Here is a 69,900-nt window from a genome sequence, read left to right as displayed (position 1 = left end):
ATCAACAAAGAAGCTTGACCGTTTTCCCCCATGCTTTACATAGGGAAAAAAACTCTTTTAAAAAATACTACTGTTGATTGGAATGGTGTCACTCTGGCCTTTACATAAAGGGTACTGTAATATTTTTTTGCAGTTAATCAACATTTCTGAGCACACTGTGTTGGTTTATAACATCATAAACCTGGGAAGAACATTGAAAATACCTCTTTGATTTGGTTAACATATCAGTTTTTCAAGAATAAGATAACTCACCTGGCTACATAGATTTTCAGAATTTCTGAGATTTGTGTAGTGACATGTTTATAAAACAATCCTGAAGATGTGATAATGGTAATCCACAATAAAAAACATTCTCTTTATAGCCCACTAAATCATATTATACTAGTGAACTTGCACCTGTTGAATCATATGTCCAACTCACATCCAGGTATCCTAATTTATAGCTGCATAATACTGTTATGATATGAATCCAAAATGAGTAACCTAAGGAAACTCACCCATGCATTCTGTTGCACCTTAAATGAAAAGTATGCTTTAAACATATAAAACAAAATTTAAATATATCCAACTGAAAAGATAAAAGCTACATTTTTATAACTAACCAGGACATTCCATTTAGTTTTTTAGCCTTTGGCTCATCTTTTGGGTGAGCTAAAATGAATCTCTTCTGTCTAGTACATCATCTAGTGAACAGGAGACAGTTTTTGCATGTCCTGGGTTTCACTGATGCATGCAACAATTTAGATAAACAGACTATAGTTAGTACATAGTGAATCACACATCAACCTCTCTCTGCTTCCTGTCCCTCCCTCTTTCTGTGTCACATTTGGGACCCCTCCAGTATCTTCAAGGCACTAGACACTTGACACCGCAGATCAACGAAGCACAGTGAATGAGCCTAGAGGAAGAATTTAATTGACCTGGCTGTTGTTATTGTGGTGGCGTTGGTGGGTGGTGGAGGAATTTAGGATTTTTACCTGAGGTTCGAGGAAAAGAACCAGGCTGAACTTTCTTTCATTGTATATGAAATTCATAATTTCGTGATGACATTTTTGCCATAATCATGTAATGTTAAATGTCAAATTGGTGTTTGTTATTGGGTGAGCATTATTCCTTTGGAGAATGATCTTGATATATTGAGTGTTTCAGGAACTGTGTAAATTCAGGTTTTTAGGTCAGGTGCTTCCATTTCATGTGAAAAAAAAAATGTTGTCCCTGATGAATCACATCGTTTTTGAAGGTTATTGTGCGACAGTGCAGTTTTTATTGCAATCTACAAGATTCATAGAAAGAAAATGTTGACTTCAATAAAACAGTTTAGTTAGTTAAATATTAAAAAAGGCTATTTTTCCATGTTAACCAAGTCACCTGATTACTGAAAAATTAGGCTTAATTAAAAAGGTTACAGAAATATGTTTTGTTAATGAATAATTAGAGTGCAGATGGCCAGATTGAAGAAGGTATGATACTTTTTGAATAGAATGAGTCATAACAAATTAATTCTGGATGACCCATTTTCTTTAAAAATTATCAAAGCACTCTTTCACTTTTCTTTATGATAGGTTTTTTTTAAGGCATTGACTGTCCAGTGCATTAATTGTGAGTAAAAAAGGTGTTGATTACAAAGCATGTTCATCTGGCAGGCTTTGACTTCAAGTGAGTCTTGAAAATGTTAGCAAAATCTCAAAATCTGTTTTTTGTTTGTTTCTGTTTTTTTCTATTTTGAGTATTAAATAAATCTTATAATTTTGCTTAAAAATAAGATGAAGGGCTGATAGCTTGCCTATGACTGTATTACAAATGTTAAAGTGACAGCATACAATGTGATTTAAAGGTTTGAACCTTTAGGTTGAAAGGTTTGAACCTTTAAATCGCCATGTACAGAAAGGATGAAGAGAATAATATTCATTCTGTATCACCATAATGCCCAGATTCCCAAATATATTTAAAATTTTGAAAACTATCTGCTCTTCAAAAATGTATTCAAGGCATTGAGGAGGAAGTTTTCTCAAAGGTGTTACAACACTCAAATATATTATACAGTATATATACTGATATTCCTGAAGCTGTGCCATCGGGGAGTGTTGTCTGATAATCCAGGTTAAATTTTTAGAAGGGTTAAACCTTTTTATACTGAATCATATATTTAATGTTAGCCTGTATTGTGTATTATTTCATGTTTTCATTTTGTTCTCATTAAGACATAAATAGTATTGTTAAATGTGTCTGGTTTGAGCTCTAGTGAAAGAATACACTTCCCGATAGTTTTTTACTAATCAATCACCAAATCACTGTACCCCTCATGTTGTGACATGTAAAGTACAGTCTATGTTTTAGATTCTACTGTATCTTTCAGAAGGTCTTTAAAACATTTTTCTGCTTGTGCAAGGTTTTAAAACTTTAATTACTGAGATCAGCATGTCTGTTTTCAGGTAAATTTTGACCCAGATATTATTAACAGTGGATATATATTGACAGTAAATTTCAGTAGTTTTGAAAAATGCCATTTTGTGCCTTGATCATGTAAAATGCATTAACAGAGAAAATCTAATCACACTTTTAAAATCCCCTTCCCCAGTATACGTTTGCCTTTGAAGTGTTTATTATGTATTAAGGTCCATTTCTAACCTGATTTAGCTTGCCTGTGACAATGGTACAACCTAAGTACAGTATCTCTTCTGCTGGTCTTTTCCCAAGAAAGACAGCTCTTTCTGTTCCACTAGGTTTATATAGCAGCTGAGCCTAATTATCCCTACCTGCAGCAGTATTAAATTACTGAGCTGTCAGTCACCATTTTGGCCCAGTACAGTAACTCATCTTGTCTCTCAGAGACAAAAAGCCTGCTTAGTGGGGACACTGTACAGTGTAAGCAGGAATGCAGACTCTTGCAAACCATGAAATAACTATTCTGTAAGCTTTTTTTTTAGTGATGTAACCACAAAGTCTCTGTAAGGCTGGGAAAATCAAAAAAGGATTTGCCATTGATTTGAAAAAAAAAACAGATTTTGAGATTTTACTAACATTTTCTTTGCAATGTACAGTACATTTGACATTAAATTATATTAAGCAAGTAGACTCATCAATATGGTTATTGTAATGTAGGAGTTTGTACAACCCTATTTCATCTGAACAATAACTTCCTGAAGCCCTATGAGAATATGGCGTACAGTATATACAGTAGATTATTCCATTTCCTAAGTCATAAGAAAAGCATGGCGCAATGCCAATTTTAGCAACTAGAGGGACATAAATATCCAACAGATGCAACTTCTACTTTAATGAGGAACATACAGTATGTGTATGGAGAAAAAAGGAACGTAGGTGGAATTTTAGTATTTGTATATAAAAATAAAACAATATATAAATAATTAGTAACAAATAGGTTACTCTCTAGTAAAAAAAAACACCCCATAAAGAGACACAGGAGATTATACCTGTCTTCAGCCAGCTGACTTTGACAAGCTTCAGCTAAAAACAGAATACTCCAAATCAGAAGCCGAAACCCCCGTGAGTGAAAGAGGTCAGAAAAATCGGAGCCTAAATGCACTGAAGCTCGTGTCCAGCAGTGTGAAGGTTTTTAAAAGAGCTTATCTACCATAGAGGAGAGTGGTGAATGATCAAATCTCAGCATGTACTGTAGGTAAAGAGCCAGGTTGTATTCTAGAAGATAGGTAAGTTCCCTAATGCTAAAGAGGTACTCCTCAAAAGATCACTGCCTCCCTCTACTGCTTGGGAAAGACTTTCTCCTAAAAATGAATATACCATTGTGAAGTACTGTATGATAACCCTACCAAGTCATATAACTGTGTCAGTGATATGTCCAGTGATATGCCCACCAGGATTGAGGTGACTAAAACTTTTAAAGGTCACCAAAAATGATAAACTGTCCAAACACACTTTCCTAGGAGAGAACTGGGACTCAGCTGCACAAAAGAAAAGTAACAAATGAGGAGACATTTCATTCTGTCATGTTTGTTTGGTTTCTAATGCCTCATCCAGGGTTTCCAGAAGAATCCAAAATAATCAACATCCCAAAATACAGTATTTGGTTCCTTGGATCTTTGTTTGAAAACATTAGAATGTGTGTGCTAACAAACAAGTATTCCAAAAAATTAAAATATACCTGAGGAAAGAGGTGCACTTGTGATATCTGTCAGTTAATGCTTTTAATAAGGGTCATGTAATGGCACAATATTCTTCCAGTCTGAAATGGCAACACTAAAGTTTCTGTGTATCTGTTTTCACAAATGTCTGATACTAAATTAATGTGCTCACTATTGCTTCTTTTTTAATCATGTTTAGGGCATAAATAAGTCATGGTTTGTCTACAAGGTAGGATTACCTAGTGCTATAATATTCATTGCAAAATAATAATTAAATACAGTAGTCCAGTTCATTTTGACAAATCCATTATGGTGCTGTCGTTTCACATATACTTTCTATTGTTTTCCTGATTGCATCCACTCTAGTCACTGTGTTGCTCTTAAATGTAATATAGGTTTTCACCAGAATTCCTCCAGATATCTTCACAATTTAACTTGTCTCTAGCAATTAGGAGTCAATTTTTCCTTCCTAAGAATGTTGACAGAAGCAATTTTCCAGGTGGATAAGAATCTTATAGTGCTGTGGTTTTCTAAGGCTGCTTTCTGACTAACTTTAATACCCTGTAGGCTTTTAGAGAATGTCTTTGTTAAAAAGGTTGGAAAATTGACAGAAAAGAGTGGGAGGACATAGCAGAGATTTATACATTTGTAGCAGTCGCCAATACTGTACACATCAGTGAACAAAGAGAATACAGTCATGCTACCCATTTTTTTATGGAACATCTGACAAACTAAACCCGTTTCAAGGAGTGATCATTAACATATTTATCATCACAGTACCTTCATTATACATCATCTCAAGACACTTCACAATAACACCAGACAAAGGAGAAACAATGGAGGCATGTACTGTATGCATAAAACACTGTAGGCAGAATTAAACACTACCGAGTGATCAGCCCACACCCTCTGAGCAATCCCAGGATTCAGAGCCCTCATAAACATTAAATATTAAAATGTCACGGACGTCCAAAGGGACTAACCGTGGGGAGCAGGAGAGCGGAAAAAGACCCATATGCGTAGCGGCGAGACGGGAAAAAGGCCCGGGCTCATAGTGCAAAGAGTTCAGGAATGCCGCATAGAAACCAATGCCCTCAGGGAGCGGACGTGGGGCACCCTGGTGCTAGGCAGGTCTCAGGACATCCGAACGTCAATGCTGAGCGAGGACAGAGTGCAAGACCCGGAAATATATAGCCCAAGGGAAAGAGAGGGACAGGAAGGACAGCAGACCGGAAACTAGGGACAGGACAGAGAAGGAGCGCCCTCTGGCTGCAGAGGGCGTGACAGTACCCCCCCCTTCATGGGCGGCTCCCGACGCCCATACAAATAAATGAGCTGCCCAGCACTGGGGGGAGGAAAAACCTCATTTAACTGAAAGGAAACCTCCGGGAATCCACGGCTGAGAGCTACCCCTTCCTCCGGGGTATAAACCTTTATTGGGTGGAGGAAGGGGGGGTAGAGAAGAGCTCCAGAGACTAAAACAAAAAAGTACACAAGCACAAACACAACAGACAAAAACCTGGGAAAGACCAGGGAGACAAACCACACAAAACAGATAGGAACCAAAGTTCCGAGACACAGGGAGCAGGGGGGAACAAAAAGGAGGGGAAACCAGGAAGAAAAAAAATCAAAACAAAAGGCAAAAAACAAGAAAAAACAGCAAAAGATCCCGGGGAAAAATACCGCAGACAGGGCAATAGGCACGTTCACATTCTAACGCTGATATCGGAGTGGACAACCTGAGGAAAGCCAGACCGAAGTCCGCTCACAGACACAGATGCCCGGAGTGATATCCAGCGAAAAGAATGGAGGAACGGCAGAAAGCTTACCATTCTATCACTGATATCGGAGTGAGCAAGACCAGGAAGAGCCAGGCACGAAAACCCGCTCCAGACACAGAAGCTCGGAGTGATATCCAGTAATAAGAATAGGAAAGCCAGCTCAACATTCAATCACTGATATCGGAGTGATCTACCCGAGGAAAGCCAGGTGCAGGACCCGCTCACAGGCACGGAAGATCGGAGTGATATCCAGCGATTAGAATAGAGGAACTGAAAAAAAAAAAAAACAGCCCAGAGAAAAAGAAAAAACTGCGGCAAAACAAAAAGCGCCGCTCGCTGGGTCAGTAAGTGGCTCAGCATTCTGTCACGGACGTCCAAAGGGACTAACCGTGGGGAGCAGGAGAGCGGAAAAAGACCCATATGCGTAGCGGCGAGACGGGAAAAAGGCCCGGGCTCATAGTGCAAAGAGTTCAGGAATGCCGCATAGAAACCAATGCCCTCAGGGAGCGGACGTGGGGCGCCCTGGTGCTAGGCGGGTCTCAGGACATCCGAACGTCAATGCTGAGCGAGGACAGAGTGCAAGACCCGGAAATATATAGCCCAAGGGAAAGAGAGGGACAGGAAGGACAGCAGACCGGAAACTAGGGACAGGACAGAGAAGGAGCGCCCTCTGGCTGCAGAGGGCGTGACATAAAATTGTGCTGTATTTTCTTCATTTCTCACATTTACAGTCTACAAGCATTGATTTTGTGAGCTAATAATATTTTCATTACTTTCATGTAACAAACCATTTTAAAATCTGTTTCAATAAAGTGAGAGTTAGTTAAAGGATTGTATAATAAGGATTTAAGATTTTTAGATCTGAGTCATAATGTCTAAGATTTATTTTGAGGACTGACCAAAGAGAAAAAACAGTCAGTTCAGACCAGATGGGCTTATTGTTTGTTTTCTCTCCTAATGAAAACTCTGGGGTTCTGGGTTTGTCAGGAAACCAATTGGTAGAATAGCAGGATCCTTATGCAGAACCGTGAATCCCACAGAATGCACAATAGAACAGGCAGAATCCAAAAGACATTATCCAGGGGCTTGGGCAATTAGGGAGGCAATGAGTCCAGTAACCAGGGAAATCCAAAAAGCATGGTCAAAAAGCAGGAGCAAAGATTTGGTACCAGGAGATCAATCAAAAGGCTTAGAAACAAGCACAAGAGAATACTACAGGAAGCTTCTCAATAGTGAGCATGGGTTGGTACTGTATGTATACTTATCCCAGCATTAATGACACCCCATTCATTTTTAGACATTTTTGTTGGAAGCATGAAAAGCACAAAACACATAAAAATAAGGATGAGCATTTGCATAAAACCTAGAAACATAAGTCCTTTAAATTATTAATGAAAAAACATAATGAATTTTTCAAAATACTTAAGATATAAATATTTTACAATAGAATGTTCAATTTTCCTCAGATCGAGTCATTGTGTTTATGTTAGACAACATTAAAAGACAGTGTGCATAACAATATCCATATTTAAAACTGAATTAAATTAAATATGTAAATGTCATGTTAATGTTCCTGACAGTGTTGCTGTTACAGTGTGCAGCCGTCAGCAGGTAATTAAATTGTGTACGGATTAAACAATTTTAAAACATACAGGTAGAATATAGAGGAGTCATATTTAGAATGTGTGTCAGTTGGGACATATCAGCCATTTTGATTGGATTTGTCTTCACCAGCATCACAAAAGAGTGACGGCCTTTATTCCAGAGTTCTAATTTGATATTAATTTAGTTCAAAAGCGGTTTGATGTTATTAGGCTCTAAAACATGTAAATTAAAGACTAAAAGACTGCAAAAGAAAAAAATAGAGCCAAACATAAATGCTTAGCCACTCACAAATAATATCAAGTCATTCATTAAATATGCAAAGTGTTTCAGAAGGTGAAATGCTTGTCACTTCTATTGAAAATTTGTTCATTTTGTATGCCTTTTTGCCATTTAAATATCAGCAACATTTCTGAAGGTGACAGTCTTTGTTTAAGGCTGCATATTGTTTATCTCTAATTAAGTATAAGTAGTTCTCCAAATGGGATCCATCTTTATTGTCATACTGGCTCCTGTTGCAAGAGTGTATATTAATTTCCTGGAGAGATAATTGCATTGTGCATAAGTGAAGGTTTTATGCTGCTTTTTTTCACTTGCTTCTTCAATATGATTTGAAAAGCAGCATTTATTGAGCAAGAAAAAAATGAATTGTCCATGCTTTAAATTAAGAAACTGTTGCACAACTTACATTTCTGTAATGGATATCAATGAAGGTGTAAGATATTATTTTATAGCTATGAAGTTGGTAAAGGTTTCTGTTGAACTTCTATTCTCTTTCTGTTCTAAAATCATGCATCTTTGGTTTTCCTCACTAGGCTACACCATAAAAATGAAAACTTTATTTGGAATTTCACAATTGTGGAAATCTCTATAAAAAACAATGGTCTAGAAGAATAAAAATAAACAGAATTACACTAGATAGACTATAAAATTTGTAAATGGACTTTGTTTTTTTCTTCTTTTTAGACACTGTGGTAAAATGCTTCTAGGTGAAGGATCCCTTTTAAAAAATATATTTAAATAAAAATGGACATTTTCAAATACAAAATCCAGTAAAACTCATATTAAGTAGAAAAATATTAAAAGCAGATCAATTAGACATGCCACAATAACTGTTAGAGTTATTATGCAGTTCCGGACCTTAAACTCTACAATACAGAAAGCTTACCTGCTTTGAGATCCTGAGATATAAAAAAAAGTCCAAAAGGTGATGCTATTCAATTGCATATTCAATTTACTGTGTGTTAGATCTAAGACACACAATATTAAAAAAACAAACAGAGACAGGAATCTTTTATTTTTGTAAGAGAAAAACATATCTGGGGTTTAACAACATTCAGGAATTACATGTTAATTCATCTCTCAGTTTTCCACCACATTTTGATAGATTTTTCATTCATGTAAGCACTTGTACAACTATTTAGATTTCAGAAAAGTCATCACACAAGACTTATTGTAAAGACCAGTTTGATAAAAATAAAACTTTCAAGTGGTACTGTATGGTAGAATTGATCTAAAAATGGAAACAAATTGTTTTTAGGAAAGGCTCAGAGGACATTAATATAATGAATAAATGGATTTCAGGTTTAGGTTTAGAAAATTTGTATGCAGTTATTACAATAATAAAATAGATGAAGCCTTTTGACCACTGTTCATTTATAGTGACATTCTTTGAATACATATGTATCTTTTCGCACTTTGAACATTGAGGACTCCAGGGTGAGTGTGAATAAAAGCTTTTAATCTACAATTGCTTCATACATAAATATTACAATTATACTGTGTATAAATAGAATGTCAACTTTGATTACTTTCAGAAAGCTTTTGGTCACAGATGATTTAACCGGGGAAAAACAATTAAAAAAAATACATTGAACAATCCTTATCCTAGACAGGTGTAAATTATATTGTTTACTTATAGAAAACAAGCAAGAAACACTAGCTACTGTATATGACAATATAATTTATATAATGTCTGTAAAATTTTGCAGTCAAAGTTTCTTCCTAATACCTCGTTGTTGTTATGGTTATGACACATTCTCTTGGAAACCCTTATAAATGCAAATATCTCTTTTTGCTTGATTTTAGCTTTCAAAAAACAACATCTGACTAAAACCCAAAGTGCATCACTCTGTCAATACAATACCTAATATGGTGACAGTAGCTTGAACAACGGACTGAGAAGCTTGTCACGACTTATGAGAACTTAGTGGAGCAAAGTACTGGCATATCTAGAGGAAAACCTGCTTCAGACCCAAAAATTCACTATAGTGTAGGACAATGATTCAAAACACAGGGCCAAAGCTACACTGGAGTGACCCTAGAATAAGAAAGTGGATGTAGGTGAGTGGTCCAGTCAAAGTCCTATCTTGAATCCTTTAAAAGAATTGAAATCCTACTGAAGACTTAAATACTGATGTCCATAAGCCACATCCAAGCAACTGGAGCAAACTTGATCTGCTGTCAAGAAAAATGAGTAAAATATGCACCAGGCCAATGAGTGATGTTGGGACAGACCAAAACCCTGAAAATATATGCAGTCAACATACGTACAGTATCAACACATTTTTTCTCTTTAGTTTTTGCTGACATTTAGTGCTGGCATTAACTTATTTTACCCTTAGAAGTCTTTTGTTTGAGAATTTGGATGTTGGATAAAACGTTGCATATTCTTACTGATAAATATTACAATGAAATGATTGATGCCACTTAACCTTGTTCTACTCAAACTCTTAGTTGTATTAAAGGTCTATTTTTTCAAATTTACTGCATGATTTTAATATTTCTAACCTGTATCTTAAATGTTTTATTGGTAATTGTACTTCTAATTGACAGATTGTACTTCTAATTGGCAGATCTGAAACGATCTCTCAGATGGACCAGACTGATGTGTGAGTCCTGCTCTGGTGTGGTCACTCGAGGGTGACTGGATCTTGGACGGTCATCTGTCTTGCCGGTCTGCTGAAACCTTCTCTGCAGTCGGGACACAGTGGAGCGGCTTACTCCATAGTGTCTGGCAACGCTGGCACATGACATGCCTGCCTGCAGCATGCCAATGGCCTTCTCCCTTGCTTCTGGTGACATTCGAGGCATTATGGCATGCACAGAAAACTGACGCCCTACACTCTCCCTCGAAATTTACATTGCCAAACCCACTGTTTTATGATATCATTCCTAATTGAACCCATCACATTCCCACACGCACCAGATTCCACAAATTCTCATTCCCAGACCAATTATCCAACCATGTCCCTTTCTCTTCAGTATTTAAAGTTCCTTCACACACTAACCTATGTTCACTATTGAGAAGCTTCCCAAAGTATTCTCTTGTGCGCTTTTCTAACCTTTTTGATGGATCTTCCGGTTCCTAATCTTTGCTCCAGCCTTTTTGACCTTTGGATTTTGTTTTTTGATTGTCTTTGATTGAACAGGATCCTCCTATTCTACTGATCGGTTCCCTGACAGTGACTAAGTGTGGCCTTTTCTTGCAGCGACCTATGCATTGAAATAAAGCCTTTTTAAAGGTGACCTGATCAGGCATTGTTCCACCTGGACCTTGATGGATAAAAGTGCACCTAACAAATTTTTGTGTGATTGGGTTCCAATGCCTCACTGCACAAGCTGAATTGCTGGTCAGATGGCTTAAAATAAATTGACGTACATAAGCTATAACTATGGTATTCTCATTCCAAAAAATGTTGCGTTTCATTTTCCATCAGTATACCACTCAATGGAAAGCTCTTGATTATTCATGATAATTTTGCCCTGAACCTGTTGCTGATAACTCTTACTGCACATTATAGTGTTACAGAAGTAGTTACATAAGTACAAGAACTCTAGCACTAAAAATGTTAAGACGAAAAAAAGAAAAAATAAAGAAAATTTCAGATGCAATAGCGAAACCCAATTACAAGCTTTAAAATGGAGAAACTGGTTGTCATTCATTATTTTGTCTGCTATTTAAGATACATATGGCAAGCAGCAATTTTGTCTCAAAAAACAAACAATTATTGACCAGCAGTCACTCCTTCATGTTTTGTTAACATTTTTATGAGACTTGAAGCCATCTGCAGATCTGCAAGACTGGTTTAGTCAGTTTAATTTTTCAACAAAAAAGGATTGGCATTTATTTTCCATTAACGTGCAAAGCACAAGGGAATATTTGAATCTGTTAGTTAACTATTTAAATACACATTAAAGTTATGTTTAGTGCATTGTTCTTTTTTTCCAACATAAATATGCTTTCGTGTACTGTAGTTTCTTGATAAACTCTTAGCTTTGCCTGATCGAAAAGCAAAACAATATTTTCTCTGTCAGATGTGCTCCCTTAGAACATGTTTCTATCAACTGCATTCAAGAAACATTTCTAAATGAGATATTTCAGTTTACTTTATAAAGGAAATTAAAATGCCTTTGTATCTGATACGTTTATTCTTATGGACAGATCTTAAAGTTGTGAGCTCGCACATGAAATTAATACTGTTGTTAAGGTGATATATTTTTTAAGCATTCTAGATAGATTTTTTTCTGCTATAACCACACTAAATGGAAGTTATTAACTGAAGTTTGGAAGGGATAACAACAATGAGTCAATCTCACACAGCTGTTCCTAATTAACATCATTATGGAAATTAGTTCTACAGTATACTGTATATCGAACACAAAAGGCTCCCTTCACATTCGTCTAAAGCATCCCTGCTTCAGCCTATTTCTATCTTGTAGCTACCCCCTGATTCACTCCTTTCTGAATCAGGATCAAGCTTCCTCATCCTGTTGCCAGGTGGCTACCCATTTACCACACAGCCAAAACTATCTTACCAAATATTCAACATTCATAAAGCATTCACTTCTTGTATGTTGTTGTCCCTAGTGTAACAGTTCAAGCCATTAGTTACTGATGTAACCATCACTAATATAGTCACCATTCAGACACATTTTGGTTCTCAATCAAAAAGTGTTTGTTCTTCCCTAATTATGACATAATTTGCGGATATTCTGTTTTTGGCCTGCACATACAGCAAGAGTCTACTTTTATTGTGACACATCCACAAATAAGGGTCTTATTATTTTAATGTTATCCTTTTGCATCACAGTAACCTGAAGTAAAGGATTTCATCACTACCGTTATTGTTAAGGAACAATGGCACATCTCTTATGAGATTTATGAATACCTGCCAGAAGAAGTAGGTACAGTTTAAGCCTTTGGTTTTCAAAATGACATAGTGCACAATATAATTTTAAAGTGATTATACTAGCCTGTGATGTGAATTACTGGTACTTGAAAAAAAGATGTGCTGCAAGGACATCAAACATACTGGCACCAGATACCAGAAAAGACAATGCATCAACTATTTATTTAATTATGCTTGGTTTCCATAATGTGAATCACATTGTAGAAAAAATAACATGTCGATTGTGGTTTGATTCACTGTTGTTTTCTGCCAAGTAAATAGCAGAACTTCAAAATTAGCAAACTAAGGTATATTGGCAAATTATGAAGTACTGGGAATTCAGAACCAATAATTATCAGTGTGGTAGCATCACTATAAATGTGTGAAAGTTTAAATACTGCATAGCAACACAGTCTAACTAACAATATAGCCTACAGTAACTACAGTACTTTCTCTGAACTACAGTTTTTGTTTACACGTTATCACAACATCATTATTTTTTTAACAAAAGACAGTGTCCCAGAAAGTCTTGCAAATTATTAGTCTTCTACGCACACTGCAGTTACTCAATATTCATAATACTCTAGTCAAAAATAGCTTCTGGTTTAGTAATGTAATAGTGCAAACAGTTCCCACCATTTTGTTCATAAAAGCAATACAGAAATTTAGGATCCACTGAAATGAAGGCATGAAACAATTATTGTATGCGATAATTAAGATTCACAAGTTGCCTGTACTCAAACAGGACAGCTCCTTCAAATTATTCTAAAAAATATTTCTAATGCAAGGGCCAGAGATCTGAAGCACCTGGAATCGGTTTAGTACCACACCCGTTTCAGGTGCTTTTCAGAATAAATACTTGGAAATTACATAGCTCAGGGCTCTGTCATTGAGTTTGGACACTGAGCCCCTCGGGCACCATCTCTGTTTATTCCCATGTTCTGCTCTGCTTGTACACTTATCCCTCCTTTGTCTCCTGACAGTGTTAACAAATCACCCAGGCATTATTAACTTTGTCTCTCATCTTCAACCCTGTCTTTGAATTTGGGCTGAAACATGACCATGATTCCTGGATTTGCCCTTGTACTTTGTTACAGTATTTTTGTTACAGTGTTATGACCCTTGCTTGTTTTGGATTTTGACCATGGACTGTGTTTGCCTGCTCCACACTTCAGTTCCATAGCTAGCCACAGCACCATGGACATCCTTGTGTGTGGTTACTTGGCTTGCTAGTGATGTATGTGGCTGCTTGGCTCGCTAGTCAGCAAACAGCCTGCTTCCCATTCCCCGCTCTGGGCAATTCCCTCTGTGCTGTTTGTGGGCTCCCCAGCTTGGCTGCCCTATCATCCGGGAAGCAGGTTTTTAACATGACTAGATTGCTCCCCCTGGGCAGCACAACATTACTAAAAGGAAGTTACATGGTAGAAAGAAAAGAAAACCTAAATGAAAAAAGACAAATGTTTCAGGCAATTAAGTGCTTATACTGTTCATACAATACAGTAAATGGTAGGAGCATCACAAACACATAAGACAGAAGCTACCACATTAGCAGTCAGATGTTACTGGAATCATAGAAAAATGACTGTAATATCAATGGATCCACTCTTCTGCAGAGACAGAGGAATCAGGGTTTCTGAATCTATGCGGATTAGACTAATTAAATATAATAGAATCAGAAATTAGAAGTGGACCCATACTTAGATGTAGTGTGGTGGGGGATGTTTCACTGGATGCACTGATTTGAGCTCCACCAATGACTGGTGTAAAGAAAGTTGATTTATAATATGATGAGCATATCTCAAGTGTCACGACCCTCACCAGGACTGAATATGGATGGATATCTGAGTAATAGAAAGTGATGAAAGCAAGCTAAGTGCAAGATCAAAAGAGAGGAGATAAAAGATTTCATTCAGTTTTTGAAAACTGATGGTAAACTTCACATATTCACCTGTGAAAGATCAAAGGTGTGGATGGGAAAAAATGGGAAAAACATGACAATTGGCTTGTGAACCTTTTAAGATGCCAAAGATCATTAAGTTGCATTTTTTAGAAAACATTAAAATTGCATTTGAAGAGAAAGCTTGTAAAGTACTGATGCTCTGACAGGAACTGAATTCTGACTTTGTACTCAACATATTTTTGTATGCATCTATTAAATGAGGATATTAAATGATATAAAAGTAGGAGTGACTTTGTAAATTAGTTTTCATGAATTATACTTCTTGAAAACTTACAAAATAATTCCTGAATACAAAATGAAAAGAATTACACAAAAATTTGGCACATAAGACGTTTATTAAACTTCAAAAAGACCCCATAACAGAAATACAGTTATATAGTCAGCTGAGTAATAATAAACAAATATCTCCCCCTGAGACTTGTTACCTTGTAATGAAGGCAGGTCCTGTTCTAAAGAACCCCAGAAGCCCATGCTGTGTCTTGTATCGCTGGTTGTGTTCCTTCTTGGGTCTTCTTTAAGAACAGGTCTAGATTGTGCTTCATGATGAAAAATGATCTGTCAAAAGACTCTCACAAGGGTTCAAATAAAATGCATGAGAACCTCAACCAGAACAGGAACACCAAAACTCATCCCCGGTGTGGTCTTATGGCCCTCTGAAGTCCAAAGATAAGGTTCACATGTCATGCCAGTATTACAGTGAGATGGACTATGAACTAGACCTTGGCTAAGGAAGGCAGAATGTCACTGGATTGCTGGAAAAGCCAGTATCTGACACTATGAGGACTACCTTTGAATTTTAAAACCAAAAGACATTTTCTGTTTTCACCTAATTGTAGATACCATCATATAGTAAGCAAAATAAAATTGACAAAGTATGGTAATTACTACACATTCATAAAGGATTAAACAGCTTTAAACAGAATGATTCATGTGTTTTCAGAATTCGGTGTAAACTGATGTGTAGGTGGAGAATTATATTTAGATAAAATTACTATGACAACGATATTCTGAAATTTACCATTTGTCTACCAAATGGTTGTACAATAATGGTACTGATAATCATAACTGTAAAGGATACAGAACAACAGAAGATAAAATCATTACATTATTGTTCAAAACCACCTACTTCTTGCGTTGTTTTACAATTCATTAATTAAAACTATATGAAATTTTTAAACTGAGATTTTTCAGATAAATAGTGCAAAAAATACCTTTAAAATAGCTGGGAAAGAAGAAGAATGTTGTATTATAATACAACAAATAAATTTCAAAGTCATTTAAGAAATGAGTCCCGGCAGTCCACTGTCGGTGGGCGGAACATTACGATAAGAATATAACAAAGGTTGAATAAAAGAGATCTGAACCTTTACAGATGGATACTCTCTTTTCCATGTATGACACTTACAGTATGACATCTTGACACAAGATTGACAAAGCAAGGAAAGCTAACGATTAGTCCAGGAATCACAGACCAAAAAAGTCATTGGCAGCAGAAATGAGGTATTGTGCTAGAACTGTGGTTTAATGGGGGCAAGGAACTAGGAATCAGGCTTGGAGAGCTGATGAGTAGAATATAACACAGCCCGCAGGAAGTCTTCCAATACAGCACGGCCATTGAGACTGGGGAAACTGGACTGGGTGGCATCTTTCTTCTCTGTGGCTGTTCTTCTCCGTACGGACAAAGAATATTGCACATGGATGTTAATTTTTTCTTGTATATTTGGATGTGATTGTGCTGCATAAGGCAATAAAGACTTTTTAGGGTCCTTTTCTCTTTACCTTAATAGACTTTTGACTGGAATCAAGCGTGCTTTATGGAGCTACTTTTGTATCGTGGATGCTGAGATTTTGGGTAGTAATGAATGTTGAGATCTTTAGAAAATAAAATGGGCACTTCAATTATACTAGCCTGTGCTGCTGGTCTGTGGGCACACTGGTGAGTTTGAGAGAAGGTGTGTGGTAGGGAAAAGGGTCCTAACATCTTTTATAGTCGTGCACAAGAAGTTTTGTTTTTAGGGTTCACGTTTCTGACATTAGCTTTTAGTTTTCATCTGTGAGCATATGTGCTTATTTTCTCTTCTGAGTGGGGTATTAGTAAATGCTTCAAGTACTCCAGTCCTCCCTCTCAGTGATTAGCATATATCTGTTAATTATTAAGGACAATAAACCCCTGTCATATACAGATAGAAACCCTGTTGCCCTGCCTTTCCTTCTCCACGCACTGGCACACTACAGGAGGAAAAAAGCGATAACTGCTGCATAAACTCTTCTAACCTCTTCTTGCATGCCGTGTTTTCAATTTATTTTATAATGACCTAAAAGGGTAGAAAGTATGCTTTCATATAAAGCATATTAGAATAAAATCCTTTTACTTCAAAGATGAGGTACAGTATCTATGTGAAATTAATATGCAGGTACATTGATAGTTGAGCTGTGTCATAAGTAATTTAACTCTGTTGGGTTCATTAATGCCTTTGATGTTACAAAGATGATAAGCATCAAAGCTAAGAGGGATTAGGTATTTAAAAAGCAAGAGTTTGAAAGGAATCTGTAGTGGCAGCACTGTTTTATTATGTGTAATTTTTCTAATTACTTTGCATACTCTTTGAATAAGTGATGGGGGGCACTGCAGCACAGTGGAGCTGTGACTTCAATTCTTGGGGTGTTACCTGCATGGAGTCTGTATGTTTTCCCCATGATCACATGGGTTTCCACTGGGTGCTCTGCTATACTCCCACAGTCCAAAGACATAGTGGTAGGTTAATGGGCTTATGGGAAATTTGCCCCAGTGTCTGTGTGTGCCCTGTGGTGGACTGGTGTCCTGTAGGGTGTATCCTGTATTGCGCCCTTTGCTTGCTGGGATAGGCTCCCCACACAACCCTGTATTGGCTAGAGTGACTAGAAAATGGAAGGATGCATAAGAGATATGAGATTGTTTGTTTTTTTGCTGAATCAGAGAAAAGGTGGGAAAGCAAGGTTTTTAGTTTAGTTTACTCAAAAGTGTTGTGTTCACTAAGCTCTTGCTGATGTTATCCTTGTTAACCACTAATAAAAGCAGAAACAAACATGAAAATCCAATTTAACAATAAACAGTAAGATGATGTTTTCAATTTCAAAATTATATCACTATTTTTTGACAATCCATACCTGCAAATAGAAAGAATAGAAGGAAAACATTTTATTTAATAGAGATATCTATTACTTTTAATTCTTTTCAACAGCATATAATCTTGCTGTTTTTACAGCATCATATGGATATAATATTTTTATCCTCTGGAATCACTCAGTGAAAGAGAAGTCGTACTCAGGTTTACAGTCTTTGGAGGCTTTGAAGGAGGAAGAGTTTGATTTCACCGCAGGGCAAACTACTGCAGCAGTTGATTGTCCATTCTCATATTTCTACAATGGATAGACCATGCACAAAGGGCTCCGAGCTCCTCATCTCACACAAATCTCTGCTGCCCCAGCACATATGACCACTGATGAAAAGGGCCATAAAGTTAGATGTAGTGTGGCATATGGACGCTCTGTGTCTTCCATGCATTGTTATGTAGAACTGACTCGAGTGATATACTAAGCTTATCAAATGTTAGTTACAGTTCTAGAATGTTGGGTCATGGCCTACAGTATATGAACAATGTTTCCCCATAACATATGAAAGTGTGTCTTCATCTCCCTAGAGAGTGAGACATTGCCAGATCAAGAGCCCTTTTCCCCAGTGCTGTCCGTGCTACAGCTAGACAAGCTACACTCCTCGCTCCTTAAAGTTCTACAACTACCTGTAGAAGATAATGTGCTGTTTTGATAATTATTTTTTGCAAATAAGATCAGAAACAAGTAGAGATATAACTAGCAACACTTTTCTTTGTCAGACTCTTCCATCTGTGCATAGCTTTTACAGTCTGCTCTGAGTTAGTCCACATGGCCACTCTTTAACAACCATCATCTTCTCTGTAAATGCCAATTACATCACACAATTAGTTACCCAGTTTTCCAGAAGGCTGGACCAGGAGCAATTTGCAGCATTTCTGACTTTTATTCCAGCAGGAACAAACTAGGTATGAATTGCTAATTTGGTAAAACAATTTCAAGAGGTAGAAAGAAAAACAAATATATATGAAAAGTGATTTCATTTTTGTTGATGGTTGTTTTAAGGAAGAGGGTCAGTTTTCCTCTTGTAATCAAGTTCCACAATACTGGTTGACATTGTAAAGGATACAGTACCTACTGTTTAGTAAGAAGCTTTTAGCACAGAGGTGCAACATATTCACATTCCCACAACTACAGTACCTTAATTACAGTTTTTGTAATTATGCAATATTCATATACTATATATAAAACACATTCCCATTTATTATAGAATACAATTATCTTTATTATTCTGGTGCAAAGTTGATAGGGAGTCTTCAAATGAAAGACAGCAAACCACATTAGTACAGTATCTCAGTTTTTTTTTTTTGTTCAGTCTTCAATCCAATGAGAAATCTGAATACCTATAGCATTTATCATGAACTCACTATCTTAAGTGACTGTATGTGTCTTGTCAGACAAACTCTAACGCCCCATTGAATCCTTTTATAGGGAGTGTCTCCAGGTGCAGCCAGTTCTCTAATTTCCTCATGAGAATGTAGGGAATGTGTGCCTGAGATTGTCAAAATGCCGGCCTTTGGTGGTTCAACAATCTTTCCCCAGTCCCAGCTTGTCTGCTCTGCTAAAAGGTTGCAAAACCCCCTTAATGCCAATGCACTCAATGATGTATGTCTTGAGCTAGTTAGCTCAAGAATCAGAATCCCATATCTCTAGCCAAGAAGTGGGAATCTCATGTCCTACATTAAAAGGCAATCGTAAATGATCTAAAATGACCATCTTCCACATGATGTCCATAAAGAGTTTGGATTTAACACTACCAAATGGCTGGGGTACATTTCAGGAATGAAAAAGCATGTCCTCTGATGAATAAAACAAAATAATTTTAAGAGCTGGACTGTGCCATAAATCAGCATCCAGGTACACACATGCCTGGGACTAATTGGCTATTATTACCTTGCCTTTGTTCCCTGCTTCAAAGACTGGGCCAGCACTCTGACTAACTAAAGCAAGTCTGCTCAATGGCAAAGCAGCTGTGGCATTTGCAAAGTCAAAAAAGACCCCAGTAAAGACTTGGCCCTCATCATATATGAATCCTAGGGCCTTTTTACAGATAGATACCTCTAAATTGGGGCTTGCAGATATACTCTTACAAGCTAGGGAGGGGGACGGACCATCATTCAATCTACCTCAGGTGACCCTGGTGACTCACTGACCCCTTCCTTGGATGAAAGACCAGAAAGACAAGAAATGATAGGGCTAGCTGACGGTTTTCTACCCTGCAACCATATTCTTACTCAATAGTGCATCATATAGGACAAGCAGATAGAAATGCTGAAGCCTTATTCTGGATGCCTTGAGGCACCATTTACTTACCCATGTCATTTGAGATGGAGGGGGGTCATGAGGCATGTATGGGAAATAAGGTCATGAAATCCCAACTGTTACTTTAACAGTGTGCCACAAGTTTGGAAAAAAAGTAAAAGTAAAAATTACTGTGAGGATTCAGGGACAATAAAAGTTCACAGGCAATTCCAATCAAGGTAAGGAAGGCAACCAAAAAAAAAGACGACCCCCCCCTTCGAAAGGAGCAGTTTTTTTACCTAAGTACTTCCTCTCAGGAAGATATAAAATACCATCAGTAAGAGAAAGCTAGGAAAGTTCTGTTAGTTTTTGTTTCTATTCCATTTCTTGCTGTGGACAGAGTATTAAAATATTCCCATTACAAAAGCCACAACCAATACAGTACCATAGTGGTCAATACAGTACAAAAGGTTTGTGGCACACACCAAGAAGAAGACAAGGCTGCTTGTTTCAGTGATTTACAGCTGACCTCATTTTGTTGCATTATATTGGAAAACTTCACAGAGCAAATGATTTCATTCTCATCTTATTAGGTTTTACATGTTTTTATGGGGCAAGCATAAGCTTTGGTCAAGGCTATTATCACTGAAATATAAGAAGATGTGCAATACTACATTATTAAAAAAATGTAATAATGCTTGAATAAATTAGAGGAGTTTAATATACAGAACTGGTAGCTTATGCTGAATTCTAATGTCACCCACAGCCTTTAAATCCAAGTCTGTGTTTGAAAAAGCCACATTTGACTTCCTAAATTATTAAACCATTTGTGAAAAACTATTTGAATTTAAATGAGATTTCTGGCCAACCAAATAGGGTAGCAGCACATAGAGCAACCGTTCTGCAGTGTTTAAACCTTAAGTAACTTAGTACTCTGCTCAGAACAACTAATGATTGTTAGCACTTGTATGTACCACTTCAGCTGTTCAGACAGCTCTATTTTGATCCTTTATGACTGTAGTCCCCCAGGACAGCCATTGTTTAATATACTTCGGCTAAAGCAGTAACTATGAAATAACATAACAGCTAGTCCCAGGCCCTGTTTGTCCCTTCGGGTTTTTTTTATACCGACAGTGCTGGAGAGGATTGCATAACGCGTAAGGCGTTATTTTTCTTTTTGCCTCTCCCGTCACGTATTTTCACCGGGGCAGGCACACCTTTGTAACGCTAGGTTTTTGTTTTGTTTTTGCCTTACGCGCCCTGCTCTACCAGACTGGACCCCGTTAAATATGGAGCTCACGACGCACTGCGGTACACCTTTCTTTTTGTAATTTTGTTTCATTTTTCACCCTTCTTGGTCCCTGCTAACCTCACACCCCCTGCTTCCGTCCCTCAGTTAGGGGCGTCGACTTTTTACTGGTGGTCGCCGCGGCTCCTCCTACTGCTGCAGTGTCGCAATACAGTACATTTTGTTTAGGAATTGGTAATCCCGCTTGAAGTTTAATATTGGCATCATTTGCATCTTACTATATATTAAAATTACTTTAATAATCAGTGCTGTAGCTGTCTTCCAGTTCCATTTAAAATTTCTATAACAGTACAAATTTACTGACTAGTACACTACTACTAGTTTTTCCTAAGAAAAAGTACCAATGAGCCAAATAAAGGCATGACTTGTCCCTAAAAGAGAGTCTTTTCCTACTCTGCCATTGGCCGTTAACTAATACAAGCACTCAAAAGTAATTATTTGTGTGTTTTTTAATGTTTGTCATCTTGCCGCTAAAACCTAGGAAGATCATTTAGTCCAAATCTATAATTCTCCTTGTGGAGCTGAAGATGCTGTCTGCCCACATGGTGCTATGGCCTCACAATATCAAGTAAAGAAATTATCTTCACCTCTCAGTGAGTCACACTTACAGTACATTTATTAAGTCATTTATTGAGGAGAAGAAAAAAAATCTTTGAATTGTTATTTGCAGACAAATACCAACTGCATTTATTAGAAGGCTGTTCAGAGTATGTTTCTGATCAGAAAGCTGAAAGGATTTGAGGTGAGACAAAATTGTTTAGAAAGTGTTTATAGAATGTTGGCAGAAAGCATCCCTACTTTTGGTAGCATGATAACCTTAGTATTAAGAATAAGGCAAAAATTGGATGGAACTGTTGAAATAACTGGTCTGCCACAGAAACAGCTTAAAGAGTTGTATTAAAGTATATTGCAGTTCAAAGGAAAGCTCAGTTTATCATTGATGACACTTCCCATCTTCTTCATTCCAATTTTCAATTGATATCTTCATTGAGGCAATTTAGAATGCCCATGGCCAAGAAAATAAAATATACAAGATATCTTTTATTACGTGTGTAATCGGTATATTAAATGCAGTTACTGTAACTGTTTCCTAAATGAAGATATTGGGCTAGTGTGAAAATAGTGTAATATGGGCAGAGATATGTATACAGTAGGTAGCCAAAAAGTCTTTGAAAAAAATGTTGCAGGAAGCAGCAAATTATCATTCATCACAAAGTGACCATGGGACCCAAAATCCAGAACTGAGGGCAAAAAATGTCTACGCAGTGTGGGAATGCTAACACTAACCCTATCTGAGGTTCCAATAGAGCAATCCTGAAATCTGTCTCTGAAGCCCTCCAGTCATCACATTTGAAAATATGCCTCCAAATTAAAAAAAATAGTCTAAAACAATCAAAGCCATTGAAGAAAGCTCTTGGAAACCCATTGTCTTCAGTACTGGATGTTCTTTTGACAAGTTTTCAATCAGCTGAAACATGCTTAAAAAATTATATTAAAATAAGTGTGCTTTGCAGGCCAGTGTAGGGTTTGAGTTACAAGAACCAATAAATGTTAACTCCAGTTATCCATGTACAGTACTTGTACGTTAAATGCCAAAATGAAGAGAGTTTACCGAGTAGAACAGGGTTTCTTACAACTTTTGAACTGACTTAATTTTTGGAATACAATTACTGAGCACTGCAATATACAACATACAGTAGGCAGCCAAAAGAACCAGAAAAAAGTTGCAGATAGGAGTAAAATATCAGTCATCCTAAAGTGCCTTTGGGACCCAAAATCCAGTTATGAGCGTAAAAAGTGTCTAAGCAGTGTGGGAATGCTAACCCTAACCCTAGCTTGGGTTTGAACAGAGTAATCCTGCAAACTGTCTCTGAAAGCATTCAGTATTCTGACTTGAAAAAGTGCCTGAAACCAAGAAAATAGAGTCTAAAACAATCAAAACCATTGAAGATAGCTCTTGGGTGCTCATTGTCTTCAATGCTAGATCTTATTTCGGCTAGTTTTCAATCAGCTAAAACTTGGTGTAAAAAAGCTATTGAAATAAGTATGCTCCTCAGTCAAGAGCAGAGTTTGAGTTACAAGAATGAATAAATTTTGACTTCAGTTATGCAACAAGTTGCACATTTCTATGACTAAATTAAGATAGTTTACAGATTATAACAAGTTTTCTTACAACTTTTGAACTGACTTAATTTTTGGAATATAATTACTGAACGCTGCAATATACAACATAGGCAGCCAAAAGTCTCCAAGAAAAAAAGTTGGAGATAGGAGTAAAATATCAGTCATCCTAAAGTGCCTTTGGGACCCAAAATCCAGCTATGATCATACAAAATGTCTAAGCAGTGTGGGAATGCTAACCCTAACCCTAGCTGGGGTTTCAACAGAGTAATCCTGCAAACTGTCTCTGAAACCCTCCAGTCATCAGATTTGACAATATGCCTTAAACGATACAAATTAGAATCTAAAACAGTCAAAACCAGTGCAGAAAGCTCTTGGAAACTCATTGCCTTAAATACTGGATGTTTTTTTGACAAGTTTTCAATCAGCTGAAACATGCTGTAAAAATGATGTTAAAATAAGTGTGCTTATCAGTCAAGAGTGGGGTTTGAGTTACAAGAAAGAATAAATGTTGACTTCAGTTATACAAAAAGTTGCACATTTCTATGACTTAATTAGGAGAGTTTACCGATTAGAACAGGTTTTCTTACAGCTTTTGATCTACAGTAACTCAGATTTGCAATGAATTAGTGAACGCTGCAATATACAACATAGGCAGCCAAAAGTCTCCGGAAAAAAAAGTTGCAGATAGGAGTAAAATATCAGTCATCCTAAAGTGCCTTTGGGACCCAAAATCCAGTACTGAATGTAAGAAATGTCTAAGCAGTGTGGGAATGCTAACCCTAACCCTCGCTGGGGTTTCAACAGAGTAAACCTCCAATATGTCTCTGAATCTGTCTTTGAAACCCTTCAGTCTTCTAACTTGAAAAAGTACCTGAAACCAAAAAATAGAGTCTAAAACAATCAAAACCATTGAAGATAGCTCTTGGATGCTCATTGTCTTCAATGCTGGACCTTATTTCGGCTAGTTTTCAATCAGCTAAAAAATGCTGTAAAAAAGATGTGGAAATAAGTGTGCTTTGCAGGCCAGTGTAGGGTTTGAGTTACAAGAACCAATAAATGTTGACTCCATTTAAGCATATCGTTGCATTTTAAATGACAAAATTAAGAGAGTTCTCCCAGCAGAACTTAAGGATAAATTGTACTGCTTTTCATTCCTGAACTGGTTTAAGCCTGTCAAAGGAAATGTTCATTTCATTTATGTGACCTACATTTTTAATTATTAAGCTGAGCTTCACATGTAAAGCAACATTACACTGCATTTATTCAATATTTTTGTACCAGATTTCACTTTGCAAGCATGAGCACAAACCATGAATTTCTGGGCCTATAATTTCCTGTATTACTGTAAATGGATCACTAAATGTGTGTTCAGAAATTAAAAAGACCTGAAGCTTTCTTTGTGAGAATTGTATGAGTTTCTTAGAGATGTTTGCTTAAATAATTAAACAAGACAATTTCTTGCACATAAATTAAATCTGTGGCATTAGTTAGAAATTGTGCAAATGAAGAAACGGAAATATCACTTACAAAGAAAAAGTGGTCACTATCACTAAACTGTAAGCATCTGATGACAACTTTTAGAAGAAAGCTTCACTCACATCTCACAAATGGGAGACAAAGTCTGACAGCTGTTTTGTACTACAGTATATACAGTAAGACAGATACTACTATATAAGATAGATAGATGAACTACTAAGTTGCCCATCAGCATTACTGTATATTGTCAAGCATAGAGTGAATGGTTGTATGTCCAGGTTCCAACTGTTTTCATTGAACTTCCAGTTATGAGGTCCTAAATAATATATTAGACAATATTGTTTACAAAGTAATTATTATGTTTAAACGCAATGTTATGTAATCTCATTTAAATGCATTTTTTCCTGGTGCTAATAGGCTTCCTTGGTATTGGCAACCAAGATATTTATCCTCACAGTAAGGCTTATTTACTAGTTTTACTGCCAGACTTGACTATCTTCCCAGTAGTAGTGTTTTAGAAGCATGCTAACAATCTTGGGATAACAGATTTTCTTTGAAAAGTACCTAATTCTGTCATCACTTCCACATCTAAATCATACCTAAATTTATCAAAAAAAATCTCATGCCCTGATTCAGCAAATGGTAGGTTATGAACGAAATTAACACGAGCACATTCATGTGAAATGCTTGCTATCTGTTACAATGTAAATGTAATACTTTTTTCCTGTACTGGTTTACATCTCAGAACACATAGTAGATTTAATATCCTGTCATACTTTACTAGTGTGAGCTCTATGTGTACTGAATTATTCAAAGAAGCAAAGGCATATGTGAGCAGTGTAAAATTTCATCTACTGAACAAATCCCTCAGGAATTTGTGAAAGAACAGGAAAGAGAGATAAAGTGTAATTTGTAAACTGTAATCCATCATTTGAAATACCGTAAAGGAATAGAACCAGCTCCAATGATGCTTGTACTTTGACATTCATTTTCTCTAAGGGAGAAACCAAGAAAGATCAATTTTACAGTCACTCAAATTCTTTTTTACAGTATTTAGCCTGTGGTATCAGACAAATGTTCTATTTATCAAATAGTAAACACAAGTGTTTTGAAGCTTTTGTTGATCAGATAAATTGTGTCTAGAATTTTATGCTCAAAGGGTTGGTCTGTGGAAATTAAACAATAAATGTTTCTCTTAGTCTAAAATACAGGTTGGACTATGTCTAAAAACTTTGATGTCCATTTGATCACACTTAGTCACATTCAAAAATAATCCATAAATATGATTGACTTCAGTGTTACGTAAATTGCCACCAGTCAAATGGAGTTAAAAAAGGTCAAAACCTAATCTCACCCACACTGCATTTTATTTTCACATCTCTCCCTCCACTCCATCTCCATTCCGTACTAATCCTTCATTAAGGGAGAAAGGTGTTCTAGCTGCCACAAATAGGTTGTCATTCTCAGCCAGGTGAATTACCCCAGTAGTTCATTATTTCACTTTCATTAGGATTTGACTGAAATACTGAAGCATTACATGAGCAGTAACAGAATCAAATTTACTTTCATGGATTGAAATCATGTTTAATAATAATTAATTAGCAATCTAATGTATTATTTTTATCTGCATACTGTAATTATAACATGAATGATTATTTATGAAACAATTTATGTAAACACTCTTGGATCTATTTAACTTGAGTTGATATGGTATAAACATTTGCTCAGAGGGCAGAGTAGCCTGCTAGTCTACAGTTGGTATGGTAATACCATTAGTTAACACATCCAAAATGGTGTGAAATTGAGTTGCATTCTGTCAGGGATGGAATTGGAAGAGATCACAAATTACCATAAAACCATTACCTGCACGTACAGTAGTCTAGCTCATGAATTATTCATGTAAAGATTCAGGGAAAGAAGCAAGGAAATGTTCAAAATATTGTCAGATGACGCTACCTACTAAATCATGGATTGTTCTTCATTAACCAAATTGTGAGTTGTGAATTGCTCTTGAATAATATCTGCTTTTCCTTACTAATGAGAGAAATGAGCTTGCTTTTAATGAATGAGTATTTAAGATAATTTAAGTATATTAATTACTCCTATTCTCATTTTAGAAAACAGAAATATACTGTACTAATGACCATCCTTCATTTAAAATGAAACAAAATCAAACTGATATTTTACCCTTTATTTTACAAATATGTTCCCTTTCTTACAATATAAGAAAACTTTATGTTGTGATAGCAATATTAATGTAAGTATCTTCATAAAATAATATGGTAGGTTTGTCCAGCTTTTTATAAGCATGAGTTGCTTTGTGCGTTTCTAATTCACCACTTTGCCTTTGTGTCTTAGACGTTTTATATCATTAACTGTATGATAATTGTACAATTACTATCTTGTAAGAATGCAGAATTGTGTGAGATGGGAAGCAAGGTTGTGACTGGTTAGTAGTGATATGGAAGCCCACCAAGGAAAAGCAGGTTGATACAAATCACACTGATGGACCAGTAGGTGGTGCTGTTCTCTATGGGAACACCAATTCAGTGCCCTAGTATGATAACCTGGGTACTGTACTGTAAGTTTTGATATTAAGCCACAAGAGACATATTCCGAACAGTACTGGTACCACTGATTTATTAGAAAGCATCCTCATTTATAAATATATGCTGCATTTACACTGCACCTGATATTAGCACAAAATGCATTTTCACTAAAGCATTTTCAAGGATACTTCTTCAGGGTAGTGCTTATTTTGTTTTTTCTTGCGTGACATAACTATGACCACTCCAGTAAGAATGAAGGCTGTGAGGAAAAGAACAAAACCTATAACCAGAAGGACTGTTAACACAAACTCTGCTTCTTCTTGTGACAGATATTTCCCAAAGACTGCTATTTGTCCAACATGTAACTCTGGACCTACAAAAAAAGAAATGGATAATAAGCGATTATATGAAACTTGTTTTAAATTCCAGATGGTGTTGGTTTAACTCTGAAACGTGCAAGGGGTTAAGACATGCATTTTGTCTTTTGTGCTTTGGAAATCAAATTACAAGAAACTTCCTGCTGGTGTCTGACGTGTGGTACTGTATATATAGTAGTACAAAATAAACAAAACATTTTTTAAGTTGTTGGTTAAAGCTACAACTGTTTGTTTTGGCAGAATTGTCCATATTATGTACATATTATATTTTACACATTATGAGAAGTCTAGCCTTAAGGATATCTGTTACTGAGAAAGGTAAAGTTAATATAAATACAGTAAACAGATCTAAGATAATAAGGTTATGTACCAGTATATACTTTCCTTATAGGTGCATTTATCTATGTATCATACTGTGTGCTTCTTAAATTACTGTATGGCAAATGTGCTTTTTAAATTACATACTGTAAATATTTTACCTGAATCAATGTCGAATCTCTGAGGCACTAAGAAAGAAATAAACAAACATTCAGAAATGGATGTAATTTTTAATTTACTCATGTAACTCCAGTAATTAACACAGTCAAACAAATGTCACACCAAAATGTCAAACTCATAATTATTGGATGCTTGTGGTTAGGTCATTTTTTCAAAAGCATAATGAGACCTTGTCTTATTTTTATTAAATGCAGGATGATTTTTAAATACCTCATAAAAAGCAAGCAAAATGAGGGCCAATTAGCTTCATACCATTCTTGGGATGAACAGTATAGACTGTTTCCATGCCTGCATGGATGTGATCTGATACGTGGCAATGTAGGAGCCAGGTTCCCGGATTAGTAACTTTCATTTCTAAGGTCTGAAAAGTAGCTGGGAATAAATCAAACACATCTGCCCTGTGTCGTTTTCCATCCTAAACCAAAGCACGAGAACAAAGTCAGCTGGTAAATGAATGGTGTAAAGACAGGTCACATTTCATTTAGAATAAACCCATAACCAAACATAATATTAACATTGAATCCCACTGTAAAAGAACATGCACTGCTGCAGCATTTATATCACAGAAACTACAGTTATGCAGCATTTTAGCATTAACAAAAACAGATGCAGAAAAAACATGCATCAGGAAGAAAATACTTTCTCAATTTTTCCTTTATATATTATATAATGTTAGAAAGGGAAAATGTATGTTGACAAATGTGCATTTTCTTAATGTATACGAGCCGTAATTTTACCAAAGACCTGGTGAAATAATTCATATGCTGTTATGTCCAATTAATGTCCGGGTTTTTTGTATGTATTATAAACTTTCCGGTGTTTATTCCAGTGATTTTTTGTTATCTTAAAGATCTGTATGGGTGAGTAAAATGTTACAGCAATTATCTGGATATGACATTTTCTTAGACAGCAACCTGTCAAAAAATCAACATAAATCTGGTTTAAGTTACTCACCATGAAAGTAAAACTCTGAGCATGGAAGTGGACTGTATGCATATCAATTTCATCTCCCAGTCCTATTAGGTACCAGTCTATGCGTTCTTCTTCATACATAGAAAGTCCATGAAGATTAGCATAAATTTTTCCATTTATTGCTGCAAAAAAAACATTAAACACAACCTTGTGACTTAATCTTAGTGCAGGTTCGTGGTAATAAGTTGTACATATCCAGACAATTTCCTGAAAGCATCTCTAGTATATACAGTACTATATACTGAAAAGAAATTGCAGTACCACTTCAGAAAACCATTTGACAGGCACCTGTGGGCCTTACCTCTTCACAGCTGTCATTATATCACTACTATTCTAAAACCGATGAAAATCATACTATTTTTGCTAACCCAAAAATCGATAATTTAAGTTAAACTGAGTCAACAAAATCAACAATAAAATTAAATTGTGTGCTGCACAATTCAGACATGCTTTAGACAAAATAACAGGTTTTAAATAATATTTTGAACTCATAAAATATGTATATTAGTATTCTTTAAAATTAAATTGGAGACATTTTTCAGAAACTCAGGAATTCCAATGTTGATTCCAATTTAAAATCCCATTCAAGGTTTAAACCCAGAAAACTGAAATCAATAAGTCTATGATTAAGATTGTGGCTGGAACAAAATCCAGTAGCAAAAAATCCCCCAGGACTGAGGTTGGAAACCACTGACATAGTAGTCACAAGCCTTACCATGCATCTTATTGCTTTCACAAAACCTCTCATCCTCATAATTGATTTCAGAGATGTTTTGTTCACTGTACATTGCAATGTTTTTGTCAAGGTACCAGGATTGATTTTCATCAAAAATGAAGAAGAGGAGGCTGAATTCTCGGTCCAGGTCGGCTCTGGATCTTTCAGGAGTCAATGTGCCCTTCCGACATGTTATTAATGGACCAATCAGGCCACTGTGCAAATCCTGCATAAGACAAATAATAAAACAAATCCACATATGTCTCACACAATTCTCATCTCCAAATGTGGCTGATTCCAATGTATGCTTTTGTTATAATGTTTTTTTTCAAAGTATTATAGTTAACTACCAATATGTTTTCATCCAAATATCAGTGGAAAGAACAAGCGATAGATTAATTTGTGTACGTTCCTCTGCCATATTTTCTTATACAGTACATAGTTTCTATAAAAAACAATATTCTTTTTGACAATATCTTGCTTACTTTGACTTTTAAAAACCTTATTAGGGTGACAACATATTTTCTTTTCTGTAGCTCTTGCTCTTGAGAAAATATATTTTTTAAAAGTTTGTCGTACTGGTACCGCATTTTGCAGGTGTTCACAGTATACATACAGTATATAGAGGTTAAACCCACATCTCGCACGATAAATTTCACCCCATGGCATTGGGATTTCAGCCATGCTAATTTATCAATTACATCTTCTTAAGTCTAGATTTAAAGTTACATTTCAGTTTTGTTTCCTTTTTTAATTAATTTAATACTTTTTAAGTCAGCAGTTTAAATCACATTTGTCAAACATGAATGGAAATCCACGACATATTTTCTGCTTGCACTTTATTTTCCCCCAGTGAAAACTATACTTTTAGTGTATATCCTGGGTTTAAATTCTTGGAACATGGGTCTTAGTTTTGTTTTCACCGTGACCTAAAAGCATTGATTTCAAATTATCTTACAATAGGGAGCATTACCCTTATTCACCTTTCAAATCATCTTCTGATTATGTTTGCCTACTACAAACATACACACAGTACATGCATACGAATATGTCCTGTCAGTAATAGTGTTGTACCAAAATATCTTTTTACAGCTCTTAGCTACAAGTCAGAGAACAAGAAGTAGGCCCAAATTAAACAGGCTTAGTGATATATAATACTACTGTATATACCTGGGTATAATTATATACAGTATTGTATTATAAGTAAATAATTACACATACCTGCGAAACTAGAGTAGATGTAAATTCACAATTCAAAAGAAACCAAACAAAATATAGTGGAGTACCTTCACAGGGTGTACCATTGAATAGTAGGCCCATGTAATGCAAGCTGAATCTCCAGGACCAGGCCCTGATCGCTCTGGAATATTCCATCTGTATATAACTATCTCCCCTAGGAGCAGTGGCAGACAGAAACTGGTAATTAGACTTGGCAATGCCTGTGGCACAGGTGGCAACATTACAGTAAGTATTAAATTTTCCTTTCAAACAAGATCATTTAAAATCTATTTCCATAACCTATCAAAATACATGGAAGTCTCCAGTTAAACTTAAGGATTCTGATTAAAATTGTTTAAAAAGAGGAAAGAATTAAATGGTATGAATGAAAGCATGTCTGCAATAAACTGAGATCATTAGCTCATTATCATATTGATACTGATAGCTTAGTACATATTGTTTAGAGAACATACGCATATTCAATAGGGAGAATGACATTTTTCTGGTTTATGTGGCGCTCCAGGACTTATACACAAACTATATAAAGTATGTGCTCTAAATATTATTTGCTACATCTGTGACCATGTGTGATTACAGCTTCAATTTCTTAGGGACAGTATTTGTATCTTAACTACATAATTCAAACTTTACAAAGGCTTTTCAGCATTGAATGTACTGTAGCTGATATATCATATCAATCAATCATAAAATACCCTTATTAATAATTATAAGCCATTAAACTCTTCCATCAATTTGGCAATAGTGTGCAGAAATCTGCTTCTGGGAAAATGTTAAGATCACAATAATGCATTGGGCTCAACCTGAATATTGAGTGATGTTTTCAAGATATGTTCAGCCTTGTGAAATGTTAACAATGATTTCAAGGGTACTGTCACAATATCTTTTGTGGACTCTTGTCATGGATCTGTCACGAAGTACCACAGCAATTCCTTTCTTAATAAGCACCATTTGAGACTATACTGTAAATCTTAAATCTGCTATATGTATTGCATATGTCCACGACATTTTTTATCTTCAGATGATCTTTGAGCTTCAGTTCATGAGATGTTGTGCTCATCTTTAAAAGTGAATTCCGTATACTGTATACAGTATAATTTAAAATAATATAAAAATAGATTCTCATTCCTATCAACATCACAGTGTCTGCTGACTAATATTTGATTAAATCATAGACATTTTTAATCAAAAGACAACATTTCATTTTGTCAGTTTGCATGATTAGTCTCCAGTGCAATGTGTATGACTTCTCTTTACATCCCCTTTAGTCAAAGATTTGGTTTCTCATTTCAGAAGCATTTTCAAGTAATTTAATTTATTAGCTATAAATTATTTCCATCCTGTAATGTGCCTACTGTGTGCATTCAAAGTGTTCAACATAGAGGTTGGTGCCATTTCTGTCCCCTTTAACTATGCCCAGTTTAACTTTGTATACTTGTGTAGCTTGTGTAACTATTCTTCCATATTCACAATGTGAATTTTGCATAGTCCACAATTCCAATTATGAATTGCATAGTTATGCATAGTTCCTAGTGTATCTGTTATTTTCTTTAAAACAAAATGTTTTCTTTTAAAAAATAACGAACAGTTCACCATAAAAAGTATTTTTACAAAAGAAACAGAACTCAGAAGGCAATATTTACAAACTCCTACTCATATAGTAGGGACTCAGATAATTATAAATCAAGAGCAGAGATATATACTGTAAAAAAAAGCAGTCTGAGACCAATTAGTGGGAGCAGCACCAACATGTGGTGGAGTTAACATCAGACGATAATGCTTCCCCTCCTGATAAGCCACATGTACCTTTTGAAGATACTTTGTTGACCCACCCCCTAGCTATGGGTTCACAGGATGTTGGACTTAATTACCCCGAAAGAGGCCACAAGACCTCCAATTATAACAGTTTCCTTGCCATTGGATTAAGGTCCCTTGCTTTTAAGAACCATGTGGAACCTGATATATGTGGGACCAGGTGTGCAAGGAAAGAATTTCACAATGAAAGAAGACCTTCCAGGACATTTTACAAGCCTTTTAGCAACCAGCTAGCAACGACAGGAGCAGGCCTGTGAGTACTGGGTGGTCCTGGACTTGAATTGGCACAAAAGTGGTCTTACAAATTTGTTATTTAGCACTTGTATGAAGTAGATCTGCATGTCAACAAGTATCATTGTAACTGAATATCCCTCTTCAGGATCTTCTCTGCTCATGTCACAAGGGGGGAGCACTACAAAAGATGCTGTATTTTGTCCAACTTTATCTCCTCAACAGAATAACCGCATCCAGCAGGATCACCTTTACTGTGGTGGAAATGAGAAAAGCCTTGCAAAGGCATGCATAAGTTAGAACCTCAAAATGTTCAAACCTTATGGCAGAAGCTATCTCCCCACATTGTACACATAGGGCAACAGCAGGGTCAATACACTATTGAACCGACTGAACTAAGCGAGACATACTGTACCCAGAAAAAAAGGGACAAGTTAAGTAACTGAAGAACATGCTTTGTGGAGTTGGTTTTTCCATCAAGAACAAATTCATAATTCAAATCAATGAGTTTCCTGTTGTATAATCAATAAGATGATGACATAGGTTGTCAATCTCAGATTAGCACTGAAAGGCTAACTGTAAGGAATTGCTAAATAATAAAATACATAACCATTGAATTCACTGCATAAATACATTAGAGGGTCTTTAAGAAATACATTATAAATTGTCTAAATTTGAAGGAATTTGAATGGAAAAACAAGTGAAACAACAAAAAGAAAGATCTGTCCCACAGTGGTTTTAATCGGACTGCCAGTAATGACAGTAATGACAATAAATACTGTACCAGGCTGAGCTGCATGGCCTTTTCCTTCATAGAGCTCCTGAACCCCATGTGCATGTATGGAATGTGTGTGAGATCCATTATTTTTGAAAACAATCACTATTATGTCTCCCACCTCAGCTCGAATAAGGGGACCTGTGAAATCAGATTCTTATTAAATCAGTTAAAAGAACACACTCATAAAAGATCGTACACTTCATATTTCACATATTTTCAAATTAAGAGTTCTACAATTTAGTCCTTTTCATATGGACAAAACATTCATTTAACACTCTCAATTTAGGAAATCATATGACAGTACGTTATGTTTTCAAACTTCTATGTATCTGCTCAGAAGGACAGATGAGAAAACAACTGCACTAGTGACTTATATGATCAACATTTTGAGTGTTGATTGGCTGAAATGATATTTGTAACTAACATATTTTCATACTGTGTATTCCTGCACATTTTATGTATCTAACCGAAAACTGTTTGGCAAAACAGAGGTGTATATTAATTATTAATAATTAACAGGAACTAGGAAAAAATGAGTGAGTATCAGATTGAATTGATACTTTCACCTATCCTCCAAGAACAAATTCCAAACTCATACATGTGTTGCTGAGAAGAGTAAGGATGCTTTTGCCAAACAGCTACCATCAAGTGATGTTACCTGGGGGTCACTATTTTAATTGCAAGTCATATTTTCAAACTAGTATGTATTACATAGCCAGTACGTAGTATGGTTTTGGAAACACCTGATGTTTGAAATTAGAAGTGTTTTTTCATACAGCCTTTGAAATATCAAGGTGATTTATAATCATTCCCCGACTCATGGAGCAAAGTGAAGATACAGTACCAAGGATTCCTAAATGTTCTTCATCTCCTTTTCTTTCCTTGAGTTTAGTGAAAGTGCCATCTGTATATTCTCTGTACACAACCTTCTGGTATTTTGATCCAATTAGACCACCTTCTTTGCCAACAAATATATGTCCATAACTGCAGATAGAAAAATTAAGAAAATGACATCATGAGGACCCTTCTGCTTTTGTTATTAGTCTTGGTTGGTTTGTGCCACTCATGTATTTATTGAACGTGCTTACATAGACTTCATTTTTTAACTTAAATAAATTCCTTCTCCACACATTGAAAAAACCTTTTCTTGATTTAAATCCCAGTAGATATGTGGGTCTATGCCTTTGTGGATTGTCCCAATATATTCATTCCCACATATCCAAAACAGGAAGATGACCTGCATCATACATGACTATGCCTATTCTATCTATTAAACATCAAAAGGTGACATGTATACTTTGTGTTACACGCAGTTCTAAATTAGGTGCATATACAGTAATCTCACCTCTCAGCTGCTGAGCTGTTCAGTATCCCTAGTTCCCATGTTCTGTCAGGAGAGTAATCCCATTCAACCTCATCTGCTGCAATATAATACACTGAGGACACTCTGTACTGAGGAACATGTACAGGAGGAAATCTATCACTGTTACATTCTAACACCTGATACTGCTGCCTCATTCCCGCAAGAAAATGTTCACTTGTCAGGCATATTACCCCAAAAGTGCCTGAAAATAACAAAAAAAAAGGAAATAAATAAGACACATAAAGAGAAATTTGGTTTCTAACATTAGACCTCTTAGTTATTTCCAACAACAGTCTTTCCACAGTGACAACAATAAAACAAGAAAACAATAAAGGAAAAAAATGTTATGTTCCAAATGATAATTGCAAGATTCAATTTTTTTAATGATAATTGTAAAATTAAAAGCATGTCAAAGCTGTCCTTCAAAGGAAACTAAAACATACTGTACTGTATATTGAATAATTAATGTTTAGTTTTGTTCCAATTACAAGTATAACCTACTATGTATCTTTATTTTAAAATAAATTGGCACCATCGAAAGCTTTTCAAATAATAAAATAAAGGTTAGTCCTATTGTCTTCTCAAAAACATGCAAATATCTGGTGAATTTAATGTTGCTGTGCTAGATTTCCTACACTGACGAGTTTCTTGGAGAGATTGTTTTACTGCCTTGAGGACTTGACACTTTAAACAAATAGTATTATTAGATACCGTACATGTGAAACTCACATTTCAATATCTATTTGCTTTCTCCACTATGGTTCGACTGTATCTTGAAATCATTTTTAGTATTTATATTTACCAAATCAGGAAAGTTGTATTACTTTCAGTTTTCCAAAAGAAAAGAAATGCACTTAAGTTTTTTAAGTTTTCTTCCTTTTTTTATAAGTGTAGCATAGTTACAGTATTTTAAAATGAAGATGCCCAGAGTTTACAAAAAGTTGATTTTGTAGAATTTGCACTTGGATAACTTTGCCAAATTCTTCACAGATGAAGTGAAAAGGAGTCTAACATGATTAAGATGGAAAACTTCCATTTTACTGTAAGTCTGTTTCCACTGCCAGTAAATATCCCCCAAATTAACTCTGTCACTGAGATCCACCTGATTTTCCATGCTCCTTTCACCATGCTACTATTTCTAAGAATACATTACTTTCTTATTTTGTACTGTAGCATCTTTAATTCTAAATATTAGAAAAAGCATCCAATTGCTAATTTAACAGAGGACTGAAGGCTATGTACTTTTGAGCTTAAGACCATATATCGGAAGCATAACATGTTGAAAAGCACCAGCAGACAAACTTATCATTTCAATGGGCCAGAAGACTGGGAATGTGAGAGAAAAATGAACTTGAGAAGCTCAACAAACTAAAGATGGTGCGATAGGCACAGTTCTACATACTGTTAATCTGAACACTGAGGATAAGAATTACAGAAGTCTAACTTTGAAAGCCATTTGGGATGGATAAGAGGACTTCCTAGCATTCAGATTCCCCTTAAATTGAACAGTAAAAATCTGTGACCCCTGACCTTAATCAGGCCTTCCAAATAAGACTTACCAATATTGTCTGGTTGCATCAGCAGTGTAGAGGAGGTGTGAGGTGTCAGTGTGACTGAGTCTTTGTGTCTGCCATTGACTTGCACAGTGTTTCCTTGAAACACAACTCCATGAATATCAAACTCATCTCCCAGACCCAAGAGGTGCCAGGATATATTACTCCCACGACACATCTCCAGACCAGGCACTTTGCTGTACAGGAAACCATTGATAGCTGTACCAAGCAAAAGTTCACATCATTAGTGTTACAGATGAATGTGGAAGTCAAGAGCATAGATCTGAGGACAAACAAGCCATGACTGACCAGACAGTGGAAAGGCTTGGCCTCGTGTGTAGCGTGTAAGAAAACTCTTTTAAATCTGTGCTTAAAGGCTTAACTTCATTAAAAGTTCTAAATTTATTAAAATATTCAAGCTGAGATTTTTCCTACCATTTCATGGAACAAACACTTAGAACTGGTATTTGAAGACGATTAAGTATTTCAGCAAAGGTAAAAACAAATTCAAAGGTATAAACAAACACATACAGTATTTCACATATTGTAGCTTAAGACGTACCATGCATTAGATTTGATGCCTTAAACTCCTCATCGTCTGTGTCAATGTCTTTAGGATTGACAAATGCATGCAGCAGGCTCTGTCTCAGATACCAGCTTAGATTTTCATTAAAAACTGTGAACAACAGGAAAAACTCCTTGTCGATCCCCTTCTGCATGAACAAAAGAAAACAGAACTTTTAACTACACAAATCTTTCTGTCATTAAAACCTTTACTTCCATTTAACACATGGGCATTCTTCAAGAATGTTCAAAAATGGCAAGGAAACAAATGTGCTGTGCATTTATAATTAAGGGACTTTAGATTAATTATTAACTTCAGTCATTTGTACACTATTAGATGTAGAGCATTTTTACTGCACTTGATAAAATGCAATGTTTATCAATGTTGATCCCTCTTGAGATAAAACTGTATACGAAAGATTTATCTTTGTAAGGATTCACATCTTAGTAATAGATTCTCTAAATTCTGCTGTATTTATTCACTTTTCTATTTTAAAATAAAAATTAAATTTGACCAATAATTGTCATTTGCTGTTATTTTTTAATTTAATCATTCAAGTAATATTACAGCTTTGAGGTCAATAGAGATGAATATATATTTAAATATTATATTTTTTATGACCAGAGAAGAAAGAAAACACAACGTTTCGACTGTGGAGCCTTCACTGATTTTTAATATCCAATATCAAAGGTTGAGGCTTAAATTCTACATACATTTTAAATGAGCACATAATTTTAATTCAGTGATTTACCAGCTCAAGCAATTTAATACAACATCAACCACAAGAAATCAATCAAAATCTCAGGCTCAAATTGATTCTGAAGCAAAACCCACTTTATATCATCTTGGCCTATTATCCAGTCATGCGGCAATTTGAATGTTTGACATTTACCTGCAGAAAAATCTCTGGTGATGAGTATCATTTAAAAACTAAGCATTTTTAGGGTGTTTTGATTTGTCATGAAATTAGCGTTTTATTCTGTACAAAAGAAATAGATTTAAAAGGTATTGAAAGATCAGTGATGCATAGTTCTTAATGCTGCTTTTTTGCTGTTTCCTTCTAGCTCTGTAATATACAGTAGAGTATGTTGTATTGTTGAAGGTAGCAACATCAAAGAAAAATTAAAAGGACACATTTGTTTTTACACCAGAGATCAGCATTTTGATATTTATTGATTTTTTAGAGCAGATGATTAGAGATGCAATCTGTCAATTGCTCCTGCTGCCTCACAGCTTTTGGGGCCTCATTGTAATTCTCATTTGAAGATCTGTGTATATCATATTCTCCCAGTAGACATTGTGAGTTTTCACCAGGAGCTATTTCCTCTCAAATTGCAACTAGATTCTGTCTAGGTTTAATGGTGTCTTCAAATTCCATGTAGGTATGTGTGTTTGTGGCTAACCGTGGACTGGCATCCCAGCCAGGGATAGGTACAGTAGATACTTACTTGGGCTAAGTGGATACTGAAGATACAGTAGATGGATGATTAAGACTTACGTATGACATGAAGTTCTCCATGAGCCTGTTACATTGACAGCCTTAATATATGTGTTTGGAAGAAACTGCATTGTGAGATTTGCTTTTAAGTAATTTCTCATTCGTAACAAATTGTTTCCAAAGAAAAATGCTTTTAGTGGCAAATTAAGCTTTCTTAGCAACCAAAGGTATTGTGTTACCATGTCTGGTAAAACAGTGAATAAAAGGACTGTTAGCTAGATGTGCACTAAACTAAATATGCTGAAGAAAATGATTGGTTTTCTTAATAACACTTCAGTTAAGCTATAATGCACTATTCCCATCTTTGTTATGCTTCAGATATATGATATATTGCTGGAAGTACTAAAATATCTAGCATACATTGCTATGTACTGTATATAGAAAGAATTGAAAATTGAGACAGTTTCATGCTGTCAAAACACAGTGTATAAAATACCAAAAATGCACTTGAGATATGCTGAGAAGCCAAATACCAACCTGTTACTAAAACTTGTGGCATTTATAGTTTAGGTCCTCTTTGTCTGATTTAAACAGCATTCTGAATTTAACAGTAGTTAGTTATAATCTACATATACTGTATGATTAGTATTTAATTAAATCAAAGAGTGATTACAGTACCTGTGTATTATCATACTTCAATGTGCGAGGTTTACAGATAAGCAAAGGTCCAACAAGGCCTGAGTTTGTGTCCCGAACAGGATCTACTGCTGAAAAATACATCCGGGTCAGACAGGGGGGGTCACTGAGAGTAGGCCCCACATGTTCGGGCACAGACCACTTATAGGTGAAGTTATGGAAAGGTTGCACGGAAGTTCCTTCCCCTAAAACATCTTAGAGAGAATATAAGACATGGTTTCTTAAATAATACATCTTAAATAATATACAGTATATATACCTATTAAAATGATATATATATATACTGTACAGTAGTTTAACATGATAATCTTTCAGTTTTTACCAGCTTCTCCGTTAACAGCTAAATGCTGTTCACAATCCCTGTGATTTTTTAGTATATGGCACAAAAATCAATTCAGTTTACTTTAATTGGTTAAAAAGAAAAATCCACTGACTTCCAAACAAAAATACAGAAATCATCATCTGTTTTTGTTCACACCTACAGTAAAATGTAATTGAAATGAGTTACTATGGAAAAACTATGTAGGATACATAACAATGTGGCTGATAAGCTTAAGTTTCTGGTTGCATCCTTCTTTGTTACAGTACATTGTTATTTTAAACAACCAACAATGTAAAACCTGCATTAAATGGGTGGAATAGGTGGTCTTGAGTTTGCTGAACCTCCCTCTGTAACTGGATTCTGGACTTTCTGACTGAAAGACCTCTTATAGTCCGGATTGGAAACTACGTCTCTAGTACCACGATACTGAACACTGGAACCCCCCAGGGCTGCATACTAAGCCCACTCCTGTTCAGGCTGATGACTCATGACTGCACTGCTAAGCATAGTGCAAATTACATCATCACGTTTGCTGACGACACGACAGTGGTGAGCCTCATTAGTAACAACGATGAGGCACCATACAGAGAGGAGGTGGAGCAACTAGCGGACTGGTGCTTAAACAACAATCCGTCTCTGAATGTAGATAAGACAAAAGAGATGATAATGGACTTCAGGAGGGCTCGCGCTGATCACTCCCCACTGCATGGAGACAGCTAAAAGTACTACATTTCTTGGTGTGCATATCACAGATGACCTCACTTGGACCATCAACACCACCTCCCTAGCTAAAAAAGCACAACAACGTCTCCACTTCCTGCGGCTACTGAGAAGGGCAAACCCTCCCACCCATACTATCCACATTCTATAGAGGCACCATTGAGAGCATCTTGACAAACTGTATCATTGCTTGGTTTGGGAGTTGTAAGGTCTCAGACTGCAAGTCCCTGCAATGAATTGCAACCTCTTTGCCCTCCAACCATCTGGTAAAAGGTATCGCAGTATATCAGCCAGCTCCACCAGACTCCGTAACAGCTTTTTTCCACGTGGTTGTCAGGCTCTTCAACACCCTGGTACCTACTGCACCTACTCCAAATCTGAAAACCTAGTTATTTTTTGCCTAATGTCAGGCATACTGTCTGATGTATTCTTTGCACAATTTTTTGCACAGTCCTGTAAAGTAAATTGCACTATGCACGTTGTACTTTATGTACCCTGTACTACATTATCTATAGCATTGTCTTGTCAGTGTCTGTCTGTATTTGTACTGCAGACCTGGAGAATGATATCTTGCTCTTCTGTATACTTGTATATGGGTGGACTGACAAATAAACTTGAACTACAGGTCAAAGAAATGAAATGCTTATGAGAATAAACAGAATAAACCAAGAAGATTCTCAGAAAATGTCACCAGCTCAAATTCTAACACAGCCAACACTTTTTTTAATCAGATAAGGATCTCATAGGTTTTTTGTTGTCTGACTGAATTAAATTACATTTTCCTAAAAAAATAGGGACTTGTAGACAAGAAAGATTTTTTTTCTGAGTACTAAGCTTAGAATGAATCCTCTTTTGATGTATTGAATAGGATCTAACTCATGTATCTTCTTTGCAAAAAGCACTTAATTATTTCTGGAATATTTGCTGCTGGGGCTGGCTTCTACTGTATGTAGAACCTTTGTCCTAAGTTTATAGGAAACTGAATCATCCTCTTTGTGTATAGAAGGAATTGTTTTAACAGTTAATTAAAAAGTTAACTCTGTTGTTAGCACATACCATCACCATATGGAGTTCCCTCGTGTTCTTTCTTGTAAAAGACACCATGCGGTTGGATGCTATAAGGCCTGGATGCCATGTTAAGGAATGTCACAACGATTGTATCTCCAACTTCAGCCTTTATCACAGGGCCTATGATAAAAATAAGAAATTACAGTATATAGTGTACTTTCTTTGAAAGAATGTAAGTAAAATTATTTTTACTTTTTTCAACAAAAGACATTATTAATCATTTTGTCTCTTACATCTTAACAGCAATTTTATCAAGACTGAATATATTATCTCCATAACATTAGGATTTTATTTTTTATAATAATGAGAAGAAGAGTCTTCCACTGTGAATACATTTTACCGGATTTTCAGTGAAACAGCCACAGCAAACAATAACACTTAGTCTGTCACGGACGTCCAAAGGGACTAACCGTGGGGAGCAGGAGAGCGGAAAAAGACCCATATGCGAAGCGGCGAGACGGGAAAAAGGCCCGGGCTCATAGTGCAAAGAGTTCAGGAATGCCGTATAGAAACCTATGCCCTCAGGGAGCGGACGTGGGGCGCCCTGGTGCTAGGCGGGTCTCAGGACATCCGAACGTCAATGCTGAGCGAGGACAGAGTGCAAGACCCGGAAATATATAGCCCAAGGGAAAGAGAGGGACAGGAAGGACAGCAGACCAGAAACTAGGGACAGGACAAAGAAGGAGCGGCCTCTGGCTGCAGAGGGCGTGACATAGTCCTTAAGGGAAATCTCTTTTAAAAATAGTTTTTCAGTCAGATTTGGAAAATAAAAGCAGTTCTGATTAGACCAGCAATACACAACATCCACCTTGCACTGAACTGCACAATTTAAATGGATATGACAAATATGAGGAAGGCATATTCATTAAACATTAAAGTAAAATCTAGATGTCAACTATTAAAAAAGCACTAGATGATGAATCATCCAATTTGCCTAATCCATCAAAAGGAGCCAAGTACAGTGGATTTAAATCAAAGTAGTGAAGTACGTAAGTAGCTTTTCACAACATAAGGTTAGAAATTATGAGGAACATTTCTTAAATTAGCACTGTACATAAGGAGCATCTATTCCACAATAAGTCTTAATAAGAACTTATAGAAGATTCCACTAATGTGAAGTAAATATAAATGTACTTGTCTTATACAATAAAATATTCTTATAAAATATAAATTTAAGCTATACACTACAGTAAATTTCCTGGAGTAACATATGTTGAAACACTTCATCTTACTGCATTATTTGATAATAACTTTCTGGATTCTTCATGTAATGTGCTCCTTTACACAGTATGATTTTAGTTTCTTTCTTTTTAATTACCAACATTTTTGTTATTACAGCTGCCAAATATTGAAATATAATGTGGATTAAAGTATCCAACATACTACTGTATATTGTATATTTTTACCCAATTCCTGACTTGATAATTAAATTGATGTTCCCAGCGTTTGTTATGTTGAGGACTGTAACATCATTATAGTAAAACAAGCTGAACTACGCTGTAGCCAGGGACCTAATAGGCAAAGTAAACAATCACATAATGATAACTTCAAGTAACAGTGTGATAAATAATTATTTACATCTCAAGAGCAAACAGTAGATTCATTAAAGGAGCTGGTAGCATTAAGTTGCATTGTTATCAATAATGGATAATCAATTAGAAAATGATTAATTTTTTTTTACCTAAAATCCCGAGGTGCTCTTCAGATGTTGTCCTCACTTTCTCTTTGCTAAATGTCTCATCTGTGTATTCCACATACTTTGCTTTCCAGTATTTACCACCAGTTCTTTTTGATGTGTTACTGAAAGAAATTTCAGAATACTGTAGCTGTACATTCAGGTGAACTAAACACAGTAAATCACTTCTTCTTTAACAATATTAAAAGTTCTAATACCAAGTGTATACCTGCTCTTCTTCATTAGACTCTCTATTGTCTCTCCATCTATTCCAGAAGGTCCATATGTCCATAAAACATCCATAGCTGCAATGAAGTATTTTCTTTCTTTTCCTGGCATTTGAATATTAGGAGTTGTTTTGAAACATTCTTTCACCTCATACAGTGCCTCCATACCAGCTATTAAAAGAAAGTTTTGAAAAAATCAAATACAAGCATATGACATACATTATGAAATAAATTTATGTACTGTATTTTCATACGTTTTTTTTATTTGGGGTGAATTCATTCAAATATTGTCAATCTTTTTTTGCCTGGCTCATAGAATAAGTATTGCATTGGCTGGTACTATAGATCTCTGGAAAAAACACATTTTGAATAGATCACACTTTAAAGTTTTATTATTGAAAAACACTTTACTTTTGGATGTTATTTTACAAAATGTTCTGAAGAACATTTACTCTTATATTATATTATCTTGATAACAAATGCCTGATACTTAGTCATTTGTTTTTGGGAGTGGGTTGCAATCACAGATATAAAGTACAGTACAATGCTCTCTTGAAGTTTTTAAAAAGGTCAGCTTTCTATACAAGAACTATACAATTATGTTGCCAGCACTGGAGCTTAATTATTACATCACCAGTCCAATAGAGGCCATTAAATTGCACTAGGCTTAATACAAAGCAATACTTACATTTCACATATGGCATCATTATCTATTCAAGTACACCAGCGTTCCTAAATAGACTTATGTTTAGCAGGTTCAATTAGGTTCTTAAAGACGTCACATTAGAAATCATGTCAGAACTTTTGGAAAATGAAGTCTTGTTTTACTTGTTTTGATTAACATACTTCCTTTAATAACAATTCTGCCAAGCAGTATCAAGTGATATCATTTTTGGAAATGTTTGACACTGTCAGAATGATAACTCACACTGATTTACGTAGACATCAAACTGACACAGGGTTTAGTTTCTTTGTCTACCTCTCCCAGAGGTGCCTCCTGCTAGCTAAATAGCAGACTACACAGGAGAAATTTGAAAAAAGTGATTGAGGCCTGAATTATAGAGCCCCTGAATTGTAGAGAGTATAAACATTCAGTTTTTTTTGTCTACTGTTACAACTTAAACAATTCTACCTTAAAGGATCTGTATCTGCTTGAACACATTGCATGGATGAGGTGCTGGACCACATTTCTGGGTCACAATGATTTACTTTTCTCAATTTATTGAGTAGAACCTGGAAGATTTAGCTGGTGCCAAAGCACAGGGCCTATCTCTGACATTTAGCCTCCTTACCCTTGTTAATATACATCAGCTGTCACGTTTGGCTGTATATGCAACAATACTGAAACTAAAAAAGGTGTGCAATTTCCTTTGGCCTAAAGCAAAATTTGTGGGGCACATGGCAGGGCCAGAGGTGGTGTCCATGGACATAGATTAAAGCAATGCATTTTGTTTGTGGCTGGTTTATAATAATATGGAAGAAGAGATATCAAGACTGCTGGAATTGATGTTGACTTAGGAACGGATGTCCCATTAACAGCAGTTTATTAAGGAATGGCTGACATAGCTACTTCCCTTCTCTGTCTTACAACAAAGACCTAATTTCAATGATGTAAATGAACAGGAGACTGAAAAGTAGTCTGAGAGAGGTGCTGACCCAGTCCTCAATTCTAGCCTTCCCAGAAACCATCTGGCATTTATGATCAACATTGATACCAACAAAGCGGGGATCAGGGCTGTATTAATGCAAATGGGAGAGGGGCATTGCTCATTACATCCAGGCACTGACTTTGTCAAAATTATGGTATAATTCAATAAGAGTTGTAAGCTACTGTATGGTCAAAGAGTGGAGCACATTTGGGTCTACATTCACATAAACCATTTTTGCCTCTCCAAAAACTCCCACTCATTGCTTCTCAGTTTTAGGAACTAGACAGGCAGACAGCTCAGTGGCAAGAAACCTTACAGTACGTTGATTTTGAGACAGAGGTACAGGAGGAAGCTACCACACTTATGCCCTGGACCAGGGAAACGATGCATCTAAGCTGCTGCAGCTTCAGTCAAGCAATCCAAATCTCAGACCTTGGTCTGACAATGTGCCCTCATTTTCCATGTGGTAAACTGTCTGAATCCACTTTGAGATGTCTGCTACATCTGTTGCCACCAAGACCTCGGACATTTCTGCAGGACCTGTAATTCCTGTGTAGCATAGAAGGGTAAGTGTGGCTATCTTATCCCTACTGCAACAATATCAGGTGGAGGAACCTATGCAAATATGCAAAGCTGGACGTCCCCAGGAACTTACCGCAGATAAAGTAAGCTAACTAAATAATCCTCAAAAATTTGCTCAATTTCACCATCATTGGGGATCATGTCTATTGAGAAGGGTACTGTATTCTGTCACATTGTCATCTCACAAGAAAGATGTCATTACATGACTAGCCTGAAGAAGTGCATTGTCCTGCTAGAATGTTGTCATCAAGATTAAATGAGACCCCAGGGGCCAATCGATGTAGAGTTGTGCAGCCAGGTTGGTATCAATCACTACAAGAGAAGATCTGTAGGCTAAACCACTTTTGAATAGACACCCTAGGCCAGACCACAGACCATCACACTTGGATTTTAGCATTGATCATTGATCATTCTGTTGTCATATCAATAAGCATATTGTTCTGCATGTCTACTAACCACTCGTGCATCAGGGTGATAGATTTTACAGAAAATCCTGATTCATTGCTTTTATTGATTTTGTTCCTATCTAGATTAAATTCCATTACCTGTGCCCAGTCAAACCTCTTATTAATGAGAAGACCTAGTGCATGTACAGCATATACAGTACAGTGAATCACAGTGAGTAACAATAATAATTGCTTACACTTATATAGCGCTTTTCTGGACACTCCACTCAAAGCGCTTTACAGGTAATGGGAATTACCTGTAATTCCACCACCAATGTGTAGCATCCACCTGGATGATGTGACGGCAGCCATAGTGTGCCAGAACGCTCACCACACATCAGCTCTCAGTGGGGAGGAGAGCAGAGTAATGAAGCCAATTCATAGATGGGGATTATTAGGAGGTCATGATTGGTAAGGGCCGATGGGAAATTTGGCCAGGATGCCGGGGTTACACCCCTACTCTTTTCGAGAAACGCCCCGGGATTTTTAATGACCACAGAGAGTTAGGACCTCGGTTTTACGTCTCATCCGAAGGACGGCACCTGTTTACAGTATAGTGTCCCCGTCACTATACTGGGGCATTAGGACCCACGTGGACCACAGGGTGAGCGCCCCCTGTTGGCCCCACTAGCACCTCTTCCAGCAGCAACCTTAGTTTTTCCCAGGAGGTCTCCCATCCAGGTACTGACCAGACTCCTGCTTAGCTTCAGTGGGTTACCAGTTGTGAGTTGCAGGGTGATATGGCTGCTGGTGAGTAATCAGCTAATCTAAATTATGTCTAAAACATTTAATCAATATCCAACTGATTGCTTTATATTTCTAAAAGCATACATGCATAGAGTAATACATTTGTTTCGATACCCACTATACATATTGGTTGACAGAAAATTACTGTTTGTCATTAAGAACAATGGATACCTTTGCTGTCAGCATAATTTATGTTTTTTGTTCAGTTCAACATGGTGTCCAAAGAAAACGTATACTGCAATATTTGTCAAAAGTATAAGGATCAAAACTGAGTCATGCTGTGAATTTCAATTCACTGAAGCTGCTGCAAACTGAGGCTGTTTTAGAGAACAGTTCTACTTACCATAGGTACTGTTTTGTCTTTGTAGTGTGTGGGAGTATGTGTAATCATTCCTAACTGGGTTCTGTATAAGGCCATGCTGCGTTCTTGGAATTGAAGTTGTTTTTCAAATGACTAAATTTGGCTCAAACCAGGAAGAGATTCTTTTTGAGAAGTGGCTGTTGGATAACACTGCAAACTGTAACCATGTCTGATTCCTTCTTCCACCCTCACTGCTTTTGTGTTAGAGTCAAGAAGTAACCTAACATTTTTGAATTTACAAAAGAACAAAGAGAAAGGCAGAGAAGCTGGATAGAATGTCAACCTTAAGGCAGATATATTTTAAATCTATTTAAAAGTATAAGTAAATCATATGAAATAATCTTAATTAAGACACAATTTCTGCTCTTTCTTGAGTATAATAATACTGTAACTATTGTACTGAAAATTGCTGCAACAATACTTTTAATGCATGCACTTGGACTGAAAGCTGTATTTTAGATTGAAGCATTTAAAATGACATCCTTTGTGCTTTCCTCCATCCATGGCCTTTCTCCTATCACAGAAACTTGGTTCATGGTTCATCTTTACTTCTTCTCACTATTACTTCAACTTCACTTTATCACTGATGGATGTATACCAACAAGGACAGCCCAGGATGCCCCAGCACTTAAATGTATAGCATGTCCTTTGTGCTTATTACCTGGCCCAACTCTAATACAAACAAAGCAGAGGTAGAATTTACCAAATATTAATTAAACACACTTAATCCAGGTTCTCTGCAGGTTTTTTGAAGCACAAATCCCACAAAGCAGTGAGATTCAGACTCTAGTCCCACACACTACAAATAAGCGTGTTACCACCAGGTTAGGATCAGTTTCCAAGATGCATATAAAATGCAGATATCTTAGATTTTCCTCTATTGCCTTTGTCTAGATGCACTTCTATTTATATTAGTCTGGTCCTGCTTCCTCCCTGCCAGATTTCAATGCACTCTTTCCTGTGAATCACACCTGTGTTCTTATTTTCTTAATTGTCAGAACATGGATTAGATTGAGCAACTGTGTACCATGTCATCTACTAAGGTGTTGCATCACAGTTTCATTGAATTTCTGTCTTCAGAAACTACTGTCATCAGCAAAGGAAGCTTAACATAAATCTGCTGTTTACCTTTCAGGTGTTCATTTACTTGGCAGCTCAAAAGCCATCTCCCAACATTCCTGGGGACCATCTCTGCAGTCACAAAGGTCGCTGGAAAGAGGCTGACAACGTCTGCTCGCCTGTGGCTGACCGTCACACTCTGCCCGTGGAAGAATGCATTGTGGATGTCGGCTTCACTTCCCATTCCAAATAAATGCCACGTTACTGAAGCGCCTGCACACATATATAGGTCTGGCAGATTTCCGTATATATATCCATTGATAGCTGAAGAAGATATATAAATATTATTTAATGGAAGATAACATATTTTAATGTAAAATTATATATTTTAGTATTTTTATTTCTTTAGGGTAGTACAGCATGTACAAGCTAAATAGTCTACATTATTTTTAATTAAAGAACAACCGGAAGCAATTTATTCATTTACATGTTTTCTTTTTTTTGCCTTTTTATTTATTTTCCATTTCCATTTTTTACCCATTTGATTAGGCATTAAACCCACTACACACCAGAAGATTAAAATCACGAGAAGGGCATGTTAATGAAACATCTGTTTTTATTCAAACTAAACTCTAGTGCCTTGAGACGTACAATGCATTCTATTGCTGGTTTTAAATTCCTCATCCTCTTTGTCCACAGAACCAGGGTCACTGCAGTATCTGTTGATGTTGTCATCCACGTACCAACTCAGATTTTCATCAACATTCATGAACATTAACAAGAAGTCCTTATCAACATCAGAACGATTCCAAGAGTGTCCATCCGAAACACCTCAAAAAGATAATAATAACCATTTAAATTATGTCATTTTTAAAGAATATTTCAAGTTCAATTTTGTGATTTCAGTTACATAATGGATGTTTTATGAAACTAAGCTAGGCTGACCTTGTGTGTGTGTTAAAAGTTATTATACAGTATGTGATCTCGGCTTCATGTGACATAATGTAAAAAGACTTATTATAAGTTTCAAACAAATAAATCAATAGCAATAATTTATATATTAATATATGAGAAAGCCTGGCCCTGCAAAAAATAATAATTAACTCATTCTGTAGTATTTGGTTTTGACTTTAAAGTAAAGTTAGTACACAATCCTGAAAGCTTCCTGACCATTGTTTGATTATGGATGCTCAGGTTTTCCTGATTAATTATGGCATTTATTTAGTATTAAAGAGAAAGTGGTAGATAACAAGAAGACTGTTGTAACATTGTGGATGGTTAAATACAGAAATTAAAACATTTTTCACAGGCTAGAGAGATACAATTGTTTTCTGCTTTCAGATCGGAAGATTTCCATTTCATTTGAAGAGGTATTATACTGTAGATCTTACCTTTTTTGCAAGTCAAGAGTGCCCCAATGAGGCCAGATGCAATGTCCCTGGGTGCATCTACATGTGAGTGGTAAGCCCATGTCAGACAGTTAGGATCACTGGCAGTTGGGGCATGATCACCAGTTACTGTCCAGATGTAAGTATGGGTGCTGCCAGGAGGCACCCCATCATCAGTTTTATCCTTTCCAAAGGTCTGGTCTGGGTAAAAAGCACCTGAACAACAATCGGTGAGGAGAAATCTAATTCTACTGTAGCAGCAAAAAGTCTAATTTATAATTGTTTATGAAATAATTATTTTACAAATATCTTGGTTTATTCTTGAATCCTAATGTGACCCAAATGCACCAGTTAACATGGGTAATTGTGTATGCAATTTAGTGTTTAAAGACTAAGTAATTTCAATTAAGTTAAATTAAATTAATGAAACAATATACCGAAATTGATTAAAAAACTACTTAAGAAAGAAACACAACCCAAACCTTGATGAGCTTCCAAAATTAAACTTTTAAAAAGAAAACTGTTTCATATGCCTCCCATCGAGTTTGCTAACTCCAGACATATTTTGACAAATTTCTCAGTTCGTACATCAGGTACTGCAGTCCATTGGTTAACTTTAATTTATTTTAGCAAAGTTAAAGCTAGATGTATAAAGCTCAAAACTAATTTATTCAAAGAAGAAATTAAGTAAAAATTTATGCATTTTCAAACAGAGGTGCATGTCAACAGATCTAACTGAAAAGCAAAAGTATGTTAACTGTATGCTGTACATGTTGAAGCATTAGACAGCTCCACATCAACCACTTTCTCACTAAACCACTGACCTTCGGAGTCTTTGCTGTAGAAGACACCATGAGGATGGATTGAGTACGGGCGAGATGCAAAGTTTTTCAGATGAATGATTATCTCATCCCCCAATTCAGCTTTCAAAATAGGACCCAGGAACCCAAGCCAAGCTGGCTGAAGAATCTCATGTGCATAGGTGGCATCAGAGTACTGCTTATAAACAGCTTTCTTGTAAATCCTCCCCATCGTTTGAGAATTTCGTAAGGGGTACTTAATTGAATCTCTAATAAAAAAAGACAAATTAAATTAAATGAACAGTAATATATATTTTAGGAATGTGTTATCACTTACCTTTTAACTATCCACCATATTTACAGTATCTTGAAACAAATATTTATAGACTGTGATTTATTCTTAAAAGAGACATTACATCATTAGTAATATTAATCCTTGCTTTTATATACAGTACCCCTTTACATCCCATGGAATTCCAAAGTACTTAACACGTAAAAGTGGAGCCACTTCATCCACCTCTGAAGTTCAGCACCCACCTGTGCAGCCCCACTACATCAGATCAGGAGTGGAATTTAGCCAGGACACAGGGGATAACACTCTGGGTTTATTCGAAAAGTGCCATGGGATTTTTAATGACCAAGTAGTCAGGATCTTGATTTATTGTATCATCTAAAGGATGATCCCTGTTACTAGACTAGATCAATGTACTACATTTTAATAGAATATTTAGACTAAGGTATGAAAAATACATGCTTATATTCCTCTAAACACATTACTTAAGATAGATCTCTGTAGGGCATCACATGCTTTGATTGGTTTCATGGATTAAAGCTACATCTCTTCAAGATGTATTTACTTTGCAATGTAGGACTGTAAAAGGCAAAGAGTATATTTCTAGAAGACGAAGGAGATAAGACAATGTTATTCTACAATGGAACAAGTAATAGGTTTATTCCATGCTGAACAAAAGAAGAAAGAAAACACAACGTTTCGGTGGTGGAGCCTTCTTCAGGTGTGATTAAGACACCTGGTAATCAGGACATCTGAAGAAGGCTCCACGGCCGAAACGTGTTTTCTTTCTTCTTTTGTCCAGCATGGAATAAACCTATTACTTGTTCCTTTGCAGCCTACGCATGCTGACGCAGCTACCCACCTGAACTGTTATTCTACAATGCCAGACTCAAAAATTGATCTGAGGTCATTAACGAGCATTATCATCCGCAGAAGCAGACACATATTTGCTTGTAAGGAAGAGATATGTGTGTGGGTGATGGGATTATAGCAATAATTAAGGGTGAGAGAAGTGTCATCCTTTTGGTCTCTACCTAACATTTGAAGTAACCCTCCATAATAATTATCAGGCTTATTTAAACCGGCCTAATCAGCCTTACAAAAAGCCGCTGAGAGCTCTTTATCGACAGAATGGTTGCTTTTTACAGCATATCATTGAATTTACAAGGGCATGTGAGTTCACTTCTCATAACCAAAGTAATGGTGTATCAAACAGATACCAAACAAAAAAGTGATACAGAATATCATGGAGTGACACAAGAGGGAACAGGGCAGTGGCTTGGGTCTATGTTTATGTGATTTCTGCGTGTAAGGCTGGTATTCTTATTAGGTGTGGCATTTTTTTCCCCTTTTGTGTCCACTTGTCTCTTCTTTTAAGGTCTTCTAACCACCCTAGAGCCAACGATACAGCAGAAAGCATTCTTCATGGAACTGAGTGACACGCACTTTGCCTGGAGATCCATCAATTACCACATAGTCAGGGGTGATACACTACATGAGGTGTGAAAGGTGCTGAAGGAGAGGGAGGAAACAAAGCAGGGAGAAAGACAAAACATTATAACACCTGCAAGTATACATACTGTACATCTGCATACAGACATGCGCAAGTAGCCCCTGGCATATTTATGCCGACTTTCCTCTCATGATCAACCTGATAAATAAAACACATTTCTTTGGGACCATTGAGACAAGGCAGTTGCTTGGTAGAAAAGGAAAAAGTAAAGGTTTGTTCCATGCTGGAAAGAAAAGAGACACAACGTTTTCGGCTGTGGTGCCTTCTAGCTACTTGAACCAGTTGCTAGATAGACAAGTAAGACTGTGCCAAGATATTTTTTTTCAGTATGGCAGAAAGAAGTGTGTCTGGATTGCTGGAGTGAGCTGAGTAAATATCTAGTGGGAACACACAGTGGGCTTGCATGAAAGACAATCCTGTCAAGGATGTTTTAGAGAGAGGACACTGCGGTCAGCAAAACTGAAAGCAGTGTCCTTTAGATTCTGCCGCATTGCAAGAGAATAGGGAGACAGGAATGTATGGCATATAAAGAGCGCACCGTAGGAATATTTTTTATTTCTCTGGTTATTTGGGACTATGTTGTCAAGTTGTTTTCCTTTTGTGTTTTTATGTGTATCCCTTGTGGATTCTCATTTTTTTTAAATTAATAATGACTCTACCCTTTTTTGTGATTGCACGTTTCTAAAAGGATAAAACCACAGCTATTGAACTGACTGTGCTGGTCTGTGGGTGCCATGATGGCTCTGGGAGATCTGACAGCCTGTGCAGACAGGTGGGTTCTAGCACGATGGTGTAGCAGGCTACAGTTCCTGCAAACAATCACTGTTTTGACAAGAACATCATAGCTCTCAATTGCACCAGTATAGTAATATACAGTACTTGAAATTTGTTTCCCTTACAAAAAATGTGTGTTATCAACCAAAAACTCTATCTGAACAGGCCACACTGTCTGTGGATGCTTTCTGCCAACAAAGCCATGCATAAATAATGATCACTTGAGATAGCTGATACATTCATGATTATTTGATATGCTTCACTGATTAAGACTTTGATATGAATAAATTATTAAAATAAAGTTGAACGTTTATGATAACCCAAGATTAGAAGCTGCATACTGTATGTCTTACTGAAGCAGCATCTTACTAGATATCACAGCAGGTTAAATTTTAATAGTCTTAATGGCCAAGTAAATACTTTATAACTTCCTTGAATGCACTTAAATGCTTAAATTCATATCATACTCCGATATGAAAAACAGTTACAGGAAACCTCTAGTTAGAGTTATTGCTGATCAAGAAGGTGCCAGCAGTTACAGAATCTGAGGTTTCACGTGTACTGTACCTAATCACATAAAGATTTTCATTTTCTATCATTTTGAAAATTAAATCGTCCAAACATATCTCATGGCACTATAACTATAACTTTAGTAAGGTTATCTTAATCTTTTATTAATACATTTGTGAAGATTATGTTTCACATATAAAATATACGAGAATACAGACCAAACCTTACAACATTTTTCTTGGCACTGTACAGCCTTACTGAGATTAATGTAAAGTAAATTATAGTATATTTTGGAAAATAGGATTGATTGGTTGATTAATTATTTCACTCTCACAAAAATAAACAAAAATGTTCACTTACTGATCCTCTGTGAAGTTGTTTCCAGATATTTTATTTTTCCCTGTTGGAGTGTAATTCCACTCTATTTCACGAATACCCAAATAATAAAGCCTTGTTGCACCTCTCACACAAACCACCAGGCATAAAAACCCCATTATCTGGATGGATACAATATGTTTCATTTTGCCTTATTCTCAGTTTCCAAAAGCTTCTCCTTATAGTGTAGGTTAAACTATTGGCAAAAAGTACAAGGACAATATTAGGAATGCTTGTACTGTATGTACCACTCTCCCAAGACACTCAATGAAACACATTCGAAACTACTGTCGTATGGATGCAATGAAATATGTAAAAATGACTAATATTTACACATTTAAGCTGTTTAAACTGTAAATACAGCAAAGAGAAGATTTAATTTTCATAAACCATTTTGTGAGTTGAAAATTAGTACTATGACACGGAGAGGATCATTGGTAGGTTGCAAAGAAAGATTAAGTTTAAGAACTAATTCCCATTGGAAATATATGATAGTAGGTAAATGTAAATAATAGGAAATATGAAAGACTTCAAAAAACAAACATATAATGAATACTGTAGAAGACAAAACTGTATACATGCCTATCTTCTTTTCAAACTATCTTGACACCTGGTTTTGGTGCAATACATTTCCTGGTCTCTGCTTCTCATTTAAAAGCCAATAGTAACGTAACAAATCTGTCATTTGATGATGTATTGTAAAGACTATCTGTCTGAATATGGTTATTTAAGGTATATATCTTCAGACACAAGAGAATAACAAAACAATTCAATAGCAACAATATTTTTAATATCAGAGAATTCCTTATGCTTAAAGAAAAAAATTGGATAGAAGACACAATGTTCACAGATAAGATAAAAATGCAAAGTTTAAAGGATCTTTTTCTTCATAAATTTTTACAAAGCACTTAAAACAGAGACACATTACATATGCTACAGTATATAAATAAACTATATATATTTCTTCACTATTGTCTCTTCTACATCAATCAAAGGCTTTCTTCTGTTTACTCAAAATGTTTTAAATGGGATATTTTTTAAACGTATCAACATTTTTTAAAATAATGCAACAAAAACAATTTTAAAAGGTTTAACATTATAACAGGTTTAAGCTTTAAAATCTTTCCATAATATTTCCAGAAATTTGTATTATTTCTAAAGTAAAAGGATCCTATGTAGTAAAATTCTAAAAAAGACAATTACATGTATGTGCATAGCAGCAAAGTGAACAACCCATACAAGAAATTTACTTTGCAAAATCAATTTTCAATCTATGCAGGAAACAAGTACAACCTTATTTGTAGTTATTTATGAATTATTTATATAGCATCTTTGTTCAACTTCCAAATTAAATGTTACAAACCTTGTTTGCAAACCACTTCTGTTATGAACTCCAAAGTTTTTGTTTGCTTCCAGTTGAGTGCATAAACAGATGTCCATTAAAACCTGGAAAAATGAACCTGTAGTACACCTGTGTTTTAGATATATGAAAATATAAGTTTAATAAAAGACAGTTTTTTTGACAAATGAATTAAATTGCCCTTACCTTCTGAGTCATGTTAGATTACCTATCACTCTTGGCAGTTTGGTTGTGTTCCATTTTGAAAAAGCAGTAAAGCCATTTGAACTGTGAATTCTCCAGAGAACATTTCTAACACTATCTGAAAGGACAAAGTCTTGACAGTAAAAAGATAACTTTATTATCAGGGAAGCTAAGCATTGCCTATCTTTTACCAGGGCTGCAAATATGGGAAAAGGTGATAGAGCCCTCATCTGAAGAAACAGCGCTCAACATGCTAACACATATTTAACATACTGTACTTAAAGCATGCTAATCTTTACTTTTTTACAGCACAAGAAAGTTTACTCTGTAAACTGTGGAAATTACATAATCGTGAGATTTTTTTAGATTAATTTTAATGTCCCACGTATGATTTCTAGTTCAGAAACTGATTCATTGCTTCTACAGTACGTGACTTACTGTAGATGGACAAGTTCCACCTGCTCCTCCTTTGCAATTGCAGTAGTGCCATAAATACAGTTCAAAAACAGGTCATATGTTAATAAAACCCAAGATTATTGAATTGAATTAAAAGGTATTTGCTCTAAAGTGTCGAAAAAATGTAACTTTTTAAATTATTCACTAGAACAATCAACTTTGCCTCTGAAGTGCTTAATGTACATAATGATAAGAATTATTTAATATAATGAATTCAGTGGATCTCCAAATACCGCAGGGTGTATGGTGTTACAGTCTTGACCATTTTCTTCTGTCCGCTAATAATACTGTAGAAATTCCTAACCGCAAATCATGTAAGTGATCCTACCTCGAAAACTATATTTAAACTGCAGCAAGCCAGAAACCGACTCAACTTCATCGTTTCATTATTGTCCAGTCTGTTTCCGCGTAAGATGATTATTAGAGAGGATACAAGTACTAAAAAATCTAAACACTTCGTTCCCTTCATAACAAATCAAAGGGTATTATACATTTAAAGCCTGTTTTAGAACAATAAACAAGTTAGGTTTTCAAGCCAAAATGCACATCACAAAACCATTTTACGTACTAAACAATATTTTCGATTTTTTTTTTTACATTCGGGGCAAAATGATTCAGCACATGTGTTTATAAAGTCCTTACGTTCAGCTGTATTACGAAACAGACAAAACCAGGAAGTGGAATGTACCACGTACTGATGCACAAACACCATCAACTCCTAAAGGTTCGGTTACGGCGGAAGAGGACGTTTTGTTTGCATGTTTATTCCCTTAGGTGGCCACTTGAAGCAAACCAAAAACATCAAAATGGTGAAACAGAATATCAATGTCCAGGGATTTGTCTCAAAGCTCTGGACTTTGGTTGATAATTCAGACACCAATGATACTATTTGTTGGAGCTTGGTAAGGTCGCACACACAGGGAGTTCGTACTTTAGAATCTTTTTTTTTGTTTCGTTTTATTTCTCTTATCAGTAGCTTAAATCGTGCTGTATATATATACGCGGGACGATTAATTCAACTTAGGTTTACAGTTATGATTGGTGTAGCAATTCGTTATTTTATGTTAATTGTATTAAAATATCAAGCTAGGCAGGCCGCAGGCTTTTTTAACACGCTAGCTACTGTATGTGACGCAATTTTGAAAACTATAACTTTCTACTTATTTTGTTTGACAAATATAGTCAATTCTAAGTTAAATTAAGAGCAAAACACAATAAATAAATTGAAAAGTCTTTGGCCATTTTAAATAAAATAAAAAGTAAATGTATTGTTTGAAATGATAGTATTTTCTCACAAAACATACTGATCGTTTAATTTCCTTGTATATTTTGTTTTTGAAATTAATGCATAATATCTACTTCTTTAAGAAGTATGAAATCCCTATCATTGGTTAAACCGCACAGAAGTTACTAGAACCTTAGAGGTTACAGCTTTTGAGGTAATTCTAAAAGTTACAAAAAGCTCTTTACACACGTATAATGTAGTTATCGCTAGTTTTCAACAGCAATTACAAGTTTATACTACAGTGTAAATAAATGTCGAAGAAATTATGTATATACAGTGATAGCTGCAATACAACATACGTTTTTTTTATTATCTGAGAGATATAAGAGATTGTATTGGAAAATTTACTCAATTTTATGTTTAGACCAACAACCATCATTATGTGCATAGATAAATTGTAGCTGTCTTTGAGAATAATGAGGTTTTAAATTCTTTTTCAGGAAAACAGTTTTTCTGATTACCAAATTCATTAAAACACTTTTAGGGAATCACTAGCTCATTCTTGCACAATCAAATATCAATAACCATCGGATCCCAATGCAATAATGTTAAAAAGGTACTCCATAACATAAATGCTTGTAAATTTCCCATGATCTTTTTTGTACTTCATTCTGAATAACCTCATTTTTACAAGCTTTTAGAGACAAAGGATATCTACTGTATATATGCAGTATATATAAAACAATGGCTTCTTCCTTCAGTGAAACATACAGTATATGAAACATGCAAATAGTCTAGTATATGTTACCATAATAGCTTAAGAATGTGACTCATTGTCTTTTTTTCCCTAGAATGGAATGAATTTCAGAATCATCGATGAAGAGAAATTCACTGAGGAAATCCTTCCCAGATACTTCAAACACAATAACCTGTCTAGTTTTGTACGACAGCTCAACATGTGTAAGTATAAAATTTAGCAATGTTGTCATAAAATTATAATTTTGCCCCGATCAGTTGGTGTCACTTCCATGATTCATAATCTCATTTATGTCATGTAGTTTAGATCTTTGTTTTGCTTTGTATAGTCACAAGTGTTTCCTTGCTCTCCTTAAAAAAACTTTAAAAAACATAAACTTTAAAATGGGAAAAGTGATGTATAAATAACACTATTGTACAGTACCTCCAATTGGTAATTGGTAAATGTTGACCAGTTTCTTTTATGGTAATTTAATATGTAGAATGTTGTGTATTCATTATATCATTCATGGATGAAAATATAATTTGAATGCATGTATAAGAAATTATATTACGTAACTGGACATGTCATATAACAGTTTGATTTTGACTTTTATTATCCTCTACATCTAGATTTGTTTTGCTTCCGCAAAGTCATATTCTTAAAAAAAGTGTTTTAGTATTTTTTGTTTAATCATTCTAATAAAATATGGTTTTTTTAGTGTATTTTTTTAAATGGCTGACACACACTGTCTGATAGGTTATTCCCGGACTTTTAACTAGAAAGAATTGTATATTGTATATTTGACAGGAATTAAAATAGAGCATTTTAGCCTATAAACTATACAAAATCTTTCTTAAGGTACCTAGATTAAACTTTTTGCATCCTTAGTAAACAAAGTATTGTGTGGTCTTCCATACAGATGAATTGTCAATGATCTTTTTGCCTTTTAAATAAAGTTTAGTTGCAAGCTGACATTCTCACTTTTTTGCAGTCTAGTAATGCAATGATGTTGGTGGATGTTTGTAACTGAACTGTATCCTACCAGGACTGCCCAAATAGCTTTTGATAGGCTGTGCAATATGTCAATATAGCACATCATATGCTGTAATAGTATTTTCTTGTATCCTCTTTCTCTGATATCCTGAAATAGTAAGTACAAAGCATTGACAGGCAGCATATAATGTGACAGTAAGCTGGTTTGTGGGAAGATATTGAAAGAGCCAGTGTCTCAAAGAGCATACACATACTGCATGGTGAAGTAGTGAGTAGGTAGACTGTATATTACTATACTGAATAGAACTAAACAGTGTGCTTATGGTTATCAATTAGAAACTGTATCCATTTTTTCTCTTGTCTAAAAATGTGTAAGATTGTGACCATTTTGACTATACTATATGAAACAGCATTACATATCACTCATAGTTATACTATGATGCATTTGCACTGAGCACAATTAGTCTTTTAAGAAAGTTTTTTGTTCATATTTAGCTGATTATTTCACCTTATTTGCTGTAATGGTATTTTCCTATTGTATCCTCTTTCTCTGAAGTCCTGAAATGTATTTCTGTGCCCCCTATGTTATTTTATGCCTCTGGTAACATCATTTCGGCTGACAAAGTGCTATCATGGAAGTCATCTATTTTACTATTGAAGTGTATGAACAGTTCATATACTGCCATGGAATAAGCCAACAAAATAAAGTCTCCTTGGAACTGTATCTCAGCTTCACTAAAAAATGGTTTAATATTACAGGCTGTTAAGTGTGTCCTATCATTTCTTAGAATTTAGACCTAATGTTGTATTGCTAAGATGTACCACAGTCTTGTCATTTATGTTCTTTCCAGATGGATTTCGAAAGTTGATAAACATTGAAGGTGGTCTGGTTAAATCAAAAAAACAAAATGTGCTTGAATTTCATCACCCTTGTTTTCAGCAAGGCAAAGAAGATCTACTGGAGTTTATCAAGCGTAAGGTAAAAATGAAACGGTGACAGTCATTACTTTTTTCAGTATTGCATTATGTTTTTTATAGTCATTTAAATAGTCATTTTAAATAAAAATAAATCTGTATCGTTAAACATTATTAACGTATATAATTATAGAAATATTGTATACTTATTGCCCTTTATATAAAATATTTCAGGCCAATATTTTATGTTTGTGAAGGCACTGTAATATTTGTCTAAGTGTTCTTTGTGTCAAAGGTCAAAATACAGTGGGTTTACTATTCTCAAATATGTGTAGTGAATTCTGCAGATAATTTAAGTGGTTTCTTTGCAGGGATTATAACATGCCTTAGTCAGTCATTGCCTGGTCTTATTTTAATGTGTAATGATACTTTGCCCCACTGCACTTAAAAGATTTATATTGATAGGTGACTGAACCACATGTTTGCTCCTGTTCTTCTATAAATGGTAGTGTGAGATTCTGTTAGTCACAACTCTCTTTATGTGTTTGATTATGTCTGGTCACTTCTGCACTGGCAAATCACGCCTTTTCATTTTACTAGACATGACCAGAATTATCCTAAAGTGCCCTTAAAAACACTTGCTGCATATACATTTCTTAGCAACATTGGACCCTTTTCTCTCCCTCATACACTTAGGAGCCATTTTAAGTTATTAATTAATTTCTTTATTAACTGATGAGTAACACTTTTAGGGAATCACTAGCTCATTCTTGCACAATCAAATATCAATAACCATCGGATCCCAATGCAATAATGTCCACAAGTATGCACAGAACACTTTAAGGGCATGAGAAAATTGTGGACACATTTACTAGCAAAGCAGGCTGTCTGAGAAGGAATTTTATAAGACTCTTGGTTTATAACCTCTTGGTTATTCTTTTTTTTTCTCCTGTTCTAATAAAAAAGAATCTTGAGAAAGTACGCATCACAGGTCACAGGTAGTTCTCAAACTCGTGGATATTCAAAATATGGGGGGATCGAATGGTATACAGAAACCTCTGTGTAGATAGTCAAAACCACAATAAATTAAAGGTTAGGTTTCTGGAAGAGGGAGTGACTTATAATATCAAAACCAAGATTATATAATTGTATTGAAAATCCATGGGGTCATATGGTTATAATTCTTCTAAAAAATAGGTGTCCTCTGTAAGAACAGAAGATACCAAGATAAGCCAGGAAGACATGTACAAAGTACTGGAAAATGTGCAGCAAATGAAAGATAAACAAGGAGACATGGATCAAAAGCTCCAAAATATAAAGAGGTATGTAAGTGAAAATGATTTTCCAAAAAAAAGTTTAATATTATGTGAAATGGATATCAGGCCAAGGACTGGTATTTTTCATGAACTTCTGTATCTGTGAAAGCAAAATAAATTTCAAACCTGTGTTTCTATAATAAACTTCCATACAACTTTCCTGTGTAAAACTTTCCATAATACGGTTCTGTTGACACAGTTGTACCAATTTTTTCCCCCTTGTGTAGTTCAGACATTACCTATTAGATATTGAAGTACGATGTTTCTTTTTTTAATTCAGGGAAAATGAAACTTTATGGAAAGAGGTTGCATCACTACGAAGAAAGCACAATCAACAGCAGAAAACACTTGCCAAGGTATGTAAAGAAATAGAGGCATCAAATTACTTGAGAAAATAAGTTGTAGTTCTGGAATTTTAGTTTCTTATTCTATGAACATGCTTTTAAAATGCTAGTTCTGTTTTTAGTAAAGCCTAAATAACTCTGTATAACTTGCTATAGAAAAATGTAGAAATCTTTATCTTGTTGCCTTTTCCATATATTTGTCATCCTTGGTTTTTTTATATAACAAAATAAAAATTAGGAAAAAATGCTCTAAGGGAAGTTTATTAAGCTTGTGCACAAGTCAGAATGAACAAATGCAATATAATTTTAAATCAAATCAAATCATGCTAGCAGCAGGTATATCTTAAAATAACCTATTTATAAACGGTTGTCTGTAAATGCAGAGGAATAGCATTTGTAATGTGAACTAAATTCCTGTATTGACCAATCATTTTGGAAGTGGTCAACCCATCCAGCATTCATTTAAATTACAATACAGTCTACAGTGCATTGGTCTGTGAATTGATATTTTTTGTCATCATTTTTTACATGACTTGGATGAAGGATTTACATAAAGGAATAGGGATATATTAAGTACCCCTAAAAAAAAGATATGTAGGTGTTTTGGAGAAGGTTATAGTATGTATTGTTTCCTTATAAAAATATATAGGTATAAATATATATCTGGTAAAGTATTTTTTTTGTCCTGTCCAATATACTTTAAATCATAACGTGTATAGATTGTACAATCAAGGTAGGTCTGATATTTGGGCTATGTTGACACCATTTATTGGAGTTTATTTGAAACTTTTACATTACCATTACTATATGAGAATGTTTGGATCAGTTTCTCTAGAGACTCAACCTGTATACTACAGCGTACACACAATTATTTGGCTGTGTAGATTCAGTTCATATCTTTATGTGTCAGCTGAGTGTATTTCTTCTAAAATTTATTTTTTCCATACAACTTCAGGTGATTCAGTTCATACTAAGCCTTGTGCAAGGAAACTGTGTTGTTGGATTCCAAAGAAAAAGGTAATTTAATATTGCCTTTCTGTCAATAACTACTAGGTAACTTGGATTTCAAAATAATTGACATTTTTTCTTTCTTTTTAGACCGCTGATGATAGATATGTCAGAAGCACCACCTGCAAAATGCAGTAAAGACTTTATTCTGAAAAGAAAGGAAAACACATTCCCAGTAAGAAACTGCATTTCTTGTGTTATTGTATTTTTGTATTCTTAAAATACCTTGTAAATTCAGTATTGTTGGTAGTTTGACTACATACTGTAGAAATGATAAATTCTATGTCCAAACGTCTGTTAATAAATTGTGATCTAAAATGTGTAAGTGCAACAGTAATGTCAATGGAATTTAGATTTTATTTTTTATATTTAAATATTATGACTCCTTTTCAATGTTGTCTTCTCCTTCACAATGCATCGACGTTAATATTTTCTCAATTACTGTAAGGGATCTCCTTGTATCTACAGGTTCAGTCTTGGAATTCTGACTCCCTTTGGGGGGGTTTCAGTCAGCCTCAGCATTTCTCATGAAGGGGTAGATATATTCAGTACTTAATGCTTTTATCTCCACAAAAATGTATTGTTGTGACTTCAAAAGGGATATCCAATCATGTAAATATTGTGACAAACATTTGTATATTTTCAATGCATAAATGCTTAAACTCTTAACGCCAATTTCTCAATACAGTGAAAGGTATCATTAGTTTAAGGTGTTTCAAATAAAAGTATTAACAAAACCTGAATAGCAAAGCATTCCATGAACTGTAATGAAAACATTACATTAAAAGGTTAAGTATGAAACCTTTTACTTACTGGAATGCTTTACTAACCAGCACTTTCTCCATAATCCTGCATCTTCTGTTGCACCCATCTTTTTGGAGTTCTGGATGCTGTTTAGAGTGTGTGCTCAATTACTTTAATACATCTGCCATAGTTCAGACATAGTGTGCCATAATATAAATAAAGTATTCCGTAATGTTTAGTATTGTTGAATTCAGGTATTCCACAGCTTGCATAAATTGGTGCAGAAGATTACACTTATGTCAGCTATGGAGTAATATATAAATAATACTTTCCGTAATCAATAATAATATTTTTTGTTATTCAGAACAAACTCTCACATTGTACAATCACACTTACAACTGTTAGCATTACAGTACTCAATGAAATAATACAGTATGACACATTACAATTTTTCAGTAATAAATACACAGCAGAAATTATTCCAGAAATTATCCATGCAATGCACACATACAGTAACAAGATAGAGGCTGCAGACAATTTTAACAATAATTCAGATTTTCAGAGATCAGGGAGAACCTACAGTATATGATAACTCAATACCAATACCAGATTTCACTATGTTTATCTTGTTACAGTAAAATCCATGGAAATTAAGGGTTACAGGATACTTACAGTTAAAATACTCACAGTTACATCAATGATCAATGCTACTACTGTAACTTAGCTTTTTAATTTTCAAATTCAGTATAACTACAATAGTTTTACAGTAGTTTTACAATTATTTTAATTTAGAGCTACTAGTTTTGTGAAGAATTGTCGTTCTGTAAATGTGTATTTCCATTTTTAAAGACGTTTTGATTTTAGTATTTATGTTACATTCATAAAGAAAGAGAATACACATCTGTCAATTATGGTAAAATGAGAATGTAACAGAAACCATTCCGTCTTTGAATAATGTTTTTTGTGTTTTTCTTTTCAAACTGATATTCTGCCATTTTCATAATTTTGATGAAATCCTATATATCAGACCTAAACCAGCCAAACTGATATCTGGTGTCCCCAAATAAACATAGTGGAGCTTTCCAAAATGCAACAACATTATTGAGAAAAAAAAATCCCATATATATTGTACATCTAAATACACATAATATTAATAACTGAAAGAGAGTTATCGAATAAATTATCTTTTTTTTGTAGCAGGTCTACTGATATTTTATCGATCAGATATGTCAAATGTAAATGCCTTATGCTGTTTCAAATGACAACACATCAGACCACATCAGAATACATTAAACAACTAGTAATTGGATAATAGGGTGCATAGCTGTACAAGCATACTTGATTTGCTTGGGTTACAGATGTCTTTTTGGATTCTGTCTCATTCATCTTGTAGAGTTAGAAAAAGTATGTGCCTTTCCATAGGTCTCGGAGCCATACAGTAGATGCCTTGTCATTCCATATTGTCCTGTTAAATGTTCAGTGGGATTTAGGTTTGGCAAAGAGGCCATCTTTGGCATCAATGGTACATTTTCATCTTGACACAAATCTGTAGTTACACAAGTAGCATGAGGATGTGTGGTGTTGTGCTAGAATGTTGTCACAGGGATGGCAGCAAGTGAGATTTCAGATTAGACTTGATCAGTGTAGCACTGTACAGACAGGTTATCATCTATCATTACAAGAGGAGTTCTCTTTATAAAAAGTTGGATCTTTTCATAAAGTGGTCTCTTTTTCACAACAAGTAACATTCTGCACATTCACTGAAATACACGAGGGTATGCTACATAAAACATGATTAAAGAGGACTTTGCACCAATGCTAGGGAATCCATTTGAGGTGACTTTGTCCAACCTTTAAAATACTTAAACCAAACCTGATATTCAACTCATTGCCTCCGTCACTAATGAGGAGTTGACTAAGACTTCATGTATTATAGGTTTACAGGTATATCATGGGCACTCATGAACGATAAATTAATCAAATAATGTATAACTCTTAATATTCAAAATCTGTGTACTTTATTTTTCTAAACAATGCATAAATGAGGTGATAAGTTTCTTTTGATGCTTATTATTTAAAATATTAGCTTTTTTGTTTGATCTTTTAATCATTTTGTTTTATAAAAGTATTTTAATTCTTTATAGCCCGATGGTTGCAAAACTGTGTTGTTGATTAATAAACTGAATTTTCAGTCTGCATTTTTCATGCTCTGGAATTATTTTTAAGTGGTTAACTTTTCATATGAGTACTTTCTTCAAAGGACTACAGCTAATGTAAAATTGCCCCATAAGGGAACTATATGGACGACTAAACAACTTATCCAGCTAATCATAAGTAAATAATAAGCTTATTTTTCAAGTGTTATGTATGGAATTTCTTAATTTATTTCCCAGGTGACACAGACAAACAATAATGAATTTAAAGCCTCATCTTCAAGTGGTATAAGGATTGTGGAAATCACAAATAAATCCAAGCAAGCCCTAAGTGATGAGATATTAGCAGCTGGCACAGAAGAATCCACAACTGAGAGGTGAGTTTGGAGTTACTGGAATAGACAATACATAAAAATGCCCACAAAAACATTACCTCAATGTGTATTCAGTTTCAGTTAAATATTCAAAACTATTTTTTCCACAATATCAAACTATTAAGTTCAGTTATAGTGTATAAATTAGTAACTATATCTTCTTGCCTTTTCAGGCACACGTTTATGCATTTTTAGTCTTTTAGAATTAGCTGATTTTGGAAGCATTTTTCAGACTTGATTGTTGATTGTTCTAGTGAGGTACAGAATATGTGCTGCTCCATAGGAGGGACTATTGTCGAGCACAAAATACTTTTAACATGTTGTACATAAGTACTTCTTTCAAAGCTCAGCTGGATAAATTGGAACAGAAAAAGCTAAACAGGCCCTTGTCTTCTAACCACTGTTGAATTGAACATTTACAGGGATCTTCTGTCTGATCCTGTAACTTCTGAGACCTCTGGTCATGATATCTCTAAATCCATAGCAGTGGAAGACCCAGAAACAGTCGGCCATTGTTCAAGCAAAAATTCTGCACCTGTTGATGTCTGGGAGAAAGCTGCACCATCTGAAACAAAAGAAAGTGCCAGCAACTTGCAAGACAGCAGCTTAGATTCTATCATGAAAGAAGGAAACGCTTCTGTGGCACCTTCTCAAAGCAAATTAGTAATTAACAAGTAAGGAAATTTAAGATAGTGGATGTGTTTTATTTAAAATTTAAAAAAAGTGATAGTTTATATGAACACATATTAGTAAACAAAAATATGTATTGTGGCTTTCTTTAAATCAGCCTAATTAATAACTTCTCAGTTTTAATATTTTACCATCATTCTTAATTTAGTAAAATTCGGGTAGATTGTATTAAGTCTTAGAATAGACTGCAACAAGACTAATTTTTCTCATTTTTGACAATTCAGTGGAACATATTAGTCAAGTTGATAAGTTTATGTAGTCTAAAGTCACATTTGAATGTTGTCTAAAACCTTAACTAATGAACAGTGTATACTTCTTCCACCCTTTCCACCTTAGGAATGATATTCAGGACTTCACAGATGGCATTGATTCCAGCTTTGAAGATTTGCAGACATTGCTTGCAGGAACGCAATTCAACATAAAGCCTGAATTCATCAGTGATGTAAGCTGACCTTTATTCTTATTCATGGCTTCACTTTTAATTGTTAATTTACAATAATCATGTTGCGGTGGGTATGCACTGCATTGGCAATAATATATTGTTGTTACTGTATGTAACTGAAATGTACTGTGTTGTTACTCTATATTTCTTTGTATTCATATACAAATTCTTATTGTCCTTTTTACAGCTTTTTAATCCAGACCTATCTGCTATAGATATAAACATGCCAGAGAACATTCTTAACGTGGCACCTGTAAGTAAACACAGTATTAAGAGATAAGATAAGATCACTTTATTGGCCATATACAATTTCTTGTATTAGAAATTTGTCTTTTTGCAACTTGCTCTCCATGAGACACACAGACAGGGAGAGAAGCTTTGGGTCAGAGCGCATGGTCAGCCATTAAATTAGTATACACAGTAATATTGAATTTGGTGAAAGTTGCTATAGATATTTTGTTGCAATATGAGAGGCTGTTTATACAGTAATGTAACAGTAACTCAAATTTGTTGTAAAATTAGAAATCCTTTATAAAATATATACGTATTACAGACTATTCTTTCTAAACATAGCCTGTTTTCTTCAGGTATCAGACTGGAATGAGAGCACCTCTGATGCACAGGGATCAAATGATATGCCAGGAAGCACTGAAGGTTCATTTCCTCTGCTGACATTTCATTCTGTTCACCAAATATTATAGTGTGGTGCATTTTGACATAAAAAGTTTGACATGGAAAACTAAAGAAAAACAGTAAGGGTCAATAATGCTATAATTAGCATGCTGTTGGTTTGATGTTTCTTTTAAAAATCCTTTAAAATGTTTTTTGCGGAGCTGGGAAATTATAGTGTCTTTTATAAATATTAATTTTAGTCCTCAATGTTTGCTCTCTCAGACTTCTTAACAAGTGTTGTATTGTGTAGGAAGTATTCTATGTATTTAATGTGTGTAATCTCTTTCATCATTATTTTTTTGTTTCCTGACAGCAAATCAAGTGCTCCAGTACACACCAAGTACGTTCCTGAGTGTGTTGGATGAATTGTGCAGCAACTTAGAACCTGAGGAGGGAAAGAAAAACGAAGTGGTCCCATATATACCGGATAATTTCCTGAGTATATTGGATGAACTGTGCAATGACCTACACTCCAAGAAAGAAAGTAGTGAAAATGCTTATTCTCTCTCCGGTGATGAGTCATTGGTTCCAGTAGTACCCCAGTTAGATAATGAGGAGCCAGTCTTCCAAACCCATGAAGGAAGTTCAGCATTTCCAGAAGAGGTCGATACAAATTACAGCTTGGAATTAAAAACAGAAGATGCAACAGGTAATTTATTTGCATTCAAAGGCTTTCTGTCCTCCAATTCTGTGTATCACATGTTTTAAGGCTATTTTAGAAATGTAGTATTGTCCTCATTAAATGATAAAGGGAACTCTTTAAGGACAAACAGAAACATGATTGAGCTTCATAAACTGAGACCTCTTTGTCTGCTTCCATTGTTTAACTAGCCATACTCAGCTGGTTTGTCTTCTTTCTATTCATGCAGCATTCTATTCATGTAATGTTTATTAGCCTGTATTATTCAGATGTGTAAAAGCAGTGAAATTTTGAGTGAATAGTCTAATGAGAATATACTGTATGTTTGGCCTCATCCCCGTCTTTCTTGTTTTAGGTGCAATTGATCTCAGCACAACTTTGCCAGAGGATGTTTTGAGTCTTTGACTATTGTTAACTGCAGTAACTCTCCATGGAGTTTGGAAAAGGGACTATAAAATATCTACATTGAACTTCCATTGCTCCTCAGCTACAGTACCAAGTCAAGTCAAGATAATATACTGAAAGATACTTGATGATTTACATTTTCAGAGATTGCTCTTTGTTCTGTTCCTTACCTACCCTGTGCTTTGCATCTCGGACTGGTCAAGTGTATACTTTTGTTTTAAGGTAGTTAAAACATTTTATATGCAAGTATAAATACAATAAAACATATTTTCAGTGAAATCACCTCTGTTTTGATATACAGTAACTTCAGTTTCAGTAAAGCTTTTTATGCCAGATACTGTTGGGACAATTGTGCAGAGAATGATGTGGTTAAGAGTATATCCTTATAAGAAAATTAAATCTAATCATTTGTGATCCAGGAGTGTATTTGTCAACAAGACCGAGCTCCAGTACTCTCGGTGTTTTCAATTTACAACAATTTGACTTCTCTCTAGGTATTGTGATAGATTTGTCATCTCTGACAAAAAGTTTTGGAGTCCCTAAATGATATTGAATTTCCAGCTTTGTCATGTTCTTCAGTATCTTGTGTAACGGTTCCGGGGGTTTCTGCCCTTGCCGCTCCTGCCCTGCCTGTTCATCACTCACTGCCTGGACACGAACCCGGGTCTCCGGCGTCACGCAACAGGGAACTTGCCAGCTGAGCTAAAGGAGAACTCCCTCTGCCCGGGCAGCTGAGATCCCTGTTATATGCAAGGGCATATTCGTTACACTTGACTGTAACTCTAGATCAAAGGATATACAATATACAGTACAAGATGTGTATATATCATTATGTACAGTTTTATTATCTAGCATCTGTGATGAAGAAAATGGAATTTAGATTTTTAATGTTTGTAAACCATTCAAAGTCTTGTAATATGTATCTTAAACATTACTGAATTATTCTGCCTCCTCTCTCTCTTTATTACTTTATTACAATAAACTCCCCATAGATTATACCTCCACCGGTGTTTTTTACTACTCTTACAAC

General features: G+C 35.4%; 2 protein-coding genes across 2 annotated transcripts; one reads left to right on the top strand and one right to left on the bottom strand.

Annotated features, from left to right (window-relative positions):
- Nucleotides 1-27,633: 27,633 nt before the first annotated feature.
- On the bottom strand, nt 27,634-55,831 carry LOC148828638 (hephaestin-like). The gene is made up of 22 exons (XM_088925400.1): nt 55,758-55,831; nt 55,575-55,671; nt 54,197-54,407; nt 50,772-51,016; nt 49,951-50,163; nt 49,211-49,390; nt 48,629-48,883; nt 43,718-43,886; nt 43,495-43,613; nt 41,802-41,933; nt 39,686-39,897; nt 37,567-37,717; nt 37,011-37,223; nt 35,434-35,653; nt 34,933-35,072; nt 34,095-34,226; nt 31,315-31,421; nt 30,029-30,254; nt 29,296-29,435; nt 28,594-28,756; nt 28,323-28,349; nt 27,634-27,839 (listed from the first exon to the last, which is right to left on the bottom strand). The coding sequence occupies exons 3-22, from the start codon at nt 54,355-54,357 to the stop codon at nt 27,634-27,636; spliced, it is 3,411 nt and encodes a 1,136-aa protein (XP_088781526.1). The 5' UTR covers nt 54,358-54,407; nt 55,575-55,671; nt 55,758-55,831.
- A 1,036-nt stretch (nt 55,832-56,867) lies between these two features.
- Nucleotides 56,868-69,149, top strand: LOC148828637 (heat shock factor protein 3-like). The gene is made up of 14 exons (XM_088926065.1): nt 56,868-57,112; nt 58,287-58,395; nt 60,019-60,146; nt 61,280-61,404; nt 61,679-61,754; nt 62,698-62,759; nt 62,841-62,925; nt 65,888-66,024; nt 66,444-66,695; nt 67,048-67,153; nt 67,341-67,406; nt 67,741-67,807; nt 68,139-68,474; nt 68,821-69,149. Exons 1-14 carry the CDS (start codon nt 56,969-56,971, stop codon nt 68,868-68,870), a joined length of 1,743 nt encoding a protein of 580 aa, XP_088782191.1. The 5' UTR covers nt 56,868-56,968; the 3' UTR covers nt 68,871-69,149.
- Nucleotides 69,150-69,900: the final 751 nt, after the last annotated feature.

The sequence above is a fragment of the Atractosteus spatula genome, chromosome 9 (genome assembly GCF_055471065.1).
Source record: "Atractosteus spatula isolate fAtrSpa1 chromosome 9, fAtrSpa1.hap1, whole genome shotgun sequence".
NCBI lineage: Eukaryota > Metazoa > Chordata > Actinopteri > Semionotiformes > Lepisosteidae > Atractosteus > Atractosteus spatula.
Note: the sequence above shows the minus strand (reverse complement) of the source record. Positions and strands in the feature narration are given on the sequence as shown.

Excerpts from the sequence above, each read along its gene's own strand:
- LOC148828638 (XM_088925400.1), bottom strand. The coding sequence starts at position 54,357 with ATGAAACATATTGTATCCATCCAGATAATGGGGTTTTTATGCCTGGTG. Across the intron at positions 37,718-39,685 it reads TGAAGTATGATAATACACAG|AAGGGGATCGACAAGGAGTT; the intron begins GTACTGTAATCA and ends TTGTTCATGCAG. Across the intron at positions 35,654-37,010 it reads GATGCAACCAGACAATATTG|GCACTTTTGGGGTAATATGC; the intron begins GTAAGTCTTATT and ends TGTTATTTTCAG.
- LOC148828637 (XM_088926065.1), top strand. The coding sequence starts at position 56,969 with ATGTTTATTCCCTTAGGTGGCCACTTGAAGCAAACCAAAAACATCAAA. Across the intron at positions 66,025-66,443 it reads GAAGAATCCACAACTGAGAG|GGATCTTCTGTCTGATCCTG; the intron begins GTGAGTTTGGAG and ends GAACATTTACAG. Across the intron at positions 67,154-67,340 it reads AGCCTGAATTCATCAGTGAT|CTTTTTAATCCAGACCTATC; the intron begins GTAAGCTGACCT and ends TCCTTTTTACAG.